The following is a 72,089-nucleotide window of genomic DNA, read 5'->3' on the forward strand; positions in this document are numbered from 1 at the left end:
GTAATTTCCTATGGGAGGCAGCCCTTTTTCAGTTTTGCTCTGGGCATTTTTAAAAATAGTTACTAAAAAACAGTAGTAGAAGAAAGGAAAGCTTAAGAAAACATACAGAAAAGAACAAAATAATAAAATAGTGTAAAAAATGATAACGGATCAAAGTAAAAAATGACATAATTATGGTTTCAGAAAAAAGTCACAATACATTAAGGATGAATAAAATTTCAAAGGTATAATACAAGACACTTTTGCTGAAATTAAGAAAAATAGCTGCAAATTTAAAAATACGCACATTTTTCCTGGGCCAGATTGATAAAGAACCATAAAGGCTAAGTCATCATTTGATGATGTTACCAAGCTCCAAGGTATAGAAAATTTCCACCTACAAGATGGAAAATAATTAGACTGGCTTCAGAATTTCCCACAGCAACCTTTAGTGCCAGAAAACAATGAAGTAATGTCTAAATGTTCTAAGGAGAATGTGACCCAAGAATATTCTATCTAACCCTTTTACTTAAAATAAGATCTCAGATATTTTCAAACATTCAAGGACTCAGGAAATATAACACATATAAGCCTATTTTTGGAAAACAAAAATGAATATAGCCTCTAAAAAGGGCTATATCAGTTATATATCTCAAAAATGAGGGAGATGTGAAAAAATGATTGGATGGTTAGCATTAAATACTATTATGCATATATATATTATTTTTGTTTTATATATCTGTATATATATATATATATATATATATATCTGTGTTGTTATCTTTTGCTGAAACAATAATTATGTCATATTTCACTTTGTTCCATTATCATTTTTTACACAAAGAAAATGTCTGGATCCAGATTCTTATGTAATATTAGTGCTGACAATTTTTAGCTCTGTGATCTTGGACAAGTTAATAAATGTAACTGTTTCTTAAGGTTGTTGTGAAGAGTAAATGTGTTATAATGTGTAAATAAAAGTGCAGGAGACATTAGAACCTCTCAAAAGTATTGGCTAAATAAGGAAACAACTGGTGTGCATTCAGGTAATAGGAAAAACATTTATCAGCCTCTAAAATGTAAAGACAAAAATTGGAAAGTAGAGTGAAGTGTAAATGTGCTAACTTTGTCTTATTTTATAGTAGATAGTAAATGTTAACATTTAAATTTGCAATCTTAAAAATGATTCAATCCTCTTAACATTTTTCATAATTAAGCTTGAAAAAGATATTTTGTGAACTAATACTCTTATGATGAAACATTTATCTGACTTTCACCAATTCCTTCACTTAAACATCAGTAAATTTTTCTCATATTAAAGATAAGTAGAGTTAAATATTGTGAATAAAAATATACTAAATCATATTATAATATTTTTGTAACATTATTTCCCATTTGGCTCTCTAAATCATCCCTTCTTTTATTCACAGATATGCTGAGATCACAATATTTTGAGTGGTAAGCATATGGGTGATTATTTATTTTTCTTAAAACTTATTATCCTTGAATTTTAAAAATAATGAATATGTATGATTTATATCAACACAATAAGCTTTTTTAAACAATGTAAAAAAACAACTGGGAGTGAAAATTATAATAATAAAATAAGTCTTAATGATGGATAAAATTGTTATTTTAATTATTACTGATTAAGCATGAATGATTAGAAAAATGATATGTAAAACTTGTACACCATAAGCTGTATATGAAGAAGAAATTAAATGATATTACCATAACATCTTGCTTATCAATGATGTTGGTATCTTGAATCCAATTCATTCAGAAGACAACTAAGAATCAGACATTTGGCAAACAAAAGAGGTTTTAAAGACTTTTGCTTCTCATGATTCATTTGCTCTTCTTTTACTAGTCCCTGCTAGGAACCAGTCTCCACGTCTTTTTTAGTCTATTCCAAGCTAAAGCATGAAGCATTTGACCTAAGGCCTAAGTCAGTTCATTAATTTATTCAACAAATATAAAGTGCCTACTAGGTACTAAAGGGCTAGGAATAAAGCAATAAACAAAACAGACAAACCATTTTTCATGGAGTTAACATTCTAGTTGAGGAAATAATTAAATGAGCAAATAATTTATACAACAATGTCAGTTGTGTGTTGTGAAGAAGTTAGTACTATTTTATATTGGGTGGTCAGGGAAGGCTCCACTAAAGAGATGACATTTGAGCTGAGACCTGAATGAGGTGAGTGATTCAGCCAGAGCTCAAAACTACCCAATTCCATTTTCTTTTTTTTTCTTTTTCAACTTTTTGAAAATAATTTCACACTTACAGTTGCAAAAAATAATCCAAATCCCATACAGAGAATTACAGTATACCTCTAAATGCCCAGATAACCTGATCCACAAATTTTAATATTTTGCCATCTTTACCATGTCATTCTATCATCTATCTATCCATCTATCTATCTATCTAACTTCTGAACATTTGAGAGCACACATCACATTTCTGGAAAACATAGTATTTCCATGTACATTTTCTATGAATAAGGACATTCACTTATGTAATCACCTTAAGTGCAGTTATCAAGTTCAAGAAATTTAATGTTGATAGATAGCTTATATTCTATATTACAATTTTTACTTATGTCCCAATAATGTCTTTTTTGAGCCTTTTCTCCTCTATTCTTAGATCCTATTCAGTATCATGTATTGCATTTAGTTGTCATTTTCTCTTTAGGTTATCTTTCTTTCTTTTTCTTTTTTTAAATTTTGGAAACATATATACAACCTAAACCTTCCCATCCCAGCCCCTCCCAAGCATATCATCCAGTGGGATTAATCACATCCCCAATGTTGCAAGACCCTCACCACCATCGATTACTAGAACTTCCCCTTCACCCCAAACAGAAACTCTGCACTCATTTTACATTAACCCACATGACAGCAGAAGAATGACTGATGGAGAGGAGCTTGATCTAAGCTTGGAGAAATAAGTAGGATCTAGCATATGCAGAGCTTTTGGGCAATGGATTAGGAATTTTAATTTTATTCAGAGAAATGCACTGGCATTTCTGCAAGCTACTGAGTGTTTTCAACAACAAAAATTATATGGAATTGTATGTATTTACATTGTAAATGACCTCTCTTGCTGGTGTCTGGAAAGTGAAGATAGAAGCATAAAAAAGAAAGCAGGGAAACATTAGTTCGGTAGTCTAGGTAAGAGATGATGACTTGAGATGCATTTGAAGTAGAATGACACCTTTAGATAGATTAGATGGAGCGTGGATGTTGGGATGTTACGAAAAAGAAAGAAATCAAGGGTAATTCTAAGGTTTGGGACTGGAGAGAACTAAGGACATGGTATCACTTAATAAAATACAGAGAGACAGAACAGTTTAGGTTAAGTTCAAAAGCCACTATTACGGTCAGATTTTGAGTTTCAAATTAGACATTAAAGTGAACATATCAAGTCCCAAGTAGTCAATGGAATATAAGAATCTGCTGCTCAGAGCACAGTGTCAGAACTGGAGATGCAAAGTTGGAAGATTTCAACATAAATGTGCCAGTTCCAGTTCAGTGTTACGGCTAAGAACTTGGTTTCTGCTGAAAGACTTCTTCAGCTCTGATTTTGGCAAGTGTCTCTCTCTAATTGTGTGGCAACAAGCAAATCACTTAACCTCCTTGGACCTTAGTTTCTTCTTCTATAAATGAGGATAATAAACAGTGTTAAGCTTATTTATAGTAAGCATTCAAAATGTTAGATATTGTTTTTGTTAAAAAGAGATGAGATCACCTAAGAAGAAAAGCAAATAAAGAATAGAATCATAAGACTAAAACCTGAGGCACTCCAAAATTTAGAAGCTGAGTAGAGAAAGAAGAGGCAGAAAAGGAAACTGAGAAGGCATAGCCAATGCGTTAGAAGAAAAATCGTATATAAGCCAAGGTAGGCTGTTGGGACATCAATTAAAGCCAACAAATTGCCATATTGAGCCTAAACTGCTTGGAATGAAGAATGAATAAGAAGAGTAAGAGGAAATAGCTGTTGTATACATTTGTTTAAGAAAAACTTTTGTGACAGCGACAAAGAAATAGAACAGTAGAAGAATGAAGAGGTGGAGTCCAAGGGCTATTTTCTTAAAAGACGAGGAATCTTTTGCAGACCGAAAACCTGGAAGATCTGTGGAATGAATTAAGCCCAAAGATACATTTTTGGACTCAGGTTTTAAAAATAATTTGATTCTGAATTTCTTTAGACTTGGCATGTGCTAAGTTGCTACAGTGCCACCATTTTCTATTAACTTTCATTTGGTTCACTTCAGTTATATAGAATGATTGCCTGGCTCTGTACCCAGAGCATGTGTGTTCTTACATGGAAATGATCTAGTAGGAAGTGAGATACTGAGCAGGAGGAGACAATGGAAGAAACATGGACCTTTAGAAGGGGAAAGGGATCAATAGCCAAAGCACACTTTTGGAAATTTACTTTTAAACTTTCATTCTGTCATAGAAGATGCATAAAACAAAGAAGATGCATAAAAGTGTAGGGAGATTTGATGGTAGAAAGCTGAGTTTGCTCTGATGACTTCTACCTTTTCTTTGGGGGAAAAAAGGGATATTGTAGATTTGAGGACAGTGGATATGTTATAAAATAGTCATCTTAGAGTGTTAGAAAGTGAATCAACATCTAAACAACAGATCTGCTGGGTAGGATTAAAATTTATCTTCAAGAATGTAAATTAATCAAATTATCTTCTTGCATGATTTTCAAGGTATTTGAAGTTAGGGGATTCCTTTCATGTGCCTTAAACTATACCAAAGATTGCCAAATTACTCCCCTCCACCCAAAACACCTGGATTGCAGAATCTGATATCTTGGGTAGCACAGCTCTACTATTAGCATTGTCCAGCACTTCATGGAGACCCAGCTGGAATACAGGCTAGGCTGGTACCAGGTAATGACCCATCACTGTCCCTCCACCTTTAGCCTCTACTCCTGAGAGCCAATTTATAATCAATTAACCTGCTTCTTTATTAATCCCCTTATCTGTGGCCCTTGCTGGCTATAGTTTTATCTAGGACATGAAGCTGCTGTGTCCTCAGTCCAGCGGGACCAAACTGAATATTCAGACTAATGGTTTAGACATTGCATTGTTCATTGGAATAATTAAAGGAATTATTGCCTCAACAACAACAAAAAAAAGGATAGGAGAGACAAGGGAATGTACTCAACCTAAGTTGAGGTTTTCCCAGGTTACTACATTAGAACAATAAAGAGAGAATGGAATGTGTTTGAAAGGGAACAATTATGAAAATGGTCCATAGAACCTAAAAGTAGGAAGAGAAATGAAGATAAGATTTAATGACTAGTGAAAAAAAATGATGGGGACTATGAACTGAAGGTCTCATGAGACAAAACAAAAATAATTACAAAGATGGTGCTAGTAGGGTCATATAGTTCCTGATGACAACAAGCCGAAGAGTGTGACAGTGATGATGGTGGCTGGGTGGAAATGTGAAAACTTTCCTATACATGAGATGACAAAGTACTGCCAGGCCACAATGATGGAAGAGTCATGCACATGGATGTATTTATATATCATTGGGAGTGATGAGTGGAGAGTTGAATGAGCTAGGAATGGAAGTCATTAACCATGGGAGGGTTTGACAAGAAGGTCAGTGGATGACAGGGAAGATGTCATAGATCATGAGTTTCAGAATGGATGAAGGTTTTGAAAGAGGAAAGAGAAGAAATCATTTAGAAGAGAAAATACTGAGCAAGAAGGACCCCTTCCATTCTTCAATTATGTTAAGAAGAAGAAAAAACAGCTCCTCCCCACTATTAAAGTACTATAATGGAAAACCTTTGCCAGGAGACAGTTTATTTTAGGGAAAGGAAGTAACAGGAAATTTTCCATAAAAAACCAAGGACAACAGTGATTTTGTGGATTACAGATTAGACTTGAAAGACTGAACATGTTTGGCTAACATTGGGGGATACAGGAAGCACAGTACACATGAGTTTCCGGTGATGTTACATGGCCCGGGGTCTTTAAAACAATATGGGATTCATCCTAATGGTATTTGTAGGAAGATAGCTACTCAGTTCAGATGTTGATTTTATTTTTTTTAATTAATGAGATGATATATCTATCCCCTCCTGAAGCTCTTAGTGATGTAGCCATTTGAGGCTGGGGGAGAAGGGTTGGGGGAGATGGCAGGCAACAGTGGGCTGTCCTTAGAGTGATGGCTACTCTCTGCTCTTCCTTGCTCTTCTCTTGGAAAAGAGGGAAGGCAATCATTAAGAGAAGACTACACTGTTTAAAATTAATTCTATTTGTGCAAGCAGGATGGCATTTAATTAATTTTGTAAAGAGCTGTAGCCAAAAGGATTTGTTAAATGTTTTAGAGCTTAAAGGAATAAAGCTTCAGTTATTAGACAACTTGACTATTCATATTAACTTATCCCCTGAGGGTTTCTGATAACGAAGCTTGGGTTCTATTAAAGAAAATTATTATGTGACTAGAAGATATTTGCCAGGGATAAGAGAAGCTGGAACTAGTAATAAATCCTCCCTTTCTGTTCAGTGGAGATTAGGTCCTCATGGGACTGTTAAAAGTTTGAGCTCTCACAGTTCAAAATGGATTTTGAAATATTGGAAATGGTCCAAATGAGACCAAGAGAAATGACTTAAGAAGTTGTCAGTTTTTATAAGGAAAGGTAAAAGGCTTATTTATTTGGAAGAAGAGAAGGTTTAGGAATGATAATTTCTGCTTTCAGTCATTCCTACACTAAGACAAGTAATTTGGTTCTTAAATTATCATGAAAATTTAACTTCAACTGCAGTAATATATTGTGTTCTGAAGTCTAAGAAACACATCATTTAAACACCAACAGTTCATCAAAAGATAGTGGGCAAATGCTATTTCTGGAAGTAGGATCTTGTAAGTGTAGACCAAGCCTTCTGTCAAACAAAGGACTAGATCTCATCTCTCTATCACCTGACAGTATGTGCAGAGCACTGGCTTAAATAATGCAGGAAAGAGAAGGAGGAAGAGGAAGAATGCCTAATCTTATTCTAAAGCATCCCAAAGAGTCTAAACACTAGTTACAGGTAAACAAGTCCTGAAACAGAACCTGAGGGAACTAAGACCTACCACTGCCTTTTATGTCCACCCACATTCCTCAGACAGGTCTTGTGACATCTGGAGACCTGACCCAGTTTGTTTTTCTCTTTTTCTTTGTGTAAAATGTGACATTGGATAACAATATCTGAGTCTCAATTTTCCCATATATGAATAGTGATAATAACTCTGCTTCAGAGATGTGCTGAGAGAATCAACAATTTTATATGAAATCACCCAACACACAGTGTGGGACATTTTGCTAAACAGAGGCAGCCTAGGAATTCAGATCCAGGTCTTTCTCTAAGATGCTTCGGAAAGCAGTTTCTACATTTTGAGAGGTCTTGGCAGACTTTGTACCTTATTCAGGGTATCAGTCTACCAGTCAAGTTCTCCAGAGAAACAGAACAGACAAATTATATAAAATAAACACACTCACACACACACACACACACACACACATATAAAAAGTGATTCATTTAAGGAATTGGCTCACATTATTGTGGTGAATGGCAAGTCTGTACTCCGTAGAGCAGGGAAATCCTGATAACAGTGATGTTAAAATCTTGAGTCTGAAATCCAGAGGGGAGACCAGAAGACTGAAAACTCAAAGAGGAATAGAGGGTGTATTCCTGAGGCAGAATCTCATCTTCCATGTGTAACCCCAAGTTACTTGTTTATAAGGCCTCCAACTGATTGGATGACGCCTGCCAGCCCACATTATGAAGAGCAATCTCCTTTACTTAAAGTCAATTGATTGTAGATGCTAATCCTATCTACAAAATACCTCCACAGTAACAACTATGCCATTATTTGATCAAACAACTGGACAAAACAACATAGCCAAGTTGACCCATAAAACATCCATTACCTGCTTTTCTCCCAAATAAAATTGGTCCCAAGAAAAATAATGTACACTGAGAACAAATCACATGGAAGTAGGTTTGTATGATGGTGATGATGAGTCAGAGAACCTGAACAGATGGACAAAGAGGTTTGGGGAAGAGAAAAGATGGGAGGGGAAGCAAAAAGGAGAACAAGAGAATCTTGAACAGATCTTCTTCTCCTTGATCAGTTTGCACAGGACCAAGTCTGTTTTCAAAATTCAATATAGCTATTCACTTCTAGTCATGGAGGAAAGACCCCTGATGCATACGTGAGAACCATATTCCTAGATTCATTTAAAGCATACCAGAATACTTCTTATGCAGAATTCATCTTTTTCAGAACTTTCACAGTGTAAAAGTGAAGCCTAGAAATTTAATGCATGTACATATTCTTTCCATACCTGTAATAAAACTCAGTTTAAGAAGCCATTTGAGGTACTAAAAGCCTGAAAAACATCTTGTATTCTGGGAGAAAGTTTTTGTGTGTGTAATTTGATTTGTTTGGCTCTGATAGATAAAAGAGAGAATAAAGAGCCTTTCTTTCAAAACACTCAGATCATATTTAGCATTATTTTTTTACATAATTTTTGTAGGTTTTTATGCAAACGGTTTATTGTTTCATTGCTATCAAAGCATTCCAAGTTATCAAAATAATTTGATTATCATTTTTTGCTTACCCAACATTAAATAGCTAAGACTTTTGTAGCATTTACTAAATTTCAGTTAACACTAATGAAAAGTGAAGAAAGCAATTCAAGACATTCAAGGTTTGGGAAAATTATTTCTTATAAGAGAATTTTGAAATATTCAGCTATGGTATCACTTATATACCTTAAGTTTTCCCATTAATTGGTGAATTTGTTGTATATTAGATATGTTAAAACCAACTATTTCTGTTTTTAAAAAAATTAAAGAGCTTTACATACCATTTTATTTGAATTCTACCGCTTAGTTTTGGTGACTATAAAATAATTTGGGGTTTTTAAAGACTGAGAAACATTTCTCAAGGTTAGTTTTTCCAAACAGAAAATTGAGTGTTATAAATTCCACCTCCCACAGACCCAGAATTCACATTCATTGGTCAGGGGCAAATATCACTGGCTCTGCGTCCTCAGTCACTTCGTGCCATTTCATCAAGTAGGAGCCAAAGGTAAGTTTTTACACTTGTTTTCTTCTTGGGTTAGAGGTATTTTTTTCCTGCTATAATAACCTTTTAAAAATAATCCAACTGCTTTAATCTCTCATAGCAAACTTTGATTCAATGTATTTGGTTTAATTTTGCTATTTACTGTATATTATTCTTGGAAAATCCAAAATCCTGAAGTAGTTAGGAATTAACACATAGCAAAATAGTTGATCTTAATAGTCATGATAGATGCCAATAAAATTCTAGCAGTTTCCAATATATGTCCTAAATCAAGTGCACTGACCCAAACCACATCCTTTCTAGTACAGAGAGGCACTATTGATTTATATTGATTGAAATATTATGCAAAGGGAGAAAATCTGAGCTTTCAGATGTTTAAAAATATTCTGATGACCATATGGCATATATTTTTAAACTATTTACTTTAAAGTTTTATGTAAGCATATATTTAAAAAATCTCATTAGATGACATAAAGAGGACAACAAATTCAAAGTTTCAACAAACAAACTACATTAACTATTAATATAATTGGAGGAAGAAAGGAACATACTTTTTTTAACTAAACATAAAATAAATACTGTTCACATTCTAATGTTCACAGACTGCCTTATTGATGGTGGCATTAAGAGATATCCCAAGTTTAAGTAAAACCTGATATGCAGTCATTATAATCAAATATTGAGTATGAAGTGAGAAAAAGTATCAACTAGTGCATAATTTCTTTGAATGATGAAAGTTGCCAGAAATGTACAAGGAAAATATTTTGTTTTTAGGTTAGTGGTGGCTTCCCACTCGAGTGTGGGAGAACGGTTCCCGGAAGATTTGCAAATTATACTGTTTTATTAAGTAAGACTTTGTTGGTAATTGCCTAGAACAGTTACAAATCTGCCATCCTACAAAGATCTCTGCAAAGTCAAGTAAAATAGAGAGTTTATTCAGTGTGAATAAAAGTTTATCTGAAGAAAGCATAGGTGGGGATAAACAGGAGCTCCTTGTGCTACTTCTTATTCTCAGAGGAATTTCATATCCTTCTGCTTAAACCTGCTTCATAAAGATTTACTTTCAGGTAACTGGAGGTCAGTTTGTCTACTAGTGCATTCGAGTTTAAAAGAAATATTTATCATGAGTTCCCTTTTCTATGTAAGCATAGGTCCATACACCACATGCACTGTTCTTAAAGTAAACCCAGCAAATGGATCAAAATATAAAACCTTTTAAAATTGGACATGCTTGATAAAAATTTTTACAATATTTGCATGCTCAATAAATGACCACTGGGTATCATTTTTGATAAGACCAACTTAAATGTTTGAAGTTAAACTTGAGAATTTTCTAAATTTAATACATTTAAAGGAGTACTTGCAAGTCTAAAATAGTTAAAATTATTAGATCTTGAATGACTCCCCCAAAAGCATGACATAATGGAAAATAAAAACAATGCTTATAAATGAATAAAAAGCAAAAGATTGTTCTAATCCTATGTGTGTGCAAATCCTCCTCTAAGGGATTCTTGCCTTTTGAAAATGTATTCTTACTGACTCCAGGTTAAACCTTAGAAAGATATTAAAATTGAAATAAAACATTAAAAACTAAAGGCTTTTTTAAAATTTTTTCACTCCATTTAGCTAAGAACACTTTCAATAATATTGCATGAAATATACTAAATTATGTATATATTGATGATACCCAGAGGCATAAAGAAGTAACAGAGGAATTAAAAAAAAAACTTCATTATCTTTTTCTGGAAAAAGCCCTAAGCTTGAATTCACTAGAAACATCTGTGAGTCTGAATTGTGTCCTTAGTCAACTCTGTCTCAGTCTTCTCCTCCTTAAAATGGTCTGACTGTTATAATACTTGTCATCAACATCATCCCAGAGTGATGAAAGGATTAAATGGAACTTAAATCCGGATTAAATAGTAAAACTCAGATAATGTAAAGGTTCTTGTGAATAAACACATCACAATATTTCTGCATTCCATTTTCTCCATTTTTCTCTATAAAATGCAGTCAATCCTGCTATCACCTTTATAAAAATGCAGATAGGTTTGTGGATTAATTTGAACATCTCTTGTCAATGGTCCTCAGAAACCATATGATGTCATGTGTTATGTTAATAAATCATCCATGTAAAGAAAGCTATCAGCTTGAGTAGCTCAGTGTTGACACCGATTTATCCCTCCTATTTAGTGTAAGCTATTCATAAATTACTATCAATTAAATATTTATGCATTTTTAAATTGTATCATTAGGAAAGCTTGGAAAATGAAAACCTTAGCAAGATTTGTTCTGGGACTTGTCATCTTTGAGGCTGCTGTGTCTGCTCCTACTCTGGAGCCCATCAACTATGACTCAGAAACCTATGATGCCACCTCGGAAGACCTGGATAATTTATACAACTATGAAAGCATACCCATTGACCAAGCTGAGGTAACTAATCCCTCTCACTCTTGATACTTCTAAAGGCATTGGATGGGGGATGATTTGGGTGTGTTCTCTTCACCTACTTCTTTGAATATCTAAAAGTAGAGAGGTCCCATTTTAATTATTTCATATTAGGCTTTTCTCCGATGCATGTTCAATCTGTTGGGGGTTAACATTGCAGCAGCCTCTGCTTTCTTACAGTTCTCTTGCATTTCCTTCATATCTCGTCACAAATTAAAGAAAATAAATGTGTTGCTATGAAGATGGAACAGAGAAAAGTTGGAGGAAACGTTATCAGCAATGAAAGAAAGAATATTCAATGATGAGGAAAGTCTGGGGTAAAGGATAAAGATTTGATATTAAAATAAATTGGAAGAAAATAAAAATAATGTAGATAAAGGACAATGGTTAGAACTCCACTGTGCCCCAAGAGCGAATGTTTCCCTAAATGACTGATTATCTCTCCAGCAGTAGTGTGGGCACTGGCAAGGTCACAGCCCATTATGCAAATCTGATATGACAAGTTCATAATTAAATGCTAGGCTTTTACATAACTAAAGGCTACAGACTAATTTTTCTAAATCAGAAAACAAACAGACCCTGAAATTCTGGAGTGTAATTAATGTCCAACATTGACAAAAATTAATTAAGTAAAATAAACAAAAGAAGAAATTATATTGCTTGTAGAGAATCATAATATATTTTGTGTACAAAATATCTTTCCAAGGTATAACTTTATAAATTAACTACTTGTGATAGCCAGAGATATGAAGTTTAAAATATGTTAGTAAAAGAGAGCATTTAAATTGTATGGATCTTACATGTATCTTTATTAGGAAGATAGTAAATATTTTCAATATTATGTTTATTAATGAGATTTTCACTAGAGTTTTCACCAGTTTCCTCTCTCTCTCTCCCATTCCCTTTCCCTTTCTCTTTGCCCTCACCCCTTTGCCCTCTCACTCCCTATCTCCCTCGCCCTTTCCCAATTTTTTAGTAAAATTTCAGGTTCCAAAGGAAATTGCTTTTCTTCTTCACATTTGGTTGTGACTCTATTTAGGAAGCCTTTATTAATCTTCACTGTTTGATTCGTTTCACCGTATGGCCTCTATTATTTTAAAGGAATTTTCTCTTGAGAATTTACAGTCATTACCACCAATCTTTCTTCATGTGCCTTCTATATCTCCAACCTCATGCATCAATGTAGTGTATATAAAGAACAGTTTCCAGTGCTTAACTCATCTGCTCTGCTCCTTTTTCCATCTTTCTTAAATATAAGAATACTCTTAATTCATATTTACCAAATCAAATATCTTAGTTCAAACGTATTTTCTCATTCCTCCAGAAAAATGATGTCATAGGATCAGAAAGTTTTGATGATTACCATAAATACATCCTCCATTTTGAATAGAATTGGGCAGTGAATTCTAGGGTTTCATTTATTCCCTTGAGAAAGCCATATGCAATAGAGGGAATGCTGTTTCAGACCGGAACTGCCCTAGGCAAAACTGTGAAGCAGAGCAGCTTTATCTGCAGAGCTTTTTTAACCCATTCCTCACTGCTGGATCCTTTTCACTGTCCAGGAAGCCCTAGGCATTCCCATGAGGTTCTGAAGTTATTCCTGCCATCAAGAAATTTGAGCTAATAAACTTATCTATATAAAGATGATTTAATATACAACCTTTCTTTAGTATTTACATATTCTGGAATAACAACCATGCTGCAAGGAACCAAATGGGTAGTACTGTATCCTGTCACATCCCCAGCCCTTACCCAATAGAGGTATCCCTAATTCTCCACAGAATTCTTCGACACTGGCCTAGACAAACTCAGAATCCTTCACAACTGAGGGTTCTAGGCAGCCACTAACAATTAGTCATTCCTGATTTAACAATCCTTTGTAGTGAAGTCATCATCAGAAAACCTGTTTTTAGATAGATATGCCCATAGATATAGATATGGTTTAATGATAAAATAAGGCATTTATAAGTATAAACTTACACAATTAAAAATATATTAATAAGCTTGATCTAGTAGTGAAACCAACCAACCCACCCACCGTGCACCAATAAGTAAATAAATAAATAAAAATGAAAATCTAAAACTAACAAAAAAATGTTGATAGGTAAGTAAGATGACAGCAAAAATGAAATTTAAAAGAACTTAAGCTCTGATCTTAACATATTCTGAATATAAATTGTTTTACAAAGAAACAAACTAAAATTAGCTCATAATTCCTTAAGGGAAGGCCTAAAATAAAGCCAAAAGATCCAGTAACGTGAATGGATTCTATAATGCAGTTACTCATGACATGAATATTTTGCGTGTAGTTTTTGAAAGTACAGAGTCTAGTGATTCCTGGTGAATTTCCTTATCTCATCTTTATAAATCAAGGTTGGTTGTTCCACAAGCTCTTGATCCTATGTGACACTTCTGACTAAATACTGCTAATACACCCTTACAGGGTACAGTGATGAAAAAACTCATGATGAATAAAGCATATGGAGAATGGAATAAGCAGGTTTTTCAGTTTTTATCCTCAATGCCAAGGGTATGATTTTGCCTGTTTTAGCTTAGAAAAGGCAACCTTCTATTCTAAAATTATAAATCTATGGGATAATTGAATAATGCTTCTGAAATATATGCTAGTTTCTTTCTTATAATTTATAAGACTGGGCCTCCTAGGGCAATGAAGAAGACTCTTTGGTCTAGACTGACTGGTAATCCCTAAAGCCTTTGACATAGCTTGTAGGCAGAATTCTAAAATGTCTCCCATGAGATCCACCACTCTTATATCTTTGAGATTTGGCATATGTTGGGATATCACTTTTGTAATTAGGCCGGCACAGTTCACCCTAAGAAAGGGATATTATCTGGATGGGCCTGACCTAAACTCATGAGTCCATTAAATCAAGGTTTTAAGATCAGAGATGAGATTTGAAGCATGAGAGAGATTCAATGCAAGGGAAATTCTCTGTTACTGGCTTTGAAGGTGGATGGGGTCACAAAAGAATTGTTACCTCTAAGAACCGAGAGAGGCTGACAGTCAGCAAGGAAATGGAGACATCAGTCTCATAGCCATAAGGAACTGAATTATGCCTTAACCCTGTGAACCTGGAAGACCTTGAACTCCACAAAAGAATACAACCCTAGCCGACACCTTGATTTTGGCCTTGTGAGACCCCTGAGCAGCAGTCATGCCAGCCCTAAACTTTTGATCCAAAGAAACTGCAAACTAAGAAATGGGTATTATTTAAGCTGTGAAATTAATGGCTATTTGTTATGCAGCAATAAAACACATCAAGTAATAACTTAAATTTTTTTCTGAAAACCCAATTTGAATTATACTATTGCAAGGCAGGCATTTGTGAATGAAGTCATTTAGCCAGCCAATTGGCTCAGCCACCCCCACCCAAACCCCAGTCTTAGAATGTCAAAAAAGCTTTGTCAATGTCTACTGATGGTAGTATATTCACTGCCTCCTTAATAGTTCAGAAAGGGTCACTAAAATATTTCTGTTTTTGAAACTTACAAACAATAATAGTATTATACTCTTATGTCATTTCTGATAATCTCTAGAGCAGGTTTTAGGACCAGCCATTCCAACATAATGCTCTATATTAATCAGTGGATAAATCTGTTTGTATAACATAAAATGGTTTGAAGTTTTTACTGAGCTTTCATTTTATTTTAATGGTATGAATAAGAATTCATATAGGTTGTATGATCAAAATATAGATTCTCTGGATCTTAATGATTTTACTGAACTTATTATTGTTACTATTATTATTATTAATGGCTAACGGTAATTGAGTTCTTACTCAATTGTGCCATGTAATGTTCTAGACAAATTACATGTATTACCTTGCTTATTCCTAACAAAAAACTATGACATAAGTACTATTAATATTTCCATTAAGCAGATGAGGCTATTGAGAAACAGAGCAGTTGAGTAACCTGACTAAGATTACATACTTAATAATAATATATAACCACAGGGATGATATCTTGTCATATAATTTCCAGGAGGACAATGAAAGATTGTATTATTCCCCTCCCTTTCCTATCCTTTACCAAAGTGTCCTTTTTGTTTGTTTTTTGTTTTGTTTGTTTGTCTTTAATTTTATTGAGGTTGTTCACATACTTACAATTATCCAAAGATCCAAAGTGCACAATCAATTGCCCACAGTACCATAATACAGCTGTGCATCCATCACCACAATTAATTCTTTTTCCAATTTTTAGAACATTTTCATTACTCCAGAAAAGAAATAAAAACAAAAAAGAAAATTCAATTCCTTCCATGCCCCTAACCATTATTAACTCATAGTATTGGTATAGTGCATTTGTTACTGTTCATGAAAGAATGTTAAAATACTGTTAACTGTAGTACCTAGTTTGCAATAGGTATTTTTTCCCTATATACTCTTCTATTATTAGCTTCTAGTTATAGAGTCATACATTTGTTCTAGTTCATGAAAGAGATTTCTAATATTTGTACAGTTAATCACGGACATTGCCCACCACAAGATTCACTGTTTAATACATTTCCATCTTTTGACCTCCAACTTTCCTTCTGGTGACATACCTGACTCTAAGCTTCCCCTTTCTACCACATGCACACACCATTCAGCACTGTTAGTTATTCTCACAATAATGTGCTACTGTCACCTCTGTCCACTTCCAAACACTTTGTTCTGCTCATAATAAGCAAACTGCTCCCCATTCTTTAGCTTCATTCTATATCCTGTTAACTTATATTTCATGTCTATGTGTTTATGTATTATTAGTTCATAACAGTGAGACCATGCAATATTTGTCCTTATGTGTGTGACTTATTTCACTCAGTGTAGTGCCCTCAAGGTTTCTTCATCAACCCGTTTTTCTTTTTAAGATGGTTTTGTTTACCCAACATACTTTCCATCCTAAGTAAACAATCAATGGTGCTCTATATAGTTACATATTTATGTATTCACCACCATCACCACTATCTATATAAGGACACCTCAATTTCTTCTACAAAGAAGGAGGAAGAGTCAAAAATGGTAGAGGTAAAAGAAAAAGAAAGAAAAAAACATGACAGCTAAAAAGCAATGTAAGGAAAGATAAAATTAAACTAAAGTAGAATAAAGTCAGACAATATCACCAATGCCAAGAGTCCTATACCCTTCCCTTATGTCCCCCTCTTACAGGCATTTAGCTTTGGTATATTGTCTTTGTTATATTAAAGGAAGTGTAATACAAAGTTTCTGTTAACTATAGTCTCTAGTTTGCATTGATTGTATTTTTTCCCCAATACCACTCTATTTTTAACAACTTGCAATGTTGACATTCATTTGTTCTCCCTCATGTAAAAACATATTTGTACATTTTATCACAATTGTTGAGCACTCTAGGTTTCCCTGAGTTATACAGTCCCAGTCTTTATCTTTCTTCTTTCCTTCTGGTATCGCACATGTTCCTAACCTTCCTCTTTCAACCATACTCACAGTCATCTTTGTTCAGTGTACTTACATTGCTATGCTACCATCACCCAAAACTGTGTTCCAGACCTCTCACTCCTGTCTTTTCCTATCTGTCTATAGTGCTCCCTTTAGTATTTCCTGTAGTACAGGTATCTTGTTCACAAATTCTTTCATTGTCTGTTTGTCAGAGAATATTTTAAATTCTCCCTCATATTTGAAGGACAGTTTTGCCAGATACAGGATTCTTGGTTGGCAGTTTTTCTCTTTCAGTATCTTAAGTATATCACACCACTTCCTTCTTGCCTTCATGGTTTCTACTGAGAAATCCAAACATAGTCTTATCAAGCTTCCTTTGTATGTTATGGATTGCTTTTCTCTTATTGCTTTCAGGATTTTCTCTTTATCTTGATGTTTGATAAACTTATTATTAAGTGTTTTGGCATAGATCTATTCAGATCTATTCTGTTTAAAGACACTGCACTTCTTGGATCTGTAATTTCATGTCTTTCATAAGAGATGGGTAGTTTTCATTGATTATATCCTCTATTATTGCTTCTGCTTCTTCTCCCTTCTCTTCGCTTTCTGGGACACCCATGACATGTATATTTGTTTGTTTCATGTTGTCATTCAATTCCCTGAGCTGTTGCTCATTGTTCTAGTTTGCTAATGCTGCTGGAATGCAAAACACCAGAAATGGATTGGCTTTTATAAAAGGGGGTTTATTTGGTTACACAGTTACAGTCTTAAGGTCATAAAGTGTCCAAGGAAATGCATCAACAATAGGGTGCCTTCGCTGGTGGATGGCCAATGGTGTCCGGAAAACCTCTGTTAGCTGGGAAGGCATGTGGCTGGTGTCTACTCCAAAGTTCTGGTTTCAAAATGACTTTCTCCAAGGACGTTCCTCTCTAGGCTGCAGCTCCTCAAAAATGTCACTCTTAGTTGCTATTGGGGTGTTTGTCCTCTCTTAGCTTCTCCGAAGCAAGAATCTGCTTTCAACGGCCACCTTCAAACTGTCTCTCATCTGCAGCTACTCTCTCAGCTTCTGTGCATTCTTCAAAGTGTCCCTCTTGGCAGTAGCTCCTCTTCAAAATGTCACTCTCAGCTGCACTGAGTTCCTTCTGTTTGTCAGCTCATTTATATGGCTCCAGTGATTTAATTTAGACCCACCCAGAATGGGTGGGGTAACACCTTCATGGAAATTATCCAATCAGAGTCATTACCCACAGTTGGGCGGGGTGCATCTCCACAGAAACACTCAAAGAATTACAATCTAGTCAACACCGATAAGTCTGCCCACACAAGATTACATCAAAGATAATGGCGTTTTGGGGGACATAATACATTCAAACTGGCACACTCATATTTTTCCATTCTTTTCCCTATCTGTTCTTTGTGTGTATAATTTCAGGTTTCTTGTTCTCCAGTTCCTGAGTATTTTCTTCTACCTTTTGAGATCTGCTGTTTTGTGTCTCCACTGTGTTTTTCATCTCTTATCTCATGCCTTTCATTGCCATAGATTCTGCCAATTGTTTTTTCCAACTTTTGATTTCTACCTTCTGTTTGCCCATGTTTTCTTTATAGCCTTCATCTCTTTTGTTATATTTTCCCTGAACTCGTTGATTTGGTTTTTTATTTGATTTAGCATACCTCTTTGAAAATGTTTAATAGGTTGTTTCATTAAAGTGAAACAATATATGAACTGTATCTTGATTGAGATGTAAGTTTGTTCCTTTGACTGGGCCGTATCTTTGTTTTTGCTAGTATAGATTGTAGTTTTCTGTTGTCTATGCATCTGGTTTCCTTGGTTACCCCAGTCAGATTTTCCCAGACCAGAACGGGTTCAGGTCTCAGAATGGGGTTATTTTCAGGGTGTATCTTAGAAGAATGACAGACTTTCCTGTGAGGTCTCCAGTCGCTGTGCTTTTCCTAACCTGCCCAGCAGGTGGTGCCTCTAAGGCTGTCATTCCTGACTGGTGTAAGGAGGTGGGCCTCCTTAGTTTCTCTTTTGGCTGCTTCCCCCAGGTTCTGGGGTCTGGTTCTGAAGAGAAGACCAGTAGTAGAACTGGGTCCCATCTCTTTACTCTTAGGGAAGATACACCCCCTAGGGAGTTATCAGCTGCATTTGAATTGTTTTCTCTCTGACCCTTGTTATCTTCACCCCTTTCTGGGTCAGAGTGCTGTGAACTGAAAATGGCTGCGGCTCTCTCTTCTGAGCCCCTGAGTTTGAGAGAGAGAAAAAGGGACAGAAAGCCCCCTTGTGGAGCCAGTACACAGACCCCCAGTTTCACTCGTTGGCCAGAGATAACACCCGGTCTTCTGGGCTCCCTCTCCCAGTACAGATGAGTCTTCTGGTTCTTTAAAGTCAGCTGTCACTAAAAGCCTCTGTCTGCTTGTTGGAGGTTGGAAGCTTGTATTCAGCAGGCTACATTTGTTAATTAAAACCCCAGTTGGAGTTCAGCTGAGCAGCTGAGCTATATTCACTTGCCTGGAGAGTGCTGCTCTCTACCACAGCAGGGTTTTGCAGCAAAGCCTGCCATGGGGGAAGGGGCTCTTAGCACGGTTCCACAGCTTTTACTTACAGATTCTATGCTGTGATCTCAGGCATTCCTCCTGATCCAGGTTTGTGTATGATGTGTGGACGGTCACGGTTGTCCCCCAGCAGTTTTCCAGATCATTTACTAGTTGTTCCTTGTTGTTCATTAGTTGTTCCAGGGGACTGACTAAATTCCATTCCTCTCTTTGCTGCCGTCTTGCCCCTCCCTCCCAAAGTGCCCTTTTAACTTGATACTAGCATTAGATGAACTGAAGGCCAGATGTTCCACCACTCCTAGAAGAGAAAGAAAAACATTCTCCTATGGGTGGATAATGTGAACTAGAAGTAACCTTTATAGACACTGACTCCTTTATTTAATTACTATAAGAAAGAATGACTTAACACTACTTCACAATAATAATGACAGATAGCCATTCCTCAATATATATCTAAGTTATGGTCAACAATCTAATTATATATATATATATATATCTCACACAATTAGTGATCATAGGAAACATTTTGCTATTTGCCTTAAGGGGGTTTTCAGAAAACTACACTGCTTAAAGTTTGATATTTATTGAGTGGTTTAAATTGAGATTGTGTTTCTGACCAAGGTGGATGTTTTGCCTTTTTCATGGCACGACTTTTGGATTCCTGATTGCCCATTTTTCTGTAGGTTGGAGGGAACTTCAAATTGTTTCCTAAGAAAAATATTGGCCCTGACTAAAGGTATTATCTTTTGTTCAGTCAAGGTCTCCACAGATGTGTTGATATTTATGGAAGTTCTGCAAAAGGATGTAAACTTCCATTCCTCCTGTATAATTTCCTTGACTCCTTCCATTACTTCTCACCTAGACTACATTTCATTAGTGGTATATAATTGCTTTTACTTAATTGTACCTGCAGTGTGACCATATCATCAATACACACTAAGAAATGTTATATAGCAAAGTCCTATGGAGCTCATGATTGTATTTATGGTAAAGATGATGTGCTCTACCATGCAATGCTCTTTATAAGGATACAGAGGAGAAATTTCTCTCAGGCCTCAGTGTCAGAATCGGTCTCAACTTGTAAGGAATCTGTTAATTTCTGGGCTCTGTATCTTACAACTGATTGTGCTTGTCATTTTGCTTTGGCTGTTCGGAAACCCTGGGGCCTAATTTTTGGCTCATTCTTCCCTGATTTATTGTTTTTCTTCCCACCTTTAATCTCCTGTCACTCAAATCTGCACATGTAGTTTTCTGGAGGTATTACCCTGCATGCTTTTAAAACTGCCTCATTTCCTTTCTGGAATGAGATGGGTATGCATTCATAAATACATAGCAACTGATAACAGAATATCAGTAATAGTAAGCCAACAGGAAATTTCTTGATGAAGCATCCTTTCCTTGCCATTACCCCTTAAATGATCTTAAAATTGAGACCAGTTGTTCCCTCTCCTGGAGAAAAAAACTAGTGGCTAGATTGTTTCAAATCATCCTCACAAGGAAACTGCAACTGAAATAAATTAATTCAACTTGGGGAAAAACTAGTATCTACAGATGAAGAACCTATCAGGTTTGTAAGAGGAATGAAGTTAGTGGAATTGTACGAATGAGGAGAGAATTTAATGAAGGCAGTTGTATCAATTAACAATTGAGTAATGGATTCTTTTCACTTGTCATATGGTGCCAGGTAGAATGTATGCTGACACCTCTGTAACACCAGAAATTGCTTAAGCAGAATCAAGTTAATCCCAAAATCCTTATAGAAGTCAAAGTCCTCTTTAGCTAACTGTATAAAAAGGATCCCAAAATTAGGTTTTCTCTATGTGATACAATAAATTGGTATAGAGCTTTGTTACTACTAAAGGGTAGTTTGTCTTTAAAAGTTATCTCCATATGATCTAGAAAAAGTAAATAAATTAGTAATATTTCTATTGTTTCCATAATGAATGTTTTTATCTTTCTATTTGGAGTTATATGTCACTTTGTTTAATTTATATAGTATATTTTTATGTTTCAAACATATGGTTTGTATATAAAACACATTTTATTGGAAGAAGTGACTTTAACTCAGTCAGACTAAATATTATTTTCCAGATACAGGGGAAAATACCCAATCTTACTCTTCACTGAAGACTCTAGAAGAAGGGAAGGAAGAATTTTGCTGATGAGATTTAAATTGCATTGCTTGATTACCTTCCCATATGCTTCTTTTAAAAAGAGTATTACACCATTTGATTCTTATTTCAAGCTATTTGAAACCATTAATAAATGGAGCAATAAGAAACATACAATCATGCAGGCTCATAAGGAATAAAAAAGAATGCTGACAGTGTTTGCCAGTGATTTTTTGGATTCAAAAATTATATATGACACCCTAAACATAAGGTAATTCTCACAATTTTCCCTGGAAAGAAGATATGTTCTACCCATTTAATAAGAATTTTGCCCAAGGTTATTCAAATAGTAAGTTCAGACTAGAATTTAAACCAGTTTTTTTAGTGCGAAAGCAGAGATGTTGGCAAAGAGCCTCCACTATTTTTCTGTTTCTTTTCTTCAATCTTTATTCCTTTTAGCTACATTCAACACTGAGGTTTCTTTTCTCTGAACTTAAGTAATTCAATTATCAGAAATTAGAAAAACAACAATTTTGAAGTGATTACAATTGACATAATATCCAAGAATCTCTTTTAGCTGTCTAAGTATTTAAGGGAGAAATAGGTAAGATGATCCTTCTGCACTGAAAGCCGCTTTGTCAGAAATACGAAGATCAAGCAATCTGCCAAATACGTTTCTCCCTCATCTATTTTCAAGATAAAATAGAAAACTGGATACAGCTTTCATTGCCAAATGCTCACGGTCACATTTTTTTAGATAATTAATATGGATCACTTAAATAAATTTGAGCACCAGGCTCACGTTTAAAGCAGAATTCCATTGCTCTTAACATATCTACATGCCAATATGTTAAACCCATAAGAATTCATCTCTAGTAACCTAGGCTGAACAGCCCAGAGCTTTCTGACACCTTTTGAAGCCAACTGCTGACATACTAGTAACAGAGAAATAGCTTCAAGATTTATTACCAACTGTGTGGAAAAATTGGGGAGAAAGATCCATTTTGTTTAATAAAAGCCCTAGTCTATGCTTGAGTGAAAATCCAAATAATGTCCTGGATTTTAAATACTTTTTTTAAAAATGGAAAACAAACCTGTAATTTAAATATTATCTGTTGAAGGTTTGGGGTTCTGGTCAGGAAATGACAGGCACCTTGAGGATCTTAAACTGAGTGATTGGTTTGGTGAGAACATTTGCCTCCCAATCTGGCTTTGCCCAGGCCTCTAAACCATTAATATATACACCACACGGAAAGGTGGGAGAGAACATTGGTTGGGAATATTACTCCCATTTTGCTTTACCTCTGCTAGAGGGATTCTTTATGAAGCAAGACTCTTTCAGCAACTTCATCCTGAGTGGACTCTTATGGACACAGGTGTACTTTATTCAGTGGTACATAAATTATTAGTTCATTTTTATATTTGCCATTGCTTCAATATTAACAGAACAAATCAGTGATCGCAGATGAAATATTATCACAACACTGGTCCTATCTCCATCAAATTTAAAGAATAGTTTATTCTCAAATCCCTACAATTGTTATTCCAGGGAAAAAAATGATATTCCTGCAAACCAGTATGTAGTATTGCCAGAGACCAGAGTAGAGACTTGGTGGTATCTGAAGAAAGGACAGTAGATGGGGAAAATCTAGGTTTAGTTTCACCCAGATGTTAGTCAGACTTTGTCAGGTGTCTTGGGTCCAAGATTTATGAATTCACATTTTGGAGAACTCTCCTACCAGGAGCTAGTGATGGCAATTTGTTTAACCATTATCATAGCAGCTGCTCGCAAGGGGTCTTCGCTGGACCCCAGGAGCGTCAGCATCACCTGAGACCCAATCAGAAATGAAAATTCTCAAGTTCCCCTTCAGACCTTATGAATCGGAAACTCTAGAGGGGCCTCAGCAATCTGTATTTCTACAAAGCCCTCCAGGTCTAAGGTTTGAGAAGCACTGAGCTAGGAAAAGTGCCCCTAAGACAGTCTCTTCTCTCAGACCAGCATTTGAGATATTCCTGCCTTCTTGCGCAGTTTATAAATGCTCAGGAGTGGTAGGCCCAGTACGGTGTCTTACCTGAACTTTCTCTTTCTTTCTTTCTGCATATTCAGAGCCTTTTAATTTCCATTTTCTTGCTAAGCCTTGTGTTTCTGGCTCCTGATGCTGCATTGAGTGCATGTTCCATTGGGTGAAAGACTCTCTTTTGAGCAAGGATTTTCAGTCTGAAGGGTTCTGCACACTTGGATGCTACGGGCCTCACTTCTATCCTTGCTTCTTGCTATGGAATTCAAGAAATCTGCCTCCCATGGAGTTTTCCCCTCTCCCCATATTTCTTTCAGCTGGAGAATCAACCTCAGCGGATTCCTGAACTAAGCTGCTGCTAATGGTTCTGAAGCTGGTGCCCCTGGGGGCCTAGTGAAAAACAATTCCTCTGTCATCTTCTCCTCAAGATAGTGCTCAAGAATTTAATGTTCTAGCAGTTAAATAGTTTTTTTTTCTTTCTTCTGAATGAATTACCACTATTCTGAATTAACCACCATCTGTTCTGAATGAATTATGAATGAATTACCACTTTAGTGCAGTGGTGCTCAACCTTGGCCACTTATTTGGTCATCTTGGAGCTTAAAAAGTACTATGATCAAGCCACTCACACATCTCCGTCTGTGAAATCAGAATCTCTGGGGATGAAATCTAGCTTGGGTGTTTGACTTTCCTCACCTATTCTTTCAATGTAGCTCAATTGCTATTTTTTTCCCATATGCTTGCTAATTTGGTTCCTTCACTTCTCTAGTCCTGTGTTATTTCTTCTTGGCTTTCTGATCCAGACTTTTCTTTTCTAACACTGTTCTCTGTATTTTGTCTTGTGTCTTCTTCCATGGTGACAGATATAAAATCAGTAAGTTATGATTCTGCCAAAAGTAACACTGTTCAAAAAAATCTTGGAAACCCTCATATTTCTAAGTTGGATGATACTACTCTGGAAACTGTTCCCATGTCAGACTAATCTAACTCAGGGTTGGACTGAGCCTATTATTGCCCTCCCTATTTCAACTTTAGTATGCTTAATTTTCACTGGGTCTCCCCTAATTCTACAAATTTCTCATTTTTGTTCTCTTAGGGAAAGTTCTAGTGGAGCCTGCCTTGAGTATTCTAAGGACATAGAGGCCTACCTTGTATTTATTAAGGTATACACACATAGGTATTGAAATAATTCAAGAATTGCTGCTTTAGCACTTACTTGGTGCTTGGTGATTTTGTCTTTGCCAGGTTGCACAATTATGGGCTTGTGATGTCAACATAGCCCAATACAAACTACAGACAAGATATAAAGGATAATCAAAATGACATTGTGGCATTCTCTCTACTAATGTTCAATGTGGGCTTTAAAGAGATAACTGGCATGTATGCATACTCCATTCTTTCACATATATAATAAAAAACACTTAAAAATATATACAGAAAATGTTGAGGTTATATCAAGTCTTTTACCAGTATGTTTTCTTGGAGTTCTGATATCAAAACTGATTAAAAATATAAATAAGAAAGAGCTCAAATCCACAACATTTAGGATAAATATTCTCCAACTATAACTACAGTGAAACTATAACATATCTAAGGAGAGAATAGCAATTTGGAGAGGATCAGTAAATTTTGGTAGAACAGAAAAAAAGGAAGGTCACAGATGCAAATATTGGCCAGACCAATTACCCACTTTTTAAAGTTCTCCCCTTACAGGGTGATTTCTGTCAATGTTAATGGCTGCAAAAACTCATGATAGACAACAAATCTATCCCTTGGAAAACAGCCCTCCCTTTGCCATGTAACATTTTAGAGTTGGTTCACCTTGAGTCCTTTGTTCTGTCATAAACAATCTTTTGACTATAATTCAACTTCCCAAATGGGACAAAATACAGAGAATGTATTGAGGATTCAGGTTGGCATTTTGGTTTAATAGAGTCTTTTGAACTTAAGATAATTCTGTCCCTAAAAGATAAAATGGATTTCTAAATTAGTGAAACTTCACAAGAATTTACTACTGATATTGGACAGTGAAAAAAAATTAATGTAATGATTATTCCTTTCACAAGCAATTGGCACTCAGCTGGTCCTCTCTGGGACAGTCTCTGTAAACATACTTTTTTTCCTATTCAGAATGTCTATAGTGAGTTTCTGTAGTATAATAATATACATCACTATCATCATCATCATAAAAGAATAGTCATTTTATGCAGAGAAGTTCTACAGATTATAAAGCATGGTTAATCATACTTTGTGCCTTAGAAAAGCTGTTAGAAAGCCAATTTGCCATGTGTTGGGAGGGGAAAGATTGAAACTTGAAAAGAAAACTTACTAAATTACTTAAAGCAAAAGCTGGAGTTTGGAAGTTTCCAAGTATCTTATTTCCAGTCCAATTTCTTTGTTTTCAATTACTGTGACTGACTCCTCCCCAACTCTCCCTCCAGCCCCAGTCCGCCTCTCCCACTCTCATGAGATTACTGATTTCAGCCTATGCTAAATTGTCCTTCTGGCATCCTTACTTGGGGAACAGGGGCAGCAAGGGGAAAGGGAACATAATCTGACTTTGTAATTAGATAATATTTCTAAATCCTTTGCCAAAGTTTTCTACCAATATTATTTGGAGGCATTCAATTAGAACTAGCTGATACATTTTATGAGAAATAAGATATTGGATACCTATTAAGTTTCTGGAGCCTAAGGGGATAACGGTAAATGGAATCCTGGATAAACTTGTATAAAACTAAAGTAGAAAATATTTCTGGCAACTAGCAATGGAATAATTCCATTTCTGACAACTAGTAAAGGAAATGAGAAAATAAACACAGGAACAAGGGAAAAAAATGCTGAGGTCCCAGAGGATACCTAGACAAGAGAGGGGATGTTTGAATGAAGCCTTTAAATCATCAACTCTTGTTTCTTTTGTATTGAAATGTTCACTTAAACATTGCATTAACAAAGAGGCATTAACTTTCAGAGTCATGAATAGAGCAACCATGTGCTATGATAAATCAGTGAAAAACACCAGGAAGAAAGCATTTGCATGTTCTAAACGTATTAATATCCTAGTGTTGTGGATTGAATTGTGTTCTCCAAAAAAGATATGCTCAAGTTATAATGCCCGGGTCCCTGAATGTAACCCCTTTGGAAACAGGATCTTTGAAGATGTTATTAGCTAAAATGAGGCCAAACTGGATTAGGTGGGTCTTTAATACAATATTACCTATGTCCTTATAAGCAGAAGAAATATGTACACAGTCATTAAGAGAGACACATACAGAGAGAGATGGTCAGGTAACTGAGACCGAAATTGAGTTATGTTGCCTTGTATGGGTACAAAGAGGAGTAAGTGCAACAATTTTTTTTTTTTTTTTTTTTTTTTAAGAATCTACCACAAATACAATGGTAGATAAACCCAGAAGGAGTACCCAATGCAGTGAGGGCCCACCAAGCATATTTATCTAAGTCTGAGAAGTTTTCCTGATGAAGTGACTCTTAAACTGGATATAAAGGATGAGTAAATAGTTAATTAGTAAAGATGGTGAGAGAAAGGAGCATCAGGCAGGGCTAGTGCATGCCAATGTCCTACAGAAGAAGGAGCATTGAGAGTTTAAGTGACTAACAATGGCCAGAGAAGCTTAACCAGACAGCAAGAGAAAATTTGGTATGAGACAGAAGAAAGAGACACTAGAAGGGCCAAACCATGTAGCACCCTGTAACTGAAAGAGTTTTGAATTTATTCTAATATTAATAGCAAACATTTCTATGGCACTATGTGTTTGACATGAATCAAAGTGTTTTATATGGATCAGCAATTTAATACTAATTCAGCTGTACTATTTATATCATGATTTTATAAACAGAGACAGAGATTCAGGGAGGTAAAGTAACTTGCTCAACATTTCACAGAATTAAGATTCAAATTCATTGGTCTGAATCCTTCCTTTTAGTCAATATGTTCTAGTGCTTCTGCAGGGCCTTTGCTCTTATGATTCCCAAGAACAATGGAAAGTCATTGAAGGTTCTTAAGGGGTTGACATGATCAGATTTGGATTTTCAAAATTCATTTCAGCTCAAAGAAGAGTATGTATTGTACTAGAACCCAACTTCGTGAAAGTAGACCATTGCTGTATTCCAGGCAAGAGATGATAGTAACTTAGATTATGGTGATGGTGGCAAATAGGGAGGAAAAAAATACTGTTACTGATGGATGTTTAGAAAATAACATTGACAGGTAAAATAGACAGTTGATCATAACTTAAGCATAATGCTTGGCATAGATATTCAGGTTGGTTGGTTATATAAATACTGGCAAACTTTTTATCCATTTACAAATTAATTCATTTGTTCGCTGACTCATTCATTCATGAAAATAGGAATCAAATCTGAGCAAATGGAATTCTTTCATAGCATTCTTTCCATCACACAAATATTACCTTTTCATTGAATTTGGAAACTTAGTTATAGATCAAGTGTTGAAGGCTATTTTACATAAAAAATTAGGACATGGCAAGTTTATTAATTCAAACACAGTGTTTAATAGCAGCAAATGTTTCATGACCATCATAATCATGATCACTGGCAAGAGGGTTAGCAAGTTCAGGAAATCTATACTGAAGAAACTCAGTGGCAAACAAGGTAATCAGGAAGAAATGTGCCTGCTGTTTCTGAACACACTATTTTTTTTTTTAAATAGTTTTACTCTGAAATTAAGCCAAATACATTAAGTAGGGTTAATAGGGATATGGTTATGTAGATAGTTTTGATGTGCTTTTTCTAAGGGACAAATGGATTTGATCAAAATTATTTTTAACCAAAAGTTATGATCACTTAAAATGGTGCTTCTTTGTATAATTCTGCTGATTATTGTGGAATGAAAGTCTCAAATCTCCTGTGATGTTATTAATAACAATCTAAATATTGCTGATAAAAGACTCAGTACATGTAATCTGGTGCAAGAAATGTAAGCGAATTATTTTCTTTTGAGAGTCCTTATTTCTCCAGGGACAAAGTGTCTGAGACAATTCAGAGTCATTTCAGCCCCCTTTACCCTGGGGATTATTGAGGGTCTGGGTTGATTACATGGCAGAAAGGCTGTGCAGTGTGGGGAGGCTGAGGCAGGCCTGAGACACCTTTCCCTGGCATTGTCATAGCTCCAAGCTAACATTTGCAGAGACCTCACCCCACCCAGATCACTACTTGTGGACTGTGCATTTACCGTCTCATGTCAGAAATCACCTACAGTTCTAAAGCCAGGTAACAAGAGACGGAAATAGATGACTTACTACAAACCAATCAAAGAGGTCCTTGAGAGTACTATATTGCATTAAAGCCTAAGATCAAAATCATATGTAAAAATGACCCTTTGAATTGCGTTTTTAGCCTTAGGGAAATATAATGAACAGATTAAGAGTAGATTTAGTAGGAAGTGAGTTTGAATAAAATAAAGAGTAAAAAAAGGGAAAGACATGGAAGAAAATTCTGAAGGCATTAAAGAATATTTATATAAGAGGCTTAATTACATTTGCACTTGTACAGCTTGAAAAAAAGGGGCAGGAATGTTTTCCGGCCATTTGTGTTTATGCCCACATTTAAACTTCTGCATAAAAAAAGGCATGAAAATCTGCCACAGGTAGAGCCAGGTGGTCACGTTTTTCTGGCCTCATTCTTTTGCATACATTGCCTCACACCTTCATATCTCAGTACAAAAATTGTTAGAAGAAGTAAGACAGAAGCTTAAATCACGTCCATTTTAATAGTGAAAGTACTTGAGTCTGCAATGCAAAAGGCTCTCCAGGCACAGTACCTTGAGGCTCCAGTTGTGCAGTTTTGCTGAACTGAAGAGGTACTCCTTTCCTCTGGTTTTAAAAGTTGTGCACTATTCACATTTATATTAGCAAATGAGCATGAACAAAACAGTTTCTGATAAACATAAAAGCTGTTTTTACTCATTATATTGAGTGACAAGGGAGGTCTTACAGCCTCACATCGTAACAGTGGAAAAACAAAAACTCTCTAAAAAGCTAAAGATTCAACGCATCGTGTCTGGAATGTGTTTCTCTCTTTAGGCTGCCTCCATTCCATGAAACATCTGTCTCAATTTCCGCTCCTCCTGGAGCCTCCTTTTGGTCTTTCCACAAATCCATTCCTTCTTAATTTGCCTCACTCTGACCCCACAGATGGAAACCATATGTTTCTCTGTTTGTGCCCACTCTTTTCTCAGAAGGTTTTCTCCAACTTTATAATATCATCATATATGGTTTCCTAATGCACCAAATACAGTATCATCTGCTTTGGGTTTGATTTCAAGGCTTTAAAAGGGACATTAACACTCACTGCTGCTTCTCAGCAAAATTTCTAAGGTTGAACATTGAGCTGTGAATTAGGTATGTGTTGGACAAGCAAATTAGTTTTTTATTATACTTCAATAAGTTCTTGTTGAGTGCATATTGCTCTACAACCTAGAGGTACAAAGATAAAACTTACCATCTAGAGGGTATGACTAGCAGGAACCAACACAATATAGTGCAGGAAGGGTTGAAATAAAGAAATGCAAAGTGTTACAAAAGCACAGAGGAAGACATAATTAAAAAATATAAATAGGCAAAAATTTTTTCCTGTTTCTTGAGAAAGACCATTTTCATCTATGAAGCAATTTATCCAAATCTGTCAAAAGTGACATTAAATGATAGTTGTATCTTTAAAATTCTATGGTTATCTAAAATACCCAGAAAATATCTGGCCTAAGCATGTACCTATTTTATATATGATGTAACGATTTACACATCATTTTGGCATTAAGTAACTTAAAAAGCAGTTTTTTGTTTCGTTGCTTTTTTAGTGAAAGCAGGTAAAGAAGCGTGGGAGGAAGCAAGAGGCCTTATCTGTGTGATCAAGGGAGAATTTGGGAATTTGGGGGGTACCCTGAGGACACTGGGTCCCAGAGAGTGTGCCCTGGATGTGGCTACCCCAATTGTTCTTGGCAGATTTCTTGCCCAAGCTTACAGGATCGTCAGGGAAGCAGACATTTATTTACCAAGTAACACAAAAGAATAGTTACTGAGACAGGGAAGGGAGCTGAAAGTGAGGGGTTGCCCTAAATGCAAACAATATTCTTAGAAGCAACAGCATTACTAAAAATATGCAAATAAGAAGAGACAAAACAAAGTGCAATCTAAAATATAATCTCTGAAAAAAAACTTTTGAGTACTTTGACAATTTTATAAATGTCTCCAATTGTCCAAGCTCTTAAAAATGTCACTTTTTAAATACCAATTATTGTTGGGAATAATTCTCATTCAAATTAATATTGAAAATATATGAGCAATGGCATGCTATAAATGAAATAATATAGTTATTTTTCCATATATTTTAGTTTGGTAGAAAAGGTACCTTTCAGTAAAATACCATTAAAGGCATAGAACTTAGTCAAGAACAAATTATTTGAATGTAGAAAGTCTAGGATCAAAAGGACTGGACAATTTATACACTAATTTCTTATTAGTTATTATTGTCAAGAATAGAATTAGGGCTGGAGGGTGAAGGGGACTTTTATAGTTCAGTCTGCACGTTTCTGAATTAATTTGATACTTTTACAACAAAGATGCATTGTTGTAATGCTATGTATTTAGAAAAAAAATTCTAATAAATTAGACATGTAAGAACGTTGCAGAAGAAGCATTGGAAAAGATTACTAAGGTTTGAGAAGAAAAAATTAACTGAAAACAACAATGCAGTAATGAGAACCACATGTGCCTTCCCGGGCAAGCAGAACCGGAGTCACGGTGTTTAACTTCAGAACATGAGCGACCTCTTGTGGCAAATACGGATACATCTTACATTTGTGCACTACTCAGGATGAAACTCGGCTTCTTTCTCAGATTGAAATAGCCACGGTGATGCCTTCGGGGAGCAAAGAGCTCCTCACCCCGCCGCCACTGCCCGAGGAGGCCGAGGAGGAGGAGTCCACCCCCAGGCTGATTGACGGCTCTTCCCCGCAGGAGCCGGAATTCACTGGCATTCTGAGCTCGCACACCAGCGAAGGTGGGCTACATCAAAGTTGAATTGGTCTGCTTGGTCATCCCTCTAAATTGTCAACCTCAACTCCACAGGGAACCGGCATGATCCAAGGAAAAAGTTTCAGAATAGGCAAGGTCTGAAGCTAGGCGGCCCGTGGATTTGTTTCTCAAATTTAAAGCAACTGTAATAATCCAGCTTTGGCTTAATTGAAAGGATCGAATAACCAAAGATCTGTGATGGAAACAGTAATAGTACTCAAAACCTTTGTGGTGAATTTCCTCCCTAGGACAAAGGATAGTCTATTAGCAAGACAGTCTGTGCCTCTGGGATAGGCTAAAGCACTTCAGAGTATGATGATGATGATGATATTTTACATTGATAGGGCACATTATCTCTGTGGGCCATAATGCCTAGCCCTTGCCATTATCTCATTTGACTATTGTAACCTCCCTGCCAGGGTGTTGGTATTTACTCTTTTCATTTTCAGCGAGGAAACCGTAGCTCAAAGAGGTTAGTAACTTGCTAGAAATCTAATAGCTATTAGTTGCACAGAGTGGATTTGAAGTCAGCTCCCTCTGACTCTCATTTGTGTACTTAATGGAAAAACAAGTCCCAGGAAACAGCAGACAGAGGAAAAGAGAGAAAGGAATTCCATAAACTTCAGAGTCCATTTTAAATAGCCTGAAGGCACATCTAAGAGCCTTTAGGAATCCTTGCTCTAACTGTGATTCTATGATTTGTCTTAATTGTTTTCAGAATGTGTCAGTGTCAGCCTTGAGGTAATGAAGTGAACTCACATCAGAATATTTTTACACGTGTAGGGAATGGTGTAGTGAGGGAATGTGGAAAAATATGTAGGGTTCCCACTGTAATGGTTTGGTTAGTAGTGAGTGTCTCTATATTTCAAGCACTGGAGATACAAAATGGATTTAAAATGTCCACTGTTCTCCAGGATCTTTCTGTCTTCTACAGAGACAGACATGTGAACAAACACAGAGGCGAGAATGTCTTACAAGTATTGTAAGAAATGTGTCTATAGCACATACTGGGAGAAGAAAAGGGGTAGGGGGGAAGCAAGATGATATAAGACTAAGAGCAAGGGCTCAGGGTCAAAACTGAGAGTCTCAGAGACACAGCAGCCAAATACCTGTTCTGCCTGTGGCTGGAGGAACGGCCTAGAGAAAGACATTTGATCTTTTTGAGCCTTAGTGTCCTAATCTTAAAAATGGGATAATACATACTAGAAGTTACCTCATAGAATTTTTATGAGAGTTAAGTGAATGAGTGTAGTGCCTGGTTCACAGAAAGCATAAGAAATATTACTTATTATCAATATTGTACTAAAAATAGAAGAATTCATCCATTTTTAATAGTTCACCAATAAGTAATATAAAAGGTTGCCTTTTATCAAATACCGATTATTTACCAGCCACTTAGCTAAAGTGTCTTATGTACATTAACTCCTTGAATGGTCACAAGAACACCATGTACTGGGTACTGTTTTCCCCATTTTTTAGACAGGAAAACTGAAATTCCAACATGCTATCAAATTTTTCCTAGATCACAGAAATGGTACTTTAGTGGTGCTGGGATTCAAACAGAGAGAGAAAACTAAATCCTAGATTGGTGTCTTTAATGAATATATCATACACTTTCCATATACTGCGGAGTACTAGAATACGCTACACATAAAACCAGGAAGATGCACACACAAAATGAGAAGGGAGTGTAAATAACCAGTGGAAAGACCCCAAAATAAGAAAATTAAATACTCCTAGAAACTTGTTTACTTTTAAGGAATTTCAGATCCTTCGAAAATAGACCGATTTGGCATCAGTACCTGTGCTTGAGGTCTTTCATCTGAGCCAAAACAACAGAGAAGCATAATGCTCAATGAAATATTTTAAAAACATTTTAAATGTTTTGGAATACTGTTAAAATTTTAGTCAAAATTATAGCTCAATAATGTCAGTTTTGAAATGATATAAACAAATCTAAGACTTTTTACATTTTTACCTCTAAAATAGTCTGAGGATAAAAAATAAAGTTAAAACTTGAATTCACATTTTAATTTCCAGAGAAACTACCTCCAGAAAATTTTAAATTTTAAATGAAATTTAAGTCTTATGAATTCATCAACATTAAGTAGTTTGGCATTATTTTGTAAATTAAAAATCAAATAATCATATTTTTACTATTAACATACATTTTTTAAAATATTCCAAAGCCATATAATGTAAGCTCGAGTTGTGATTGTACAAACTAGAATTAAATTGGAGCTGGTGTGATTTTATAAAAATTGCTCTTAGCAATTTTTGTTAAAGTTGCAAGGCCATGAATATAAAAGAATCAAAGGCCTTTTAAAAAGTTTATAAGTGGGAAATGTTAATCTACAATGACCAGAAAGAAATTAGCAAATATTCAATATCTTACAGCCATCCCTTAAAGAACGTTTCCCAGATTTCCATCCCTAAAATGGTTTTCATTCTTGACGTTGCTTTTGTAAATGATTCTCAATATGACTTTATGAGGTACATGATTAGTTCTGGATCACATCCACACATGAACCCTCAACTAAGGAAACCAAATATCTGGATTTGCCCAGGACTGAGGGGGTTTCCCAGAAGGCAGGATTTACAGTGCTGAAACTCAGAAAAGTCCCAAGTAACAAGGACAAATTGTTCACTGAGCAATCCCAAGACAGTTCTTCCATAGCTATCCCCTTCTAGTCTTTGTCATGCCAATTTTATCTTCTCCATCCTTCTCACATCCAACATAACCTTCCCCATTTCCTCTCCCTACCCCTCAGGCTCATCAGATAGCCTGACCTCCTACTTCACAAAGAAAATGCAGCCTCCCAATCAACAGCTCCCTCATCTTCCTGTTTCCAGATACGTGCTCCCTACATCAGCGTCCGTCCTCCTTATCACCCTCTCTTATTACAAGAGATTACAAGAGGAACTGTCTGTCCTCATATGTAACGTGAATCTTTCCCAGTGTGCTTTGTGTCCCCACTTCCTACTGCTCTCTCAGGATCCTTTGTATATTCATCCTCTCCTTCCCCTTTGGATCTTTTCATTAATTCTAAGAATGCTCAAATTTCCTGCATTTTAATTATCTCCTATCATCATACACAGCACAGAATTTCTTCTCATTGTAAGCATCTCGTTCCCCTTTCTTCACAGCCAAACTCCTTAACAGTATTTATATTTGCTGCAACTATTTCTGCACTTTCATTTTCCTACTTAATTTACAATAATCTGGCTTCCAGCCCCATCACTCCACCGTTCTTGCTGTCCAAGAGGCATTTTTTCAGTCCTTAACTTACCTGATACCTCAGTAGCATTAGGCTGTTGATTAGTCCCTCATTTTTAACACCTTCTCTCCCCTTAGCCTCCTTAATATTGCCCTTTCCTGGTTTTCCTCCTTCCCTCTGCTCATTGCTTCTCTATCTCCATTGGAAGCTCACTGTCCTCCACATGGCCACTAAACTGAGAGGCAGGAGGGGAATAGGTGTGGTGTGTATGTGTCTGTGTGTGTATGTGTGCAAGTGCAGGTGTGTGTGTGATATATAGAGAAATAACAGATCAATATTTTAAGACATAATCCAGCCTTACAAACATCTTTAGAATCTGTTGCCTTGTCTATCACCATTACCCTGGCCAAGTTTCCATCATTTTTATCTAGACTGCAACTCATTTCCACTCTATTTGTTATCCTTCAGTCTTCCCATCATCAAGCCAGTGATCTCTCAACATGCAAATCTGATCATGTCATGCCCCTGCTCATCCCTAGAACAAGAAACAAAACCTGCAACGCAGCCGATAAAGCCTTTATGTGTTATATCCCACACATTCTAATGCTCTCTGAGCTTTAGCTACATGCATCATCTTTCCGAAGTGAAGGGACTTGGCACATGCTGCTTCCTCTGCCTCATGTACTCTTCCCTTCCCTCTTGCATAGTTAACGCCTTCTCTTCCTGTAGATCCAGCTCAATCATCACTTCCTCAGACAACCCTTCCATAACTCCCAGATTGGGTGACAGTCCCCTATTTTATGCTTATATGGTCCTTCATGACACTTATCACAGACATAATTTTATTTGTGTGTGATTATTTAATTAACATCAATATCGCATAGCAGATTATAAAATAGAACTGTATCTTTGTGCTCACCACTGTTTCACCAGCTAGCCCAGTGCCATTTATATAGACAAGATTTGGTAAATTCTTATTGAGTGAAAGAGTATTAATTAAAATTATTTTTGTGCATCCCTTTCTTGAATCAGATTTTGTTTCAGTGGGGTATTTAAAAATTGAACCAGAAACCTAAAAAAATACTATATGTAAAATTTTAACATTATTTTTTAATGTTTACAAGTTGAAGATAGAATTTCTAATAAGGATAAAATTAACAGCCATACTATGTCCGCTCAATAATTTAAAGCAAAATTTTAAAATCTTACAAAGATACAGTAGTTGTTGGGTCAGCTTTAATTCATATAGTTGGCTTAAATATTCCATTCACAGAAAACTATGAGAAAATATGCAATAAAACAGAATGGTCTATGTGAAATATGTATCTTGTTTACCAAAGATTCCTAGCCACATTCTTTCTTAGAAATTGTTTTTGTTGTTTACTTCTAATTATCTGCCTCTCTTTTAGACTTTCCTACCTGCCTTCTTTGTACTTGTATAAGTACCACCGTATACTGTGATGACCGTGAACTTGATGCGATTCCTCCACTGCCCAAGAACACTGCTTATTTCTATTCTCGCTTTAACAGAATTAAAAAGATCAACAAAAACGACTTTGCAAGCTTAAGTATGGATGACAGCACTAATGTCCTTTTCTTCTTTATAGACTTTAAAAAATGTTTATAGTGTACATGTTGCTACAGAGAATGAAATTGCCAAAATACGGTTCATGAATCAATTATTTTTTTTCCTGTTTAAATCTTTGGGTTGCTTATTAACAGTAAGTAATAACACAAATGATAAAAGTTATTAATATAAACTAAGTATATAGTGGTGATGCTATTTTCAACTTAACTCTATTTTCAACCAAATAGAAACTATAAATAATTATATTTTTATGTGTCTAGAATTTATTGTATTATGGGATTGAGTATAGTAAAAGATATCATGACCACATATTAAATAGGATTTTTTTGAATTAACTTCTATTAAAATGCAATTTCTTTATAATTGGCAAACACAAACCTAAATTCCAACTTTTTAATTTTTGCCAACTTAAAAGAATTTTGGTACTTTCTTCAAAAAGTGTCTTTTTTTTTTTGAAGGTTTTTTAATGCCTGTGTTTTTGACTAATAGAAAATACAATCTACCATCCCTAAGGAAGTTGCTTCAAACAATACAAATCTAGAAAACGTTTATGAATAAAGTCAAGGAAAAACCTGTTATTTCATATATAATGTGCCAATTTCTTTGCTAAATTACACCTTCTTATAATTGAATAAATATGAATATTATATAAAAGAAATAATGAATTTTTTTACAAAGTAATTTGCAAGATAAGTATTTTATTAACTGTCATTGCTAATTAATTAGTAATTATTTTTAATGTATGTGGACAAATTTATATTTATTTTTATGTGAGCAAATCATATTCAGGAGTAGTCAACTATTTCCTTTATTTTTTCTTTTAGATGAATTAAAAAGGATTGATCTGACATCAAATTTAGTATCAGAGATTGATGAAGATGCATTCAGAAAGTTGCCTCAACTTCGAGAGCTTGTCTTGCGTGACAACAAAATAAGGCAGCTCCCAGAATTGCCAAGCACTTTGACATTTATTGATATTAGCAACAATAGACTTGGAAGAAAAGGGATAAAGCAAGAAGCCTTTAAAGTAAGTGTTTAGTGTGGATATGAAATAATGACTTTCATCTCTCTTTTCCATTTGCTATCAGTGAGCATCTTTTTATTTCTATAAGGGAATTCAATTTGATGAGAATTAAATTCTAAAACAAACTTTACAACCCTATTTATCAAACTGTTTTGAGAAATACTGTACCCGGGTAAGTTCTGAGAGTGGCCGAATCCCAAGAGGTATGAGCTGGAATAAGAAGTGGGTGATTACCTGGAGCACTAATTTATAAGGCACAACCAGAAATGGTGTAAGTTGGAGAATTCATATTGACCAAGAAATCAATCTGGCAAAAGTGCTATATGTTATTAAAAGGATAAGCTTCTTGTGCATGATGTGGGTGGTGTCTTGAGGATAGAAAGCTTCTAAACTCCCTTATAAGGAGATGGGTTCAGTTATCTTAGAAATTTTATTTTCTAAATGGAGGAAGCAAGTTTGAACCCAGAGTGGCTTGCTTGGAACAACAGCATAGAGTCTGAGAAGTCACCCATGGGCATCCTTACCCATTCTTATTCTTTTCAAACTGCTCCTCTAAATATACCTCTCTCTTTGTTGAATATATGGATTGTGAATATTTCCTTCTTGAATGTAGTTTTAATTTCTGTCGTCTTAACAGGATCATTTGTAGAACAAAAGCTTTAATGTTAAATAAGTCCAATTTATTATAATACTTTCCCTTTCTGGATCATACATTTAGTGTTAAGTCTAAAGCCTAGCTCTAGATTCTGAATATTTAATCTTATGCCTTTTCTTCTAAAAGTTTTACAGTTTTACATGTTGCATTTAACTCTGCGATCCATTTTGAGTTCATAATTACATAAAGTTGGAGACTTAGATCAAAGTTTATTTTTGTCAATTGCTCCAACACCATTTAATGAAAAGGCTATCTTTCCTCCATTGAATTGCTTTTGCAACTTTGTCAAAAATCAGTTAGGTATATTTGATGTAAGAATCTATTTCTGGGTTCTCTATTCTGTTCCACTGATATGTGTTTATTCCTCCACCAGTATCACACGTTCTTGATTACTATAGCTATGTAATGTCTTGAAGTCAGGAAGATTGATTCTCTCACACTTACTCTTTTACATAATTGTTTTAGCTTTTCTAGTTCCTTTGCCTTTCCATATAATATTGAGAACAAACTTATTTAAATCTACAAAAAAAATCTTGCCGGATTTTGATAGAAATTGCATTAAAATTGTATATCAATTTGGAGAAAACTGGCATCTTTACAATATTGAGTCTTCTATTCCATAATAGATTAAGATTCTGCATTAAATTAGATCTTATTTGATTTCTTTTTCCAGTGTTTAGGAGTTTTCATAATATAAGTCTAACTGTTTTGTTAGATTAACTCTGAAGTATTTCTTTTTTTTTGAACAATTGTATGTGGTAATGTGTGTTTTTATTGTTTTTTTAGTTTAATACAATTTTATTGAAATATATTCACACACCATACAATCATCCGAAGAGTACATTTGTTCATAGTATCATCATATAGTTGTGCACTGATCACCTCAATCAATTTTTGAACATTTTCATTACTCAAAAAAAAAATAAATAAAATAAAAATAAGAATAAAAATAAAAGTAAAAGTAAAAATGAATACCCAAAACATCCCATACCCTTCCTCCCCACCCTCCACCCCCCATTATTCATTTACTTTTTGTCTCCAGTGTTCTACTCTTTTGTCCTTACACTGGGTAAAGGGAGTGTGAGTCATAAGGTTTTCACAATCATACATTCACACCATATAAGCTATATAGTTATATGATCATCTTCAAGAATCAAGAATACTGGTTTGCAGTTCAACAGTTTCAGATATTTCTTTCTAGCTATTCTAATAAACTAAAAACTGAAAAGGACTATCTATATAATTCATAAGAGTTACATTCAGAATGATCTCGTGACTCTATTTGAACTCTTTCAGCCACTGAAACTTTGTTTTGTTTCATTTCTCTTCCCTCTTTTGGTCAAGAAGACTTTCTTGATCCCATGATGCCAGGGCCAGGCTCATCCCCAGGGGTCATGACCCTCACTGCAATAGAGATTTACACCCCTGGTAGTCATGTCCCACGTAGGGGGCAGGGAACTCTGTTACCTCCAGAGTTGGTTTAGAGAGAGAGGCCACATCTGAGCAATGAAAGAGGTTCTCTGGGGGTGACTCTCAGGCACAATTTTAAGTGGGTTTAGCTTCTCTTTTGCAGTAACAAGCTTCATAAGGGAAAGCCCCAAGATCAAGGGCTTGGCCTAATAAACTGGTAGTCCCCAGTGCTTGCAAGAATAACAGGAATTCCCCAGCTGGGGAAGTTTAATGTTTCCACATTTTCCCGCAGACCCACAATGGCGTGTTGCAAATACTTTTTATTCTTTGCCCAGATTACTCCGAGATGTATGAGTGCTTCACACTAACCTGTATGAACCAATCAATCTCATTCCCTATTCAAGGTTCCATGTAATTATGGTGTTTGAGTAAATTGACCATAGAAGTTAAATTATATAGTGTGCTGGAGAAAATATAGATTTTGCACCAAATAAACATCTCTTCCTTTGATCCCACACAGAAGCCAAAGTTTTAAAACAAAGCTAATATCATCCTCTACCCTTTAGTCTGATTTACCCCCATCTCAACCAAGTCCTTTTTGTTCATATCTCTAAAGTGTGATCTCCTTTTCAACCTCTTTAACAGTTGGCTCATGGGGCAATGCCAACACTCACAGCTGCCAAACTCTGGCTCTGACGCCCAAGTGCCAAACAGACACCCGAAGCTCCAGGGACTGACTAGGTCACACACAAAAAGCTCAGCATCTCAGAATTTAGAAATAACTGTTACAACTCATGAATAGACTGCTGTAAGAACTTAAAATCTAGGAACCTTTACAATAAGCCTTCCACTGACAACCCATGCTCCCAGATTCAATTCTCAGAGTTTGCAGATTATTGTTAGTCCATATTAGTGACGCGTTGTAATGTTTGTCTTTTCATTTCTGGCTTATTTCACTCTACTTACTGTCCTCAAAGTCCATTCACATAGGTGCACACTTCACAACTTCTTTGCTTCTTGCTGCCGCTCGGTATGCCATTGTTTGTATACACCACAGTTCACCATTCAGTTTATCAGTCTATGTACCCTTAGGCCACCTCCATCCATTGCAAATTGTGAATACTGCCACTGCAAACACCAGTGTGCAAATGTCTGATCGTGTCCCTGCTCTCAGTTGCTCCTAGTATACAACCAATAACAGGGTTGCAGAACCATATGGCAACCCATACTTAGCTTCCTGTGGAACCACCACACTGCCCTCCAGATGGGCTCCACTATTCTACTTCCCCACCAACAGTGAATAGATACATCCCTCTCTCCACATTTTCTCCAGCACTTGTATACCTCTGTTTATTTTTTAAACAGTTTTATTCACACCCCATAAAACCTATCTTAAGTAAACAATCAATGGTTCCTGGTATAATCACAGTTAAGTATTTACCGCCACAATCTATCTGAAGACATTTCCATTTCTTCCGCAATGAAAGAGGAAGAGGAGGTTAAAAAATGAGGAAAACAAAAGATCGAAGAAAAAAATACAATGAAAATCTCATACAACAACAACACCAAGAATCCTGTATCACTCCCTTATATCCCCCTCTTATAGACCTTTAGCTTTGGCATATTGCCTTTGTTACAATTAATGGAAGCATCTTACAATGTTACTGCTAACTACAGACTCTACTTTGCACTGACTGTATTTTTCCCCATACCGTCCAGTTTTCAGCACCTTGCAATATTGACATTCGTTTGTTCTCCCTCATGTTAAAACATTCTTATATTAGTACACTTAATCACCATCATTGATCACAATAGGTTTCACTAAATTATACCATCCCAGTCCTTATATTCTTTCTTTCTGTTATCATACATGCCTCTACCTACCTTCCTCTTTCACCCATACTCACACTAATCTTTGTTCAGAGGTACTTAAAATATTATCCTTCCATCACACAGTATTGTCCTATGTATTTCTGGATTTATACAATCAATCCTGTTGAACATTCTGTACTCCTTCAGCATCAGATGCCTGATCTATCTCCTGATAACCCGTGTTGTCAACTTTAAAGGTTTGCTCATTAATGTTAGTTCATGTTAGTGAGACCATACAGTATTTGTCCTTTGGTTTCTGGCTAATTTCACTCAGTGTAATGTCTACCATCTATCACTATGTCTTTTGGATCTTATATGTCATATATTATTTTATTTTTGTCTTTTTTCTCTCTCTTTTTCCCCTTACTGATAGTCTTCATTTCTATACTCTTCTCCAAACCTTTCTATCCCATCTTTTCCTATCTGCCTGCAGTGCTCCCTTTAGTATTTCTTGTAGAGCAGGTATCTTGTTCAGAAACTCTCTCAGTGTCTGTTTGTCTGAGAATATTTTAAACACTCCCTCATTTTTGATGGACAGTTTTGCTGGACATAGAATTCTTGGCGGCAGTTCATCTTTTTCAGTATCATAAATATATCACACCACTGCCTTTTCGCCTCCATGGTTTCTACTGAGAAATTCGCACATGGTCTTATTGAAATTGCTTTTCTCTTTCTGCTTTCAGAATTCTGTCTTTGACATTTGATAATTTGGTTATTAAGTGTCCTGGCATTAGTCTATTTGGATCTATTCTGTTTGGGGTACGCTGCACTTCTTGGATCTATAACTTTATGTCTTTCATAAGAGATGGGAAATTTTCAGTGATTATTTCCTCCATTATGGTTTTTGTCCCTCTTCCATTCTCTCCTCCTTCAGGGACACCCATGACATGTATGTTAATGTGCTTCAAGTTGTCATTCTATTCCTTGAGATGCTGTTCATGTTTTTCCATTCTTTCCTTTATCTGTTCATTTGTGTGTAGGATTTCAGATCTGCTGTTGTAGTGTTTTTCATCTCTTCTATTGTGTCTTTCATTCCCATAAGTTCTGCCATTTATTTTTTCAAGCTTATGAATTCTTTTTTATGGTCAACCAGTGTCTTCTTTATATCCTTCATCTCTTTTGCCACATTTTCCTTCAGCTCACTGATTTGATATAGAAGATTTGTTCAAACATCTTTAATTAGTTGTTGCAACCCCTGTATCCCACTTGAAGTTAAGTTTGTTCCTTTGACTGGGCCATGTCTTCATTTTTCCTAATGTGACTCATAATTTTTTGTTGTCTAGGCATCTGGTTTCCTTGATTACTCCAATCAAATTTTTCCAGATCAGACAGACCCAGATCTTAGGAGGAGGATGTAATCAGGATCAAATTTCCCTGAAAATGAGACGCAGAAAGTTGTCAGACTTTCCTGTGAGGCCTCTAGACTCTGTGCTTTTTCTATCCTGTCCAGCAGGTGGTGCTTGCAGCCCACAGTTCCTGGCTGATGTAAAGAGCCACTGTTCCAGCCAAGGGCCAAGGGTGTCAGAAATCAAGCTTAAGTTGTTTCTGTTTTTTTGTTTTTTTGTTTTTTTTCCCCTCAAGGCCCTGGGGTCTGAATTCTCTGAGGGAGGGCAGCCACTTGAGCTGGGCCCCACTCCCTATTCTTAGGGAAGATACACCCTTTAGGGAATTATTTCCTACTCTTGAATTCCTCCTTTGTCTCTCTGACTCTTAACTCCACCCTTGCCTGGGTCATTGTTGACAACTGAAAATGCCTTAGGCTTTCTCTAGTGAGATACTTAGAATGGGAGGGAAAAAAAGTAAAAAGAAAGTAAATCCCTTTTCAGAGCCAGTCCCCAGCCCTCCAGTTTTTCCAGTCAACCCAAGTTTCTACCCAGTTCTCTATAGCCCTTTTCTTGGGACACAGCCATTTTCCAGTATTCTGAGCTAGCAGTCTCCAAAAGCCTCTGTTTTTATTTATTTATTACTTTTTTTCCATCAGCCTCACTTCCTCTCTGCTGGGAGAGACCTTGGGGTTCTTTCCTGCTTGTTCTGGGTTTATCTGTGCTTGTAGCTTATATTCAGTAGTCCAGATTTGTAAACTAAAATTGCAGTTGAAGTTTGGTTGAGTTAGTTTCCCTTACTCCTAGTAGCCTACTTCTTTTTTCCACAAGAAAGTGTTCCTGTTCAGACTGCCACACCAGTGGGGGAGGGGTGCCAGCTCTGCAGTTTGGGAAGCTTTACTTATAGTTGTATGCTGCGATCTCAGCCATTCCACCCATTCCACACTGGTGTACGATGTGTGTTTAGTCACATATGTCTCCCAAAAGCTGTTCCAGGTTATTTACCGGTTGCTCCTGGCTATTTACTAGCTGCTCTAGAGAACTAACTAAATTTTACACTTTTCTATGCTGCCATCTTGCCCCACCTCCCTCAATAATGTGTTTTAAATTTTGGTGTTCATGTGTTCATTGCTTGTATGTAGATATACATTCTATTTTTATGTTTATCTGGTATCATGTAACCTTTATGAGCTCACATATTCTAAGAAGGTTTAGATTCCTTGGGATTTTCTATATAGGTAATTATGTCAACTGAAAATTGGGAAATGTATCTCTTCCTTTCTGATCTGTATGCATTTTATTTCCTTTACTGGCCTTATTGAACTAGCTAGAACTTACAGGACTAAGTTGAATAAGAGTGTTGAGAGTAGGCATCCTTGCCTTTTCCCAATATTTGGGGGAAAGCATGTACTATTTCCCCATTACTTAACTGTAGGCTTTTTGTAGATTTTTTTTTTTTTATCAAGTTAAGGAAGTTCCCCTGTTCCTATTTTTTTCTGAGAGTTTTTCTGAATACATTTCATGAATGGATTTTGAATTTTAGAAATTACTTCTTCTGCAGTGATTATAAGACCATTTGACTTTCCTTTAGCCTACTAATATGGATTGCATTGCTTGATTTTTTTAATCAGTATCAATTATATCCTGTTGGTTGATGGTGTTGCTGAGTTCTTCTATATCCTTGCTGATTTTTTCTCTAGCTGTTCAATCAATTGTTGAGAGAAGAGGTTGAAGTCTCAAATTATAGTTGTGGATTTGTCTGTTTCTATTTTAAGTTCTATCAATTTTTGCTTTACATATTTTGAAGCTCTAATTGTTTAGTGAATACACTATTAGGATTGCTATGCCTTCTTGGTAGACTGACATTTTTATCATTATACAATGTCCCTCTCTGCCTTGTAATTGTCTTTGCTCTGAATTCTACTAATCTGGTATTAATATAACCATTCTGGCTTTCCTTTGATTGATGTTTGCATGATATGTTTTTTTCTATCTTTTCATTTTCAACCTGCCTATAACCCATAACAGTATATTTAAAGTGATATTCATGTAGACACCATATAGTTGTGTAATGCTTTATTATCCATTCTCCCAATCTATGTCTTTCAATTTGTGTGTTTAGACCATTGGTAGTCATTGTAATTATTGATACTTTAAGGCTTGAACCTGCCATTTTATTTTTTGCATTGTTCTTTTTCTTTCCCTATTTATTTTCTGTCCTTCCTATGGGCTACTTGAAAAATTTCAGAATTCCATTTCGATTAGTGTATTTGAGTGTGCCTTTTTGTATAGATATTTATTGGATACCCTAGATATTATGCTATTATGTCATATGTATGCATGTGTGCATATATATTTATGTCTATGATGGCATAATTTTACCAGTTTGAGTGATGTGTAGAAACCTTATCTCCATGTACATCCCTTTACTCTCTCACATTTATATCATTGTCTTAAATATTATATGTACATTTAGAACCACATAAGATAGAATTACAATGTTTTCTTTAACCATCAAATTTAGAAAAAAAAATTCCTTCTCTTTTTGAGGAGTCTGTTTTATATACCCATCTTTTTGTTTACCATGTTTTTTCATTCTTCCTCATGTTCTAAGATTCCTTCTTTTATCATTCCCTTTCTTTTTAGAGAATTTCCTTTAGACATTCTTGTTAGATATGTCTGCTAGCAACAACAAAATTCTCCTAATTTTCCATCATCTAGGAATATCTTGATTTCTCCTTCATTCCTGATGGAAATAGATTGATGGTTATTTTTTATTTTAGCACTTGGAAAATGCTGTGTCACTTTCTTCTGGCCTCCATGCTTTCTTTTGAGAAATTCACTGCTATTTTAATTGGTGTTCCCCTATAGATAAGGTGTTGTTTCTCTGTCAAGGTGTTCAAGATCTTTTCTTTGTATTTAGTTTTCAGAAGTTTGGTTATAATATGTCTTGGTGTGGATTTTTTGTTTGTTTTGATCTATCCAGTGTGGGATTTATCCTGTTTCACTCAGCTTTTTGAATCTGTATATTTATGTCATTTGCCAAATGTGGGGCATTTTCAGCCATTATTTCTTGAAATACTTTTTCAGTCCTACCCTCTTTCTCCTGTCCCTCCAGGACTCTGACATAAAAATCAAATCTATATTTATAGTTCCACAGTTTCTGGAAGCTTTGTTCATTTTGCTCAGTCTATCTTCTCTCTGTTGTTCAGATTAGGTAATTTTTATTGTTCTGTCTTCATATTCACTAATTATTCCCTCTGCTCCTTCCACTATACTGTTGAATCTATTCATTGCATTTGTTTGTTATTGTACTTTTTTCAGTTCTAAAGTTTCCATTTGGTTTTTCCTTATATCTTTATATACCATATTTTTATTTACTGAGACTTTCTATTTCTTTCTCTTTGCTGAGATTCTATTTTCTCATTTGTTTCAAGTGTGTTCATAATTGCGCAGGTAGGGTTTTTATTGTGGCTGCTTTAAAATCTTTGTCAGTAATTCTAATACTTCTGTCATCTTAGAATTAGCATCCATTGGTTGTCTTTTTCATTCAGTTTGGGATCTTCCTGGTTCTTGGTAAGATAAATGACTTTTTAATTGAAACCTGGACATTTTTTTTATCATGTTTTGGGACTCTGGATCTTATTTAAAACTTCTGTTCTTATTTGGTTTCCTCTAATTCCAATCCAGCAGGGGAAGAGGGGAGAGCTATTTATTACTTCCTGGTCAGGAAAGAAGTTCATGTTCCCCACCTAGTCTCTACTGACACCTAAATGTGGGCTTATCCTTAATTATGGGTGGGTTTAGGAGTTCTAGCTCCCCACTGATAACTCTCAGGGCAGCAGGTTAGGTATGTCTTGTTACAACTCTTCATGTGGCCTCCACTGATGGGGGAAGGGAGCCTCTTCACCACCGGGCAGTGATGCAAGTCCTGTCTATCCTCTAGGCCTCCTCTGACCGCACCCTGGTGAGCAAGGGTTTAGACCTTACTGTAACCTGATGAGGGTAGAAATCTGATTTTCCTACTCTTCCTTTTCTGGCATGGGCTCTGGGAGGGGTCAAAGTTTTTCTGTGCTTGGAGTAGAGCAGTTATTGTCTAAAAGTTTTCTGTCTTGCTAGGCTGCCTCTTTCCTGATATTCTGACTAGAAAGAGAAGGCTTTTGTTGCGCTTTTTATGTCTGCCCAAGACTGGAATATATGAGGCAAAAAGAAAACCCAGGGAATGCCCACCATGTTACTCCTCAGGTCCCAAAGTTCCTAGCATGATTTCCTTCTTTCCACCTTTCAGAGACTTCATATGCTTGTTTCACATATAATTTCCAGGATTTCTATTTGTACTTATTGGTAAAAATAGAGAAAAATACATATGCTCCATTTTCCCAGAAGCATAAGTCCCCCATTGTGTTAGTTTGTTGTTTATTTTGTTTTTGAGGAGGAAAAGAGAGTTTATTTATGCCAGTGAGAGGAAAGAGGAAGATTTCCCAAATCAGTCTCCCCAATGTGATTTTTCACTTGGCTTTTATACCCATCAGAGACAAAGAGAGATAATCATCTTAGTTCACAGGTAACAAAGATTTGGGGAATTTCAGTAGTTCATCCTATTTCCTTCAGAACTTACACCCTGTGACACCTGGGAAAGGTGCCTCCGGGTCTAAGGAGATAGATGAAAGTCTTATTCATATCTGGGAGATTTGGAGCAATAGAATAAAGCTAATTCAGGTCTGGGTGCAGACTTTACATTTACACACTGCAGCAGACTTTACATTTACATATCTCTCCTTTGTGAGACTAAGAGCTCTCATTATAGCTTGTTTCCAGCTTTGAGGGTTGTATTTTAAGGCTACTTTACAATTTCCAGCTTGCTTCCAGTTTGAGGATTATATTTACAAATTCACTGTTACAGTTTCCCCCTTAAAACAATATCTATTGACAATCTTGGAAATTGGGCTGTCATTCATTCTGGCTACCTCCTGCTAAAAAATGGGATGACGTTGTTAAGTGGTTGTCTGGTGGAATTTCTACTCATAACTTGTAGATATTTATTTCCTTCGGGGGAGAATGGATTGCTCTTGACAGGAATTCTGGAAGATGAAAAGGGTTTCATGCATGTTTGAGTTATAATTCTAGTTCATAGAGATAAAACACAGTTAACTAGAATAAGAATAGATATAATGATCAGGAAGATTACAAGCATGGTTGGAAGAAGAGTCTGTGACCACAAACCTATTCCTGAAAGTAGCCAACTGAATAGAAATTAAATTATTAACTGGAAAAGTCTTAGCTTGAACTTGATCATTTAGGGGAGCTAGGAGAGAAGAGATGTTTCTGACTCATTAGGAATTTAGATACAACATTTACTTTTGACTAGAGCACATGTTCTCCCCCTTGGGGTGGTGGGGATATTTAAGGCCATTTTATTTTATAATACTGCTTTGCACACTAAAGCCATTTCTGCATTTTCTAGAGTTATACTGTGATAGTTGTCATTTAATGCAGTTACTTTAGCAATTACATTTTTGACTCTTACAGATGGGACAAATGTTGCAGCTACATGATTATCAGATTTATTTGGGTTAGTTAGGGGTAACACTATATTTTAGGTCTCAGATTCCAGTTAGCTCTATACAAATTACTAGGTAATAAAATGATGGTTTTGTTTACAATTTTCAGAGGGTGTCTGTCCCATTTTGCGTATCAAGGAAGGGATGTGTAGCAGGGATTGATTTTTTGTTCCTAACAAAGTGGGGCCTTCTGACTCAGTTTCTTATATCCTGGGTAAGCTAAACTATTCTATCCTAGAATTGAATATATTCAACATTTATTCTTTCAATAAAGTTCTTTTATTTTTTATTTAATTGATAGGAATAAGACAGCAACATTTCACCAGTAATATTGGCAGAGAAAACAAGACAATATTCTGGCTGGGTTAAATTTACTAGCCAATGACAAGATTGTCTGTGATGATATTTTTGGTGCTTAACACACTGCATCATAATTATTAATGACTTGAGAACTATTTAGTCTGTCCCTTATAAAGGGATATCCACCATGGCAAGCTAGAGACACTAGAGATGGGCAGCTGGATACAAATCCAGCAGTTAAGACTGGTTTATAGAAGTACAATATGAATAGAACATTTGCATGAAGAGATTACTTTGGCAAGTTTCTACTAAAGGGCACATTAAGGTTATGAAAAAATAGATAACAAGGAACATCATAACTAATTTGACTAGGAAGATTTCTTTAAACAAGTATTTTAGGCTGTCCAGAGGTTCACAGGTATGCTTATATTCTGGGTTATGAGGAGGATTTACAGTCACCATGGCTTTTCCGCTAACGGGAAGTGTGTCTCCATCCTGGAACAGTTGTAGCCTGACTCTGATGTGGTGAATCCCAGGGCTTTACTCCCTACAACTTGGGGGTCCAGGAATCCACCAAGCAGCATGTCATTCAGATGTGGTGCCCCACGTTGGGTGCCAAAAACTGTAGAAGGGGCACTTCCCAAATCTGGGTTCCTCACTTGGTGTGGCCAATGAAAGTCACACAGAACCAAGCTGAGGAGGAAAAGCCTCCGTTGTGTTAATAACACTTTGTATAGATATCAAATTTAGCACTTATTACAATGTATAGTACTTTATATGTTGATGTAACACCACAGGCATTTTGAAGGCAGAGACTGTACCTTTTTTATATTTGCATGTGCCCTGATTAGAAAAACAAAGCATATAATTGTAAACTTACTATGTATGACAGGCATTAATTGAGGCACATTAAATTTATTAACTCTGTACTAATTACAATCCCCATATAAAATTAAATTTTACATAGTGAATAATGGTTATTATTATCACCATTTTACAGATGAAGATACTGGGGCACAGAGAGGATAACTAACTTGCCCTAGTAACACAGCAGTCTTCCTGAAGAAATATTTGTTAACAGAAAATTCTTCCAAATCTCATATGAATTGTATTGTAATTGAGGAAAAACTAATCCACCTCAAATTTATGAAACAAGACCTAGACAGGCACAGTATTTCACAAATAATTGTCAACCGTGGCATCGATCATTTCTGTTAAATGCCTACATTTGGAATGTTTATAGGATATGTATGACCTGCATCATCTGTACCTCACTGATAACAACTTGGACCATATTCCTCTACCACTCCCAGAAAACCTACGGGCCCTTCACCTCCAGGTAGGCATCTACCGGTAAGGCACACCCAACAGCCCAGGAATAAACAAATCAAGCATGCGGAAGTCCATGACACAAAAGGCTATTTATAAGGGCATGTTGATATACTGTGACAATTCTGTTCTTTCCCTTCTCTCTATAGCTCATTCTCTCTCTCAATCCAAGTAAAACATGCCTTCAAGACCAGATCCATCCTAATCTATTTCTGACAACCTTAGCCTTCATTTTCATTCTTTGCCAATTCATAATTCACCTTATTGGCACAGAAAGTTTCTATGGGGGGATAAAAATGAAAGTTCCACCTACCGAAGAAATATGAAAGGATTAGAAGTAGAAAAGAAAAGGGAAAAAGAAAAATCTAATTTGATTTTTAACTTTCAGTGGGGAAAACGTCAATTTCAGCTTTTCATTTTAGGTTTTATATAGTGAAATAAATTCATTCCTATAGCATTCCCATCTGCTGAGAGATGACACATCTCCATCTCTCTGGATTAAAATAAATTCCTTTTTTCTAAACCGACATATTTGAAAGTTTGGGCTTATTTTAATTAACACTAAGCTACATTTTATATTTGAAGTAATAAGTAAAAACACATTTTCAGAAATGTTGATGATCCAGTATTTTCTAAATATACTTCATTTTTTACCCAAGTGATTAAAAATATATTCAATTGCAACAAAATTTTTGATTGTGACAACAAAAAGATATTTATTTCATATGTAACTTCTGGCCTACAGCTGTAATCAACTTTCTGTATTAATGTCATCTGTTTTGTGGAATAAATCTGTAGAGAACATATTCACTGTATATTCAAACATACATCATAGTGCAATATTACCATTTTCTCTGCAAAAAAATCGCAAGCCTTTACAAAAAGCTATTTTGCTATTTGAGAACTGGTCTGATTCCTGTGTTTTTCTCTGTGGCTCTGGTAAATATGTGCCTCTGTGCCTTTTATTCCTAGTAAAATATATCTTTATGTACTTTTTGATGTCTTTTTGATGTATATGTGTTCATGAATCTTGAATACATGTCTCCTTTTTGAGGTATTCTGAATTTGTTTATATCTCTTAATGTGTATGTCCTTTCTAGCTATCATCCTGTTTCTCGATTTTTCTTTTCTTCCCTCCTCCCCCTATCAGGAACCAAATTATATGTATATATGGATTTTTTGCCTTGTGATTGGAGTAATGATTTTTAGGGGAATCCTCAAAAAATATTGAAATGTGTGGTCCAGTTATGAATTAAATTTTATTCATCTTGTCTGTGATGATGTCCTTACAAAGTAGCCAGGTCTTTGATGTTATATTTAGAGCAATGTGATTGTATATAAAATACTAGGCTATTTTTTTAAGTAATTGGTTTTATGTTCCCCATTCTAAGTTTTAAAAAGCATTTATTCCACCTTTTAAAATACACATTTTTCAAGAACACCTCACCAAAGTCCAGTGTAAAGTTGTTTTTAATTTAGTCACACACACACATATATATATATATATATATATATATGTATATATGTGTGTGTATGTGTGTATGTATGTATAAATGCTCATTTAAAAGATCCCTTTCTTGACTCATTTGAAGAATGTTTGCCAGCATATAGTATAGTAGTTATCACTGAGGGCCTTAACACAATGAGTAACACTAGTTAAAAAGTCCATCCCCAATACTATCTAATGACTAGACCTGTTTTTGAAACTCCCTGCATCTCAGTTTTCTCATTTGTAATAAAGGGATAATCTTCTTACAGGATTGTTAGAAGGATTACATGATAAAGTTTATAAAGTGGGTATAGAGTTCCTGGTACATTATAAGCACTTAAATGTGAAGCAAAATTACTATTAACAACATCTGTTAATGTTGAGGAATGGTCAGTGATATCTATGACCTGCATCATCAAAAGGAATGGTCAAGAAAATAGCAACACATTTCTGTTATTCCTCATACTTGTTAGCTTCTTTATTGTGTCTTGCTTCAGTTCCATTTCTCTTCTCATTTGCTGCCTGTAAATGATCAGAGCCTTAAAAGGAATTTACATACGACTAGCTCATTTTCTTCACTTTTACAAGAAAGGAAGGTTTCAATAAGACAACAGAGAAAGGCATTCATGCTTCAACCAGTGTCCTTCTGTTACCAAATACCTTGCCTAGCAAAATCCCTATCTAAAAAATCCTTATCCATCTTTCAAGAGTCATGCATTTCCACATGTATGAGGCCTTCATAAATCCACACTCCCTCCTAAAAGAAAACAAAAAGTAGTAGGCTTATATCTTGTATTATCATTGTTTTTTAGACAAGCCTATATCATGGAACTTATCTTAATATATTTCAATTGTTTGTATACATACATGTGTCTCACTAGTGTGTGAGCTATTAGAGTGCAGTTGTTACTCAATGCATCTTCAAGACCTACCATAAAGCCTGGCTCATAATAAATGTTCAATTATTGAATAAACAGATGAATGACTCAGATCTAGAATCAGTGTGGAGATTAATCTCAGGCTGAGGGCTCTTCAAAGAGACAGTGAGAATATAATTATCATTATAAACATATCACATACAAGATGTTCTACCATACACAATTGCATTGTGTCAACAATTCATATACTGTATTGTATCAAATTGTTTGAAATTCTTGACATTGTTTCATATATGCAAAACTCTCTTTTACATCACTGCAGTAGCTAGCAAGGAATTCTAATGTCAAAGCTATTTTCTGAGCCTAAGCTTCAATACCGCAATCCTTTGCAAAGTTGTACTGGTCTTCTACTAACAAAATATGTTAACATTTATTGAGCACATCCTCTTGGCCTGAATTATGTTAATAATCAGTTTTTACAAGTATAATCTTATTTCATCCCTCCAAACTCTGTGAGAAACTACTATCATAATCCCCACTTTTACACTTGAGAAAGAGGGCACATAGAGTTTACAAGAGCTGCCCAAAATAAAACAGACGGCAAATGGAGAAACTGAGTATAGATCTAGTAGACCAAAATTATAACTTCCTATTTTATAAATTTTACAATCTCCAACATCCTGCTGCTTATCCTGACTCCTATCTGTTGTAAAAGACAACTGAATAAATAAATCACTGATGTGTTTATAGTGTGTGTATATATATATATATATATATATATATATATATATATATATATATATAATTTTATGGCAATAATAGTACAAAGGAGAAGGGAGAGAAAAGGGAGAAAAATAGTACAAAGGAGAAGGGAGAGAAACTGGAGCAAAGTTTCCATACATTATTGAAATTAATTTAGTATTAATTGAATTAGATTGTTTTAAGTTAAGATGCTAATTGTAATCTCCAGGGCAATCACTAAGAATATGCCTTTTTTTTAAAAAGTAAAAGAAACAACAAAGGAATGAAAAAGGTACACTAGAAAATGTCTATTTAACATGAAAGAAGACAATAATAGAGGAACAAAGATATATAGATACATAGAAAACAGAGCAAAATGGCAAAGAATAGCCTTCCTTATCAGTAACGATATAAAATATAAATAGGTTAAACATCTAAGTCCAGAAGCAGAGATTGGCAGAATAGATTGGAGAGGGACAAAAAGCAAAATGTGATCCAACTACATCCGGTCTTTTAGATTAAAAGACATATATAGGTTGAAGGTAAAATGATGGGAAAATATACAATGAAAGCAGAAACCAAAAGAGAGCTGGAATGGCTATACTAATATCAAACAAAATACACTTTAAGAAAAAAAATATTGCTAGAGACAAAGAAAGATATTTTTTAAACAGGAGGGTAAATCCATCAGGAAGACATAAATATTAAAAATGTAAATGCACCTAACAACAGAGCCTAAAAATGCATTAAGCAAAATCTAACAAAACTGGAGAAATAGATACTTCAAAAATAATAATTGGACACCCAATACTCCACTTTTAATAAGAGACAGAAAAAGTAGGCATAAGATTAAAAAGTAAATAGAAGACTTGTATACTATAAAATAACAAAACCTATCAGGCATCTATAGAACATTCCACTCATTAACAGCAGAATACACATTTTGTCAAACACAAGTGGAACATTCCCAGGATAGTCTAGATGTTGGTTACAAGCAAGTTTCAATAAATTGAAAAGAACTGAAATTAAACAAAAAGATGTCCTCCAATTATAATAAAATTAGGTATGATAATAAAAGGTTGCAAAACTCAGAAATATGGCAACAGACACTCTCCTTAATAACCAGTAAGTCAAAAGAGATATCACAAAAGAAATTAGAAAATAGTCTGTGCAGTGGTTTGGACTGTATGTACTCCAGAAAAAAATGTGGTCTTAAACTTAATCCATTCTTGTGGCTGTGAACCCATTTTAAGTAGGACCTTTGTCATTCTGATGAAGTTATTTCAGTTAAGGTGTGGGCCACCTAAATCAGGAAGACTCTTAATCCTATTACTGGGGTCTTTTATAAATGGAGTGAAATTTAGGCAGAGAGAGAGCAGTCAGAAGCTGAACATCAGTGGAACCCAGAAAAGAAGGGAGAGACCAGGAGACACCACCATGTGCCTTGTCATGGGATAAGCTAAGGACCAAGGATTGCTGGCAGTCAGCCCCAGAATGCCACAGTCTTCAGGGAAAAAGCATCACCTTGATGACACCTTGATTAGAACTTTCTCTTAGCCTTAATACCATGCACAAATTAAATCCTTGTTGTTTAAGCCAAGCTTTTGCATGGTATTTGCTTGAGCAACCAAAGAAACTAAAACAGTCTGAGATAAATAAAAACAAAAACACAGTATATCAAACTGCACAGGATGGAACTAAAGAAGAATTTACAGGGAAACTTATAGCTACAAATGACTAAATTTAAAAAGAAGAAAGATCTCAAATAAACTATCTAACTTCCCATTTTAAGAAATGGAAAGAGATGAGCAAACTAAACCCAAAGCAAGCAGTAGGAAGGAAATAATATTAGAAAAGAAATAAATAAAATGTAGAATAAGAAAGCAAAGCAAGAATTGGTTCTTTGAAAAGATCAACAAATTGAAAAACTTTTAGCTAGGATGACCAAGATAGAAAGAGAACAGACTTCAATTATTAAAATCAGGAATGAGAGTACTGCTACCAACATTACAGAAATGAAAATAATAACAATGGACTACTATAAGCAAATATATGCCATCAAAATAGATAACCTAGATAGAATAGACAAATTTCTAGAAAGGCACAAACTACTGAAACTAACTAAAGAGGAAACAGATAATCTGAATAGACCTATGACAAGCAACAAGATGGAATTAGTAATTAAAAAACTTCCAACCGCAACAACACAACTGAATCCCAAAGGAATTCACAGGTGAGTTCTTCCAATCCTTTGCTAACTATTACAAAAGATAGAAGTAACATTTCCTAATCTTTTCTATGGGGCCAGCCTTACCCTGATACCAAAATTAGACAAAGTCATCACCAGAAAACTATATACCAGTATCCCTGATGAATATGGACTTTAAAGTCCTCAGCACAAAACTAGCAAACTGAATCCAACAATGTATAAAAAAGTATTATACACCATGACCAAGCTATATTTTTCCCAGGAATTCAAGGTTCTTTTAACATCTGAAAATCAACCAATGTAATATACCATAATAATGGAATAAAGGCCAAAAAACCTGATTATCATAGTGGAGGCAAAAAAGCATTTGAAAAAATCCAACACCCTTCAGTGATAAAATTACTTTAAAAACTTGGAATAAAAAGTGTTCTGTTTTCAGTTCTACGTTAAGAAAAATAGTAGTATCTCTATTTTCAGATGGCATGACCATATATGTAGATAAGGCTAAGGAGTTCACTAACAAGTATTTGAACTAAAAAAAGGAGTTTAGCAATGTGGCAGCTTATAAGATCAATATACAAATATCAATTATATTTCTATACTCTAGCAATGAACAATCCAGAAACAAATTGAGAAAGCAATACCATTTATAATACCACAAATATAATAAATTACCTAAGAATAAATTTAGCAAAAGAAATACAAGACTTGCACACTGCATGCTACAAAACATTGTTGAAAGAAATTAAGAAAGATATAAATAAAGGAAAAATACCTCATATTCATTGGATTGGATGACTTAATATTGTTAAGATGACAATACACTCTATGGGAGACTGAATCATGCCCTACACAAAAGACATGTTCAAATTCTAATCCCAGATCCTGTGGGTGTGAACCCATTTGTAAAGAGACCTTTGAAGATATAATTAGTTAAGTTGTGAACTCATTTGTAGGTAGGATCTTCAAAGATACTATTTAGAGGAGGCCAAATTATACTTTAATCCAATATGGCTTCAGGTACAAAGGAAATTGGACAAGAAGTAAAAACCAAAACAAACCAGAGGTCAGAAGAAGCCAGAGAATGAAGGAGAGATTGAACTGTGTTGAAGGACTGCCATCACCAGAATATTCTGGAGAAAGCATGGCCTTGCCAAAACTTGCTTTTGGACATCTAGTCTCCAAAACTGTAAGGCAATAAATTCCATTGTTTAAGCCAACCAGTGTGTGGTATTTGTCATAGGAACCTTGGCAAACTAAGGTGCGCTCCCCCAACTGACCTACATATTCAATGCCCACTTAACTCCCAGCAAAATTCCAGCTGTGTTGTTTTGCAAAAAACTGACAAGTTGATCCTAAAATTCATATGTAAATGCAAGTGACCCAGAAAAGCCAAAATGATCTTAATAAAGAAGAACAAAGTGGAAGACTCAAACTTCTTCAAAACTTACTGCAAAACTTACACTAATCAAAATACTTCAGTACTGTCAGAGGATTTATATAGAGATCAATGGAATGGAATTGAGAATTCAAGAATAATCCTTTACATTTATTACCAACTGCTTTTTTATAAAGACACAAGACAATGGAATGTAGGGGAAAGTATAATCTTTTCAATAAATGGTACTTGGAAAACTGGATATTCACATTAAAAAGAATGAAGCTGGGCCCCTACCTCACATTATAGGCAAAGCTTAACTCAAAATGGATCCAATGCCTTAATGTAAGAGAAATGAGAAACATTCAGAAGAAAACAAAAGAGTACATTCTTCAAGACCTTGCACTAGGCAATGATTTCTTAGATATAACAGCAAAACGCAAGTGACAAATGAAGAAATGAATAAGTTGGACAGTACCAATTTTTTTTTAAATGTACTTAAAAGGACACTGTCAAGAAAGTAACAAGATGACCCACAGAATGGAGAAAATATTTGCAAATCATATTTATAAAAAAGGACTTTTATCCAGAAGATATAAGGAACTCTCATGACAACAATAAAAGTCAAATAACCTAATAAAAAATAGGAAAAGGATTTGAACATTCATTTCTCAAAAAAACAGATATACAGATGGTCAATAAACACATGAAAATATGCACATAATCTTTAGTCATTAGGGGAATACAAATTAAGACCACAATGAGACACCACTTCATGCCCACACAACAGCTATAATAAGAAAAACAGTCAAGTGTTGAAGAGGATGTGGAGAAACTGGAATCTTCATACAGCTGGAAATGTAAAATGGTGCAAATACCTGGAAAAACAGTTTGGCAGTTTCTCAAAACTGCCCAACTGTTAACATATGACTCAGCAGTTCAACTCCTAGGCATATACTAAAGATAACTGAAAACATATGTCCACATAAAAACATGTACACATATGTTCATAGCAGCATTATTAATAACAGCCCCAAAGTGGAAAGAACCAAATGTTCATCCATTGTTGAATGGATAAACAGAAGAGGTTTATCTATACAATGGAATACTACTGGGTAATAAAAATAATGAAATACTAATACATGCTAAAACATGGATAACCCTTAAAAACTTGATTCTAAGTAGAAAAAATCAGTTATAAAAGACCACGTAATATATGATTCCATTTATGAGAAATATCCAAAACAAGCAAATCCACAGAAATAGAAAGTAGATTACCAATTGCCAGAGATGGAGGGAAGGGGAGAATGGGGTGTGACTAATAATGTGCATGGGGATTCTTTTTGGGGATGAAAAATGTTCTAAAATTAGATGTGATGATGGTTGCACAATTCTGTGAACAAATTAAAACCAGTGAAATTTACAATTTAAATGGGCAAATTTGATGATATGTGAAGTTTAGCTCAATATAGCTACCAAAAAATAATCCAGTCCTTGTCCCTGCTTGTCCTCCTGATAGTTGCTCCTTCCCTCAACTCACTTTAGCCATGTTGACATTTTTCTCATTCTTCAAACATTCCATGCTAATTCCTCAGGGCTTTGAACCTGTTGTTCTCTTTGACCAGGATGTTCTTTTCTTGGCTCTTTCCATGTCCTTATTTTCTCATTCCATTCTTAGCATGTTGCTTTCTCTTAGGATACATTTTCATAGTCACTATCCTTTCTTCACAGCACTCATCATGTTTTGGAACAAACTTTTCTCTTTAATTTTGTTTTCTTACCTTATATTTCCCCAACTGAATTATAAGCTATATAAGGGCCAGAGCATGTCTGTTTTGTCCAATGATTTATGCCCATTGCCTAGAAAGTATTTGGCATGAAGTCATCACTTAAGTATTTTTGAATGAGGGAAGGATAAATAATAAAATTGAGGGTTAAGCAAAATGTACTGCTATTATTCAATATAATATATAATACATATTACATCTTGTAACATATTTTCATCCTTTTTAGAATAACAACATTCTTGAGATGCGTGAAGATACCTTCTGCAACATTAAAAATTTGACTTACATTCGTAAGGCACTAGAGGACATTCGATTGGATGGAAATCCTATCAATCTCAGCAAAACTCCTCAAGCATACATGTGTCTACCTCGTTTGCCTATTGGGAGTCTTGTGTAATTTTAGATAATGGTTAGCATTATGACGCCTATTATAACAAAACAATTCTTACTACTCTTTTGAAAAACAAAACCCTGCATGTTACTTTCAAAGTTCTGCAAAATGATATGACTGCATAAAATACAAATGGAAGTATTTACATATAATGATAATTTAGTAATCTAATAAAATGCTAGACAAGAATAAACCTGCAATATATACAAAAAGAGCAATATTAAATGATAGAAAAATTTCTCTTGTATTCTTATGAAATCACATGTAACTTTCAAGTTTTAGGGATTTATAGTCTATATAACTTCAAACTAAGTATATAATAAAGAAAATTAAAATATGAATACTTTAGGTATTTTGCCAAGATTTACCTTTTTTAATTAAACTTTTCTATTCATATTTTTCAATGAAATATGTTCTTTTGCCTTAATTCATTAAAAAAGTATGAAAATAATAAATGTATTTGAAAATTACAATGGTCTTGTGGTGAAATATGCAGTATAATCATAATATGCAAATAACCATATCCAACAATAGCAGACATAACCTTCACTTTTTTAATAACATCTTCTCATCTTAAAGAACTATCATTTTAGATCTTTGCTAAACTGAACAGTTATTTTGTGCATTTCTGCATCTGCGAAAAAATAAAATAAAGAAAACGGAAAATATAAAAGACGGTATAATACCCACACTAGCAAAGAAGCTGAGGACCATGTTAAGGAGAGGTGATCTTTCTAAAATGTATGGTCACTATGCAAACACAGTGCTAAAGACTGAAAGATGACAAAAGGATATACATAGAAAGGTGGGTTTCTTTCCAGGTCCAGACCCCAAGTTCCACTCTCTGGAAATGTGTATGCGGTTAACTATTGTCAGCAGTTTCTTGCGTATCTTTATAAGGTTTCCATGAGAAACAAAAACAAGCATGTAAGCAATTTCCCCTTTGTCATACAAATGTATCTAGGCATGTGACAAATTACCATTTTGTATGTACCTATACATGTAAATATACGATTATTTTGACACAAAAGATAATCACTATTCTTAACCTGGTCTATTTCACTTAAAAATATTTCCTGTTGATCTTCCCATACGGTCTACTCATTCTGAAAGCCATATATTAGTCCATTACTTGGTTGTACATTACATTATTTGTATTTACACCAAAACTGCAAAGAGTAGTCTTGCATGATCATAAATAGCTTTGTGATCATGTGAGGGTATATCTATGGATAAATTCATAGAAAGCAAATTCTCAGTCAAAGAGTTTATCATTTTATATTTTAACAAATGTCATTAAATTGTACTTCAAAGATATGATACCCATGTACACTTTCATCAACAGTGTAGGACAGTGCATGATTTTCTACTAATATCGTAATGTCAAACTATTTCATCATTGTGTAGTCTATTTCTAAATAACTATTTAGAATAACTATATCAAAGGAAAAAGTGAGATAGTTATTTGGCAAAACACTTCCAAATTTTAAAACACATAATATATTTTTATTTTCAACTCTCTTTCAGACAAATATATTTCTTAGTAAAAATTATATGAATTTTTTCTCCTTGCTCTACATCATCTACCATATTATTTGTAGACTCTACATTTAAAACCAGAATTTTTGTAGTGTAAAAATTAGAGAGTATTGTTCTAAAGTGTCTCTACTTCAGATGCATAAGCATTTTCTTATTTCAATTTAAAAGAAAAAAAAACACCAATATGTCTTTAATAATGAAAAATGTATGTTAATTTGATTGAGACTGATGGAGGAAAGCTAATCATGGATTGAATCAGAATTGTACACTCCAAAAGCTGGAAAGCTTAAAATAAAATAATCAAGCCATCAATTGCCACAGATCAGTGCCAGTTAAAATCTAGTTGAAAGAACTTTTGTTCTGACCCTTAAGATACACTCCCCGCTTAACTACTTTTGATGAACCAGACTGAAAAAGTGAATTTAATTCGAATGTTGTATTAGTTTTCTGTGGCTGCCTAACAAATTACCACAGGTGAACAACTTAAAACACCACCCATTTATTATCTCACAGTTTCTGTAGGTCAGAAGTCCCATTTGACTCAATTGGATTTTCTGCTCAGGATTTCACACGGCCAAAATCAAGTTATCAGCTGTCTGGTTTCTTATCTAGAGGATTTGGGGAAGAATCTACTTCCAAGTTCCTTCAGTTTGTGGGCAGAATTCAGCTCCTTGTGACTGTAGGACTGAAGTCCCCATTCCCTGGCTGTCTGCCAAAGGTCAGCCTCATCCTCTAGAGCACACACACATTCTTCACCATGTGGTCCCTTCTATCTTCAAAGCCAGCAATGGCTTGTTGAAACCTTCTCATGCCTCTAATCTCTGTTCCTCCTCTACTAGCATCCAGAGAAGACTACACTTTAAGGGGCTCACTTGATAGATCATGCCCCCTGGGATAACCTCCATATTTTAATGTCAACTGATTTGGGACTTTGATTACATCTGCAAAATGTTTTCACAGCAGAATCGAGATTACTATTTCAATAACCAGGGCATGGGAATCTTGGAGAGCCTTCTTTAAAGTCTTGCCTACCACGGTCTCCAAATCCTAGTGTATTAAGCAAATGATGACTCATAACAGACTACCCTTCTCTACCTTAAGTGTTCTTAGAAACACATCAAAAAAGTTGGAGGTTCCAGTCATAATAATAAAACATTAGCAATGTTTTATGAATATTTTACTGTTATATTTCTGAAATGGAATAATCTTTGGTCATATCTTCATGTTGACAAGACACAGACTAAAAGTGTCACTGACTTTTCTAGTTTATTATGCCAGTGAGGCAGCCAAATGGATGATTTGGTTTTGACTCATTTATTATAGATGGTATTGCACATCACTGCTATAAAATAAGCTGAAACAAAAGAGACCCTAAGAAAGCCCATCTCAGCGGACAGCATCAGAAAGTCATTGTCAGGCCTAGAGTTCGACTTTGAAGTATACTAAATGTTTAAAAGTCAGTACAACATACATTTTAATTATAACAGCAATGAATTCTTGGACACAATCTATGCACCATGCACTCTACTAAGGTGCTGTGCATGTATTAATTCACAACATTTCTAGACACTGGGGAAAACAGCAACTCTTCTAAGTCACAGAGAAGAGAGAGCACTTTCTCCAGAGGATGACATCAACATCCTGTCCTGTTCCACCCCACTGTGGAGCAAGCTGCTATAAGGTACATCGTGGGAACATGTACAAGACATGCAGCCAATGTTTGTTTCATTACTTACACAACACAAAGCATCCAGAAGAGCAACGGAAGAGACCCCATCGTGGCCGGTCCCCCTGAGACGCCAACTTCTTGGGTCAGGGTTGGTGGGTGGCAGCTCCGCAGCCTCCCCTTCACCTGAGTGGGTGATATTTAAACAACCCAGGGAAAGGGGACCCCGCCACTGAGAGTTCCTGTCCTCAGAAGCAGCTGAGGCTGCTTGTTCCCAGTTTCCAGTTTAAAATATGGTCAGGCTGCTCCCTTAGACCTAACATCCTCTGAGCTGTGAAATGGAAAGATGTTGAAACATCTACACACAATAAGGAGGAGGAGAGGTTATGCAAAGGTTGGCAGATGGCCGCTAGTATGTCTGTGATTTCCCTAGCATCCAGACCTGCCTGCTTCCTGTTTGGTAATGCAACAAAATGGTGGGAAAACTGGGCAGAAAGGTCAAGCTCAGCTTTTCTTTTTTGTTTACCATGGTGGCCTCCAAATGACCAGGGGCCTTCTAACCACAATGGAGAATTCATTTCCAGGTTCCATAGTAGTCCTCCAGATTCCCAGCCTCCAGAAAATTAGCAAAAAAGATGAATTGAGATACTTAGGGCCAGGAGAGTAAAGGCAATCTCCTTGCAGGCAGGGATGACATTCATTAGGCACAGAAGGCACAGGGTGTATAGCCCACAACAATTTTAGGGACCCCCCAAAAATTGTTTAATTAATTTTAAAAGGAAAAGAAAAAAATTGAATATAGCAGTAATAAACATGTAATAATGAATCCACCCTGGATTTTATTCATCTTTATAGCAACAGTAATAAAATATATTTTTTTATATTTTTTATGGAAAAAGGGGCCCGCAAATGTTACTATGTGGCTCTGCCTACACAAACAGTGGTGATTTGAGATTCCCACCATATAAAGGCACAGAATGTCTTTCTGTCCTCACAGCCTTCGCAGCCCACCATTACTACAAAGTCAGGACTTTTGTTGTCACAAATAAAATAAACGACTAGGATGAAAAGGAAAGACATTATTATGCAAATGTTATGGGGGTAATTAACATTTTCACAGGCATTATGACTGCGCACTCACAAGGCTACTGCACAGAAGCAATTCACCATGAACTCTAGAAGGACAGAGTGCTTACCATAACCCTGAATATGTGATAATATCTTTGCAATCCTTCTAAAAGTTTCTTATTTAAATGGTCATCTCAAGCACCTTGCTTTTTAATTAGGAATTCTAACTCTAAAATCAAAACCTGATTAAATATCCTTTTTTTTTTTAACTAACCCAACTTTTATTCCTATGCAATCGCTTCTTATTTACTTTTCTTTAAATATTACAGGTTATTTGCCAAGAAAAAAAAAACATTACTTTCTATGGCCCCAGAATAAACTGTACTTATAAAATTAATTATAAGCAAATATTTACAGGCATAACAATTCCCATCTAATTGCTGAGGACCATGCTTTTCAGATATCATGACTCCAATATGCTGTTAATTCTCTGAAAATTGAGTTGCCATAAAATTAATATTTTCAAATGGTGAGTGCTAATTGTAACTACACAAAGTACTATTATGAATTTTTAGAATTCATATCCTTACTTCTCTTTACATTCATAGAAACCTTATCTTTTTAGTTGTTTCATCTCCAAGTTAACTTTCTTTTCATAATTTGCTTAAATGGTTTGAGGACTCATAAATGGACACAACTGTGTTTCCTGATGCACAAATGCTTCCCAAATTTGCAAACGTACCATAACTTTACAAATTATGAAGAGAACGTACCCTCCTTTACTTAGCCTCTGTGACCACTAGATGGCATCTATTTTTTTTCTCTTTTTTTTTTTTTTTTTCCTTTACTCTATGTGTATATATTCAGGATAGAAAAAGTTAAGTTTTCGCAGGTGCTGTGTTAGGTACATAGATGCACCTAAAAAGAAAACTATTGAATTTCAATATTCTGCCCAAATATATCAGGTATATCTATCTTCTCTCTCAAAAATTTTATTTCCAAGTTTAATTGGCTGTTTGTGTTTCGAAGGCCAATTAAAAATGCTAAAATCTCATAAGTATACCCAATTCCATTGCACCAAAATAAAAGGTAATGCTGACAACCTGGAATCGTTTAAAAATGCTTTTCTCCATAATACACCAAACTGAAGTATCTATACTTCTCATAGTTTGTTTTGTACATGGACACTTGCTGACTGAATGTTGAATGAACTACTACTGCCATCAAGTGTTAGAATTTATTTTTTTCAAGCCTTACAAATGCACAAAAACTAACACCAAAATTGCAGTGTGTTTTCAATTTAAAATCATTAAGTACACATCATCAAACATGGCATGACCTCTGTATGTCATCATTACGTAACTTATTGCATTTTCAAAATGCCAACAATGCCATTAAAATCCCCTAAAAAAGTTGTAACTAGTTAATACTTTTGCCACTTGATATATATGGCAAATAGGCCCAATGATTTCCCAACTCCTGGTGTCCATGCCTTTGTATGATCCCCAACCTTTGAATGCTCATGGGACCTGTAACTTGCTTCTGTTAAAATCAAGTATTATACAGGATATTATTTATGTGAGTTTATCTGAGCAGTTTACTATTCATCAATCGGGCAGCATTCAAACCACATGTGGAAAGCAGTTCCACTAGGTGGGGGTGGGGACAGGTGGGAGTTGGAGGGTGGTAGAAAGGAGGAGCTCATTTAAGACAAATACAGAAGCAATGAGAAAACGTTCTGATTGGCTGACAGTTAAGTTTCCATTCTGCATGTGGTGGGGAGTGGTCATCCAAAGTGGGGAGCAGATACACATTTATTAGTATGATATGCTTGTCCTTTCTGATAAGCTATCTCTACTGGAACTAAAATGTTCTATTACCAGGTGTTACTTACCTAAAATTCTGCAGGGTGCATTCCCTCATTTCATTTTCTCAGAAAGCCACTGCAGGTCAACCATTTTGTCTTCTGAGAAATCCTTTTTCAGAAAGGGGTCCTTCCCAGCAATGCCCAATGAAGGTAGTCCTTTTATTTCACTTAACACTTCTGACACCAATAGAATATGGTTGAGGTGATGGGATGTCACAGATGTCAAGCCTGTGATTGTTACATCCACACCCACACCCACACCCACACCCATCATCTTGTTAGTACACACTAGGGACATTATCCTCGCTGGCTTGATGAAATGAGCAGCCATACTGAGGAAGCCCACATGGCAAGGAACTGGGCTGCCTCTAGGAACTGCAGGTGGTCTCCAAGGAGCTGCCAGTGGCCTCTGGGACTTTTGGGTGGCCTCCAAAACCCGAAGGCATCATCCAGCCAATAGCCACAAGGAAGATAATTCTGCTAATAACAGGAATAATCTTTGGAGTAGATTCATCCCGAATTGAGCCTCCAGATAGAACTCAACCTGGCCAACACTTTGACTACAGCTTGGTGAGACCCTGGGCAGAGGAACCTGCTAAAGTGTTCTGGACTCCTGACACCCAGAAACACGGAGATAATAAAGGTGTGTTGTTTGAAGTTGCTAAGTTTCTGGTAATTTGTTATGCAGCCTTAGAAAAAAAATGACATATATAATAACATGGTAAGTTTGTCATATTTAATGTTGAATGAGAACATTTCATTTTGCAGAATTTAAAGAATATAGGCTAATTAAAAGTGTGTCTTTAAAAATTTCCTAATTAGACTTAAGATTATTGTGTTTAATGTGCTCTGGTGGTAATCTTTCTGAGTGATTTACTAGTACACAAAAACATTGTATCATAACACCAGTCTACAAAAAAACTAAAAATCATAAATCATAATTTTTTCTTCTCTTAAGAAGGAGAGTGGGAAAGACAATACTGAGATAATGTTTTTAGAGCATGATTATGAAAGATAAATTTCTCACCATGGGAGAAGTATATAAAGCCAATATTGTTTGTATAGAGGTCACATCGACTGATCCAAAAATGATGTCCTTAATGATCTATAAAATGAATTAGTCATCTCCTTAAAGCAAAGAAGAAACTGATGGGAATTCTACCACAGTGGTGTCAATTTCCAAGGCTTTCAATTAAATATTTTATACTACATGACTTGTGAAAAATAAAACCGGAATATTGCCATTCCATTTTGAGTTAAGCAGAAGAGAAGAAAGGTAACAATCAAATGTGTGGTTCTGCATCTAGAGCGATAAAAGGGGTTACTGGAGACTGAAAGTGTCAGCAGTCCACCTTTTGAGTCAGACAGGCTTGTCTTTCGAAAACCACTGAGACAATTTCCGTGCTTAGCTTCGCAGGGAGTTCAGGTGAGGAGAGCGTGCTCTGAGTTATTTACTGATGCCTTCCTCAGGGTTCATCCACTAAACTGCATTGTCGCCATGTCCCAGAATACAAGCATCCTACCCCCCACTCAGGAATGAATTCAAGTATTTCTAAAGAATGACCACAACCTCTTCAGTGGAAGGTAAACAGAATTTGGTGATAATGGGTAAAAAGACCTGGTTCTCCATCCCTGAGAAGAATTGGCCTTAAAAGGACAGAATCTAGTTTTCAGTATTCAAGAAATCCTCACAGGGAGCACATTTTCTTGCCAAAAGTCTGGATGATGCATTAAAACTTATTGAGTAACCAGAATTAGCAAATAAAGTAGACACGGTTTGGATAGTGGGAAGCAGTTCTGTTTATAAGGAAGCCATGAATGGTCAGGCCATCTTAGACTGTCCTTGACAAGGATCATGCAGGAATTTGGAAGTGACACATTTTTTTCCAGAAATTGATACAGGAAAATACAAACTTCTCCCAGAATACCCAGGTGTTCTTTCTTAAGTCCAGGAGGAGAAAGGCATTAAGAACAAATCTGAAGTGTATGAAAAGAATGATTAATATAAAGATGTTTTTTGACCTAATTTGTCCCTCAGCCTCCCAAAAAATAAGTATTTTCATATTAGAAAAAAAGACTTTTGTTAACTTTAAATCTATAGATAATTGTTTGCATGGTGGTTTTACTCTCCATGAATCTTAACTCAGCTGTATCAGATTCCATTTGTGAAATATTTCTTGTTACAACTGCTTTAATGTCTTTCCCTCAAGGGTCAGGATTAGCCCCCAATAACTGAGTAGGGTAGCACATATATCAAGATAGCTCAAAGTTGGAGGGTCCCTGATATTGTGAGTTGAAACCCGGACCTGTAAAGACAGGAGCTAGACAGATTAGCCCAAAGGGCACGAAGGGATTACGAACAGAAGAACTACAAATCGTATTATAAAATAGGATCAGAATAGGGACTGTAAATTATCCTGGTTATATCATCCTTCTGAAAAAAAACTGTTTACTCAGATAGGAAATCAGTGAATTGAGAGTTCCACTTTATCTAGTAGAGAAGGTAGAGTTAAGTAGGAGACCAACTTTTTTGAGGGTTAAAAGATGAGAAAAGGTGTAAGACCTCTAAAAATTCTGTTTCCCATCATCAGTGAGATTCAAAGATTTGTTACATGACAGAAAAAAATAGGCTGCTCTTTACAGAAAGAGCTCAATCTAATAACAAGCATAGTGGCTAAAGTTAAACTCAAAGAGGCAATGAATTGAGAATGTGCATTTCTAGAAACCAAAATTAGTTTGTTAGAAAATAAGCTTCACAACTTTAAAAATGAAACTTACAGTATTTTTTACCCATCTTGTTAGCAAAGATTTAGATTATGATATCCAAGAAAATAACATTTTCAGCATTTTCTGCATAATAAATTGGCAGAGCCATTTAAGAGTATAAGTTAACAATAGCAATTAATTAAAATTCAAAATTTTAAAATCCCTGGAACCCAGAACTTGCATTTCTGTAAATTAATCCTGAACTAAAAAAAGGACCAAGAGTATTTGTTAAAGACTTTTTTTAAAATAACAGCTTGGAAACAGCCAATATAATATTCTACAGTGGTTAAAATGATTGAGGTACTAACAAAAAATGTCAACGATTGCTAAGTGAAAGAAGCAAATTGTATATATTAGCCAAAAATTTTAATGAATTTTAGTATGCGTTCTGGCTTGAATCTATTATGTCCCCCATAAAAGCCATATTCTTTAATGCAGTCTTATGGGGGCAGACTTATTACTCTTTTGATTAGGGTGGGACATTCAATTAGGTTGTGTCTATGGAGATGTGACCCACCCAACTGTAGGTGAGACCTTTTGATTAGTTCTTTTCCTGGAGGTGTGACCCCACCCATTCAGGATGGGTCTTTGATTAGATCACTGGAGTCCTTTAAGAGAGCTCACAGAGAGAAGGAGCTCAGAGAAGCTGAGCGAGAGATGCTGGAGAGAAGCTTAAGAGATGTAATCCAGAGTTTGCTCCCAGGAGAAGCTAAGAGCTGACACAGACTGAGACGCTTGGAGACACTTGGAGATGCAAACAGAAAGATGTCTGGAGATGTAAGCTAACAGGTGAAGCCCAGAGTTTGCCCCAGAGAAACTACAAGAGGACCCCCAGATGCTCAGATGCATGTGAGCTGACAGAGAAGCAATGAGGGACAGAATCCCAGAGACATTTTAGAGAAAGCCATTTTGAAACCAAAGGGGCAAGGGACCAGCAGACGCCAGCAACGTGCCTTCCCAGCTGACAGAGGTGTTCTGGACTCCATAGTCCATCCTTCAGTGAAGGTAATCCTGGTGTTGATGCTTTTTATGCCTTTGGAACTGTAAATTTGTGACCTAATAAATCCGCTTTATAAAAGCCTATCCATTTCTGGTATTTTTCATAATGGGAGCTTTAGAAAACCATAACAATATGTATCTGAGAAAAGTGTTGCAAACTGTTGACAGTATCAGGAGCAGGGGAATATTTTTCTCATTAGGGTATTTCTATCATGATTAGATTTTGTGTAATTTTATGACATTTATTTTCATGAAAAACTGCTGAAGATAAGAACTTGAGCCCCTCATGTTCAGCAGTAAAATTAGGACACATCACAGAACAAAGGAATTTCCTTAAATATTCCACTAATAGGTCAGACAAAGGAAACAATCCCATATAACATTTATGAAAACATGACTGTAGTAAAAAGTATAAAGCCATACATAGTTTGTTTGAATTTTTTTTTTAAAAAAGAGCAGAAAGACCAATTAATTAGAAGTTCAGGTGAAGGATGACAATAACTTGGATCAAAGGGAGGGATTGGGCATGGTGAGGTCTTCCATGAGTCAGGATATATTTTTAAAGTAGGGGTAGCAGGATTTTCTGGTGGAGTTTGATTTTGGTTTTGACCCACTCAATTTGAGATGCCCTAAGACAAGAAAGAAGGAAGGAGAGAAGGAATAAAAGAAAAAGGAACTGAATACCATAGAGCCTTACCTTCAAAATTATGAGAAGAAAACTGAGAAATCTATAATCTACCACATATGATCAGTCAAGGGCAAGGGCAAAATAAAGACATTTTTAGCCAAGCAATGACTAAAAGATGTTTCCTCCATGTATCCTTTCTTGCAAAGCTACTAAAGGAAATGCTCCAACAAAATAAAAGAGTAAAGTAAACCAAGAAAGCATGTGACATGGGAACCAGGAAATGGGAGCAAACAACAGGGACTATGCCAGCTACGTAGCTGGCTTAGAAAATAAAATGCAAAAATGAAACAATGGATTACTTGCTTTTTACAAAATATTAATAGGTTGTTGATAGATTTGGGGCATTTGGAAAGAGGTAAATTCATTGAAGATAAAGAAAATGAGAAAAAAATGAGAGAGGCAATCATTAATTCCAGGAAAAATAAAAAGGTATACAAAAAAGAAATTAAAGCATAATATGCTGTTTTTTTCAACAATAAGTAATAGGTACATAGTCATAATGCTGTGATGACTGGTTAACCCCCAAATCTGGTAACTATTTGGGAGCAATGTGGCAGGGCGAGTGGACAGTGGTGGTGTATGAACTAAATCCTCATCTACTGTATCAGGAAATCACTAGATAATGTGTAAAATAATGAATCAAGAAATAATGTAAGTAATGATTTTGAGAAAAAGCAGCAAAAGAAACTGCTGCAAGAATTAAAAGCAACTTTTTGGAGAGTGGGGAGGGCTGGGGCAGGGGTCTGTTGGGTTTTTTAATAAGCTTAAGAGGTGCCTAAAATACATGCATTAACATGTATTCATTTGAAAAACCGAAAAATTAATCTGGGGGAAAAAAACATGAAGGTAACTGCCAGAAGGAAAAACTAAGAAGATGAAAAGGACAATTGAAACTAGGAAAACACAGAGCAAAGGATTGTTGTTTTCACTGTAAACCTTTTGGAACCGTTTGATTTCATTTAACCATCTTCATGTATTCCTTTAATAAAAATTACTCTTTCTTAATAAAAAGTAAAAAAGAAAAGAAAAAGAAAACCACAATTTCACAAATGAAACTGACTGAAGCCTGTGAGGTCTACAGGTCCCAAGAGGATGGTTGGGGTCTCGACCTGAGAACGGCCATACCGTCTCAATTTTTCAACCAGGAGTGAATAAATGACCTTTCAAGCTTCAGGGCTTTCACACATTTTGCTTCTCTGTCATTTAATGGCGGCTTGTATAGACTTGGTTGCAGCGGGCAGTGATCATTTTACACAATTTCTACTCACCACAGGAAAGTAACAAAGGAATATACTCTGGGATGGTTTTCTCTAGGATCAAGCCTGGCAACACTTCCTTGATGTTTCTATAAAGAGGGACAAGACAAGGATACAGCCCCAGCCGCAGGGATACCTGTTTTGTGTCGGGCACAGGGTTAGATGTCGTTATTGTACCGAATCACTACCATTAAAAGGCCTAAGTATCTAAATACATTGATAATTTTTAACAGTTAAGAACTTACTGTGAGCCTGTGCTAAATGCTTTAAAGCAGTATTTTATTTAGTCCTTAAAGCAATCCTATCCAATAGGTACTATTACTACACTCGTTATGGATTATGAGAACCTGAGGCTTACAGAGATTAATAATAGGTGAGTTAAGTTGAACCATGTCTATTTACGTCAAAGCCCATACTCTATATGCTCTAGATGCTGTAAAGGCTCCCAGTGTATGTTGTATGATGGCCGGTGAAGGGATAAAAGATATAATGGTAGTATTTGTATTCATAAGAACAAACCCAAAATACACATCCTGGTAATAATGATGTTTGTTCAATTAACTGACATTTGTGTAGTATACTACAGTTAGCAACTGCATTGCCATATGTATTTAATTTACCACAAGAGTGTTGTTTAAGTGGGTGGGTTGTATAGTAATGCAGAATTTGGGCTCTGGGGTCAAAGAGGCCTAGGTTTAAATCCCGGCATATTTACTAGCCCCACAACCTTGGGCAAATTAAACTCTCAGTCCCGTAATCTTTGAAACATGGTAATAGTACCTACCTCACAAAGTAGACGTGAGCCCATCTGCACGCAATAAGCATACGCAATAAATGTTGGCAGCCCTTGTATTATGGATGATGACTAGCAGTTCCCAGGAGTTCAAAGAGTTGGCACCGGACACAAGGTAAGGAGTGGGGGCCAGATTTTCCAATTCCAGTAGCTTTCTCTTTACCTGCTCCATCCCCACAAAGCAGTAGGATGTACATTTCCCAATACACAAATCCTTCTCCCTAAACTCTGAGCTTCAGTTTGAAAGCCTACCTTCCCTATCCCAGCAAATGACACGGGTACAAACTCTTCAAGTAAACTCTGCCTCAAGTATTGCCCCAGTTGGGTCAACAGAAAGCCCAGCCTGGGTCTCTCTCCCCCTCCCTAAAAAACTACGTCATAAGCCCCCTGCGAACGTTCACGGGGCACCTCGTTCCCAGCAAGAACCCCACCTCCACGCTCAGGGAGAATGACCTCGACCTCTGATTGGCTGTCACCTGGGCAACCAAGGACGCGTAGGCACGCGGGGGATCGCAGCCAGTATTTAAAGGCTGCCGCAGCCCGCGCCACTTCAGTCCGGCCTGGACGGCGACGGGGAAGCACCTGGGTTGAGAGGGAGCAGCAA

General features: G+C 35.7%; 1 protein-coding gene across 1 annotated transcript; it reads left to right on the top strand.

Moving 5' to 3' along the window:
* The first annotated feature begins 9,048 nt into the window (after positions 1–9,048).
* EPYC (epiphycan) lies at positions 9,049–59,034 on the top strand. Its single transcript, XM_037847704.1, has 7 exons — positions 9,049–9,096; positions 11,346–11,523; positions 31,515–31,677; positions 36,319–36,477; positions 37,322–37,524; positions 49,885–49,980; positions 58,679–59,034. The coding sequence occupies exons 2-7, from the start codon at positions 11,359–11,361 to the stop codon at positions 58,847–58,849; spliced, it is 957 nt and encodes a 318-aa protein (XP_037703632.1). The 5' UTR covers positions 9,049–9,096; positions 11,346–11,358; the 3' UTR covers positions 58,850–59,034.
* The last annotated feature ends 13,055 nt before the right edge of the window (positions 59,035–72,089 follow it).

Source organism: Choloepus didactylus, chromosome 8 (assembly GCF_015220235.1).
Source record: "Choloepus didactylus isolate mChoDid1 chromosome 8, mChoDid1.pri, whole genome shotgun sequence".
Lineage (NCBI taxonomy): Eukaryota > Metazoa > Chordata > Mammalia > Pilosa > Megalonychidae > Choloepus > Choloepus didactylus.

Excerpts from the sequence above, each read along its gene's own strand:
- EPYC (XM_037847704.1), top strand. The coding sequence starts at position 11,359 with ATGAAAACCTTAGCAAGATTTGTTCTGGGACTTGTCATCTTTGAGGCT. Across the intron at positions 11,524-31,514 it reads TACCCATTGACCAAGCTGAG|ATTGAAATAGCCACGGTGAT; the intron begins GTAACTAATCCC and ends CTTCTTTCTCAG. Across the intron at positions 37,525-49,884 it reads TAAAGCAAGAAGCCTTTAAA|GATATGTATGACCTGCATCA; the intron begins GTAAGTGTTTAG and ends GAATGTTTATAG.